This window comes from Erpetoichthys calabaricus, chromosome 1 (genome assembly GCF_900747795.2).
Source record: "Erpetoichthys calabaricus chromosome 1, fErpCal1.3, whole genome shotgun sequence".
Lineage (NCBI taxonomy): Eukaryota > Metazoa > Chordata > Cladistia > Polypteriformes > Polypteridae > Erpetoichthys > Erpetoichthys calabaricus.
Genome location: NC_041394.2, coordinates 96,653,876 through 96,714,823, shown reverse-complemented (window position 1 = coordinate 96,714,823; position 60,948 = coordinate 96,653,876). Strand labels below are relative to the sequence as shown.

The following is a 60,948-nucleotide window of genomic DNA, read 5'->3' as shown; positions in this document are numbered from 1 at the left end:
AACAGGTGCTGAAAGTTTAGATGGTCAAAATGTTTTGACTTTAGAAACAGGCTGAAAGAGTTACACTATGATTTCCATACCCTTCTAATTGCTGGAAAAGCCATCTTCTTTTATAAAGAGAGAGTCTCCTAAACAAGTAATCTTTTAGCTTGGCCTTTTGCTTGCTAATTTCATTTTGTAGTGCTTGTCTTGAGTTTCTTTATTGTTTCATGTCAACAGCTGCTTGTATGGAGTTCTCCTTTGTTTTTGGTTTGCTGCATTGTTATATACTACTGCTTCTCTGAGTACGCACAATTTCTGGGTTCTCTGTCTGATCCACTTCCTTGAGTGCAGTGCTGGTGTTATAGACAATATAGGGGTTGACAAGTGCCAGGTGAGGTTTGTAATGAATAAGTCATTTGTATAGTGAGAATTATTGCATTTGTGTAGACATTAAGTGACTTCTTGATCCACCTTCCAGTGGTACAATATAAAGTGAAGCCACTGAAGAGAGAATCATCAGATAACGAGAAACTAAACTTTGTGCTCATTAGCACAAGAAGCACATTGAGATAAGCAGTGGAATCGGTTAAATGATTTAACAGAAAATGTACAGAAGCTGATGAATAAACTGAGAGCTACTTCTATTCAGGATTCTTTCCAGTTTCTCTCCTCCATGGTGTAGGTTCAGCAGTAATCCAGCTATATGTTTTGAATGAGTCTAAAATTGCATTACCCTGGAAAAAGAACAATGGGGGCAGCTACAGCTAAGTTTGTCAGTCAGTTATTATCCAATCTGCTATATCTTAACACAGGGTCACGGGGGTCTGCTGGAGCTAATCCCAGCCAGCACAGGGTACAAGGCAGGAACAAATCCTGGGCAGGGGGCCATCCCACCGCAGGGCACACACACACACACCCACACCAGCTAAGTTTGCTTAAATAATATTTATTACAGATAAATTTCGGTTTAGTGACTACTTTGAGCAGATAAAGTGAGTCTTGAGAATGACTTACCATGTTCTTGCTTGCATTCTGTGGAGTTTTCAGCCGACAGAAAAGGAAAGCAGTAACTTAACCTAAATCACTCATTTTTAAGAGTGTTTAAAAACCTTTTAGCTTATTCTGATTGAGGAAAATATGTCCTTCATGAACATTAAAAGATGAATTAGCCTTTCAGAATTTGAGCGATCCTTGAGAAGGTTTAACTGAAATGAAAGTGTCACCTGGACAGATGACAGAGAAAGAAACCAGTTAATATTGATTTTTGATTTATCTTATCTGATTTGCTCTCCAAAGGTAATCTTAATGGAAGTGTAGAGTTGTATGACACATTAATAATTCAGTAATTGGAATTTGACTTGTGTGTCCCTTCATTGCCTTTCCTGCACAGACAATTTGGTTGGATTAGTTTTAGGTTGGTAGTACAAAGTGTCTGTTGGAGAGATGAGGGGAATAGCAGATTCTTTGCAACTGATACTTCCTCTGGATCCTTATAATAAAAAGGCGGATATACAAATTCAGTGGATGAAATGCGGAAGACTCATCAGCAAAGGCATCCGGCTATAAAAATCATGCTGAAACATCTATTGGAGAAGTCTAGTCAGAAAATAGGGACTCCCCCATATAAAAATGGTAATAGCTGCAGGTAGTGCTGCAGCCTCATAGCTCCAGAGAGCTCTTTGCCATTTCCCATCTCTGTCTGAGCAAAGTTTCCATATTTGCTTCATATTTACTAGGGTGCTCTCCAGGTTCCTAAGAGCCTCATTCATTGTTGGTCCCCGCCTTGTGCCTGTTGCTGTCAAGGTTGGCAGAGGTGAAACTGACCATCAAAAAATCAGGTGCTATATCACAGACCAGATGAAATTCACATCATATATCTAATTTATTAAACTCTATGTTCAAAGCAATTAAAACAATAGAAATGTATTATTGTACTATGCAATATAACAAGTATCACCATTATGTTCTTTTTTGCAAAGTATGTTGGAGAGCAAAGGTTGATCTGCTCCTCAGAAAGTAGTTTTCTTCTGCATGAGCATTGAAAACTTTCATTTAGCAATCTGTCCATCCACCCATTTTCTGAACCCACTTTCCCATTATACAAGAGTAATGGGATATGACAACTATACTGGCAGAAGATGAGAACCAACCCACCAACAAACAAACTGCACACATACTGAGCCAATTTAAAATGAAATCACAAACTACTTTGAGATATTTTTATTGGCAATATTTTTCATTTTCAATTGTTTAAGAAATTTTGCTTTGGGTTTTCAACCCAATTAAATATTTAATAAATCCTCATAAAAACATTTCCATGGCAATTCTTTCATATTACAAAAATTCACAGACAAGTTAAAATGCCTCATTAGCAAAAAATGCATATTTTTTCGATGGATATTGCTAGTTTCTATTCTTAACCAAAGGTACCTCATTAAAAAGAATTTGAAAAATTTCAGGTAAGTCAACAGATGGATTCATTTACATAAAAAACAAATTGGAATTGCTTCACTGTGCACTACCAATTTCTGAAAAAATGTAATAAATTATTAGTTTAGAAATACCAATTAGTCATCTTTTATAAATAATGTTTCTTTGCCCAACATATAAAAGTATTGGAAAAAACAAACACCAAAACAATATTTAAAAACAGTACTTTCATTTTCTAATGAACTATATACTTTCTATAGTCTATCCTTGCAGTATGTATTCTTAAAGATATTTGGATTTAAACTTAAAGAGCGGTTGTGTAAATTTTGAATACTTATTGTGCACATGACATGGCTGGGTTCACATTAAAGGGTACAGCTCCATCTGATCTTTCATTATTTTTTACATATTCCTAAAAGTCTAGCGACATCTTCTGCCCGTTAAGTGCTTTTTAAAAAGAATGTAGATTCAGATTCAGGGAAAAAGAAAATAAGATAAATCCTTTGCTAGGCAAGTTCATCCATCTATCCTTCCATCCATTTTCTAATTTCACTTTTTCAATTACAGGTTTCACAGAGAGCCCGAGTTTATCCCCCGAGTTTGCCCTCAGAAGAATCAAGGGCAAGTTGGGAATTAACTAACCCTGAATGGGATGTGCCTTCATCACACACTTTCTCATAATGGGTACATCTTAGCAAATGTATTAATCATTCAAGTCTATGAGATTCTGACAAACTGCTGTACCTGGTGAAAACTTACTTGGGCTATAAAGTTCACACAAACCTGGACATGGCCAAGAACTGAACTTGTGCCCCTGAAGCCTTGTGACAACAGCCCTAATGTCTGTATTGCTGTGCTGACCTGGCTATAAATAGAATGTGAATTCTCTCATATTTACTTCTAATATAATAATAATAACAACTATCCATTTCCTCCCCAGTTCCAGACTAAATGTCACCTTGGATTCAGTTTAAAACATAATTCAGTAATGGGAAAGAGGCAGTTGCTGATTAAGAGATTACAACATTAGGACATTTTTGACAAGAACAAGCTATTCAGTCCAACAAAGCTCACCAATCCTATCCATCTACTTTCTCCAAAAAGAACATCAAGTTGAAATTTGAAGGTAACTGAAATCTAACTCTCTACAACACTCCTTGGTAATTTATTTCATGTGTCTATGGTTCCATTATAGTTTAGCTAAAATAGAAAAGTGCAAATGCTGAGGGTTGGTCACCACTAAAAAGGTAAAACATTTTACATGGTAATTCCATTAATCTTTCTTGGTGGCATTATGCTTTGCCTACTAGATTTTAACTCAATAAATTGTACTTGTGACCATAAACTTGCAATTAAATAAATATGTTTTAAAAAATTCAGTTGAAAAAGCATTTAAATAAACAATTTAAGTGAATATACAGTAGCTCTGAGCAATATAAATTAAATCAAAAGAAATAAAAAGAAAATGGTTTAGACATATTTAACAAAGTTCTGTGTTTTTTCTTATATTTTATTGAATGTGGAATTGCAGCATGACAGTGTATTAATATTATTCTCCCATTTAGAATAAAAATAAAAGAATAGGATTAAGGCTCTCATAAAAATAAAGTTTTTATCTCTTATAGTGTTTATAAGTAAAATTATTTGCTACCTACCTAATTTTGATTTTAAAATGTTCCTGGACATATTCCTGCTTTAATACTAAAGGCTCATGGGAGAAGGAGCCTACAGTTTAGATCTGAGTGCAAAGTAGAAGCCAAACTTGGATGAGATTCTCGTCTGGTATAGGACTCAGTAACTCACTCACACACATACCAGGCCAGCTTAATGTACCCAGTTAACCTAATGCATATGTCTTTGGGATGTGGGAAGGGGGTGGAGTACAAGCCAGGTGAACGCGAACAGAATATGCAACATACACCCCACACAGAAAGCCAATGAAATATGAACTAATTAATTTGTGCATTGATTTTTTTTTCTGAATTATATTTTATGGGATCATGGGGAGACAGAATACAGGTGTTTTAACTTATGTTTTGAGATTCTGTTACTGTCTTCTTTCATGGTGTACCCAACTGTGGGACTTAACTATATTGTTGCAATGTAAACCACTTGGATGCCAGTTTATTCCCTATCTCTGACTTACTATATTACCCTTGGTGAGCCAGTTCATCAGCCAGTGTATCAACAACAAAAGATTAATCTGAGAGTTGTACCAAATGTAATGAGCAGATATGAATTTCCAGGAAATGGTGATAACATTGTAATGAGCAGTATCATAACTTGATCTATTGTCTTACTCCTTAATAAAAAATATTCTTTGTAAGTTCATAGTTCAGTGTGAAAAGATGGCTGGCAATGACTGACAGCAAAGGATATGCCATTTTGCTGGCGAGCAGAAATGACATTTTTTAAAGGAGAAAATGTCTGCAGATGACATTCACCCATTACTGCATGGGCACAAGCAGTGCAAGATGAGTTAAGAGCATTCTACAGATAGAAAATTTGACATCTCCAATTGTCTCAGCCACGTAGTGTAATAAGTGAATTCCCTCCAATTAGTGGCAAAAAAGAAAAAGATATCAATCAGAGAGGACTGATGCGTGATAATAGTATAAATAGCAGCGGAACTCACTGTAGGGCACCAGACAATCCAAGAGATAATGGAAGCTTTACATTTGGCTGGAACAGAGATCCAACACAACTTCAAACTTGAAAAATAGTGGAAAAATACATCATATATTTTGCTAAAGAAACTGGAAATCATCTCAACTGATGACAGACATCCATTACATGTAGAACTAAACTTCAGTAAATCAGGAAGGATAGTTGCTTTGAAAACCCACACAAATCGCTCCAGAAACTCCTTTCTTCCTAGTGCCATACGACTTTTCAATAAGAAATATCAGAGATAATGTTTAAGGTTTTGATATATATCCTGTTACCTTTTTTTTTTTTTTGGTATAAATATGTTTTATCTAACTGCCTTACCTTAACCTTTCTTATTTCTATTTGTCTGTTTTATTTCATTCTGTCTGTTACCTGTTATTAGATGCAACTGAGAAGGCAAATTTCATGTTTTCCTGTGTAAACATGACTAAATAAAGAAACCTAACCTAACCTAACCTAACCATATGGGATGTTGATTTTGTATGTAAGAGAAAAAAAAAAAAAGATATATAGATTTGATTGAAATGTAGCGATTTAACACATATCTTTATTTAATTATATGCTTATTACTTTTGAAGCAACTCTCACAAATTATATTATATATATATATATATATATATATATATATATATATATCTGTATATATATATATATATACTGTGTGTGTATATATATATATATATATATATATATATATATATATATATATATATATATATACTGTATATATAATACAGTATATATATATTAATAAATAGGTGTGCTAAAGTCCTACATTTGCGTAGTGCATTGGTATGATGTCTGCCTAACAACTTTGTATGAAAATATATTCTAAAATAGGCTCCTTTCTAACTCTTACAACTTTTATACTGTATATTTTTGTGCATAGTGTGATTGGACAACTGTCTTTTCTGAAAGAGCAAGAATGGGAATGAGATTTAAAACCCTAAATGACAGAAACATTGTTTGAGTACAGTTTCAGACCTGTGACAACAACCTCTCATAATATGAAAGTCCATAAAAGGTAATGTTTTTCATTCTTTGCTGAAAACAAACGTTTTAGGCCAACATGTATGCAGGCTTTGCACAACTGTTCAACTTGGTGGTTTGGTTTTGTGTAACTAAATTACTACACAAAGAAACCCAAATTACACAAGTTAGCAAATTGTCGTCCTGATTATAAAAAAGCAACACGATGTAATGAATTTATGGTTAGCATATACTCTGTCTTTTTAACATACTGTATACTACATTGTTGCCTGGAGTGTGCCCTAGACACATGAACTCCTTTACAGTTATGATTGACTGACCTCACTGAGGTCTAGTGCATCCCATGTCAAGAGAGACATGTTGAGGAGATTGGGCAGTTGTTGCACTAATTGGCAGAGATACTTGTGCTTTCAGAACTGAACCCAATAATTTTTGTTTTGATGACTACATTATGTCCGCAAAATGGTTTCCTTATCTCAGCATGAACAAAACTCCAATATTACCAACTCCCATATAAATGAATAAACAAACTATTTTCTAAGGCAAATTTCTAAATAGGAATGTTGAATGTACAGCACAGTCATTTATTCTTTTCTAAAATGGTAACAGAGACAGTTTAGGTGACTGATTTAGTGTCACAATGTATATCTTTTGTGGAGCCTTTGGTGACTGAACTGCTGACTTCTTACTTTACAGTCTGACATCTTGTCCATCCTACTGATTATAATGCCTTCTAGGACAGCAACATATAAAAATCTGAATGTCACCGTAGATATTTCCTGTAACCTTTTAACTTCCCAAACTATGTTAAGGGTACATTTAAGACATTAGTAATTGTATTCACTAAGTGATTTCATGCTGGTAGGTTCTGCTCTTTTGTGTTTACTATATAACATTCATCCACCCATTTTCTGAATTCACTTTGTACAGTAGTAGGTTCCAGGGACGCAGGAGCTATCTTTATAACCCCTTCACAGAGCAGAAAGCAAAGCTGCATGAAATATCAGTCTATTGCAGGGCAAACATGTACCCACAATTGCTCCAGTATCAAGCCAATTTAGTGCTGCCAATTACACAAAATGTGGAAGGAGTCTGGAGTACCTGATGAAAACCTACATGCACGGGAAGTAGGTGCACAGTGCATTAGATTGGGATCTAGCCCAAATCCTGTGACTGAGATGGGAACAGTACTAAAAAATGAGGCACAGTACTGTGCTGATTAAAACATACTCAGCTAAATAATCAGTTGTGCGTCATAGATAATTTAATTTCATTATTATTGATATTACTTTTAAAAGTGCGTAAAATTATTAATTTCAAGATAAAATCTTAAACAAACCCATTTCAGTAGTAAAATGCTACATGTTAAAAATATGTAATGATATTCTACTAAATATTACTTTGTTCATTTAGTCAAACAAATACACAACAGTATCTTTTGACTACTAAAGCACTGAAAGCTTTAACATATAGCTACTATATAATAATTTTTTCCACTTTTCTCACAATAAAGTGATGCTTATAAAGAAGTGCAGGTTGAGTATTTTCCCTGGAAATATTCAGGAAGCGTCATCTTACTAAATATCCAGCAGGCAGCAAGCAAAAAAAGAACAATGCAGTGCATGCCACAGGGGTCCGCTGGAATGTTGTATTGTTGAAAAGTCCAAAAATCTGTCCAAAACAACAAAGACTTGCCATATCAGATGATTTCACTGTATTTTATTGTTTGATGTGTTGTGAGGACAGGTATCCAAGTAAGATCCTTCTCCCGATTCAGGCCAAGGAGATGCTGGTGGCAGTGGTCAGTTATAAAGCAGCCTGGTCAAGAACCCGAAGGATCTCCGCTCCATGGAGCAGGCGGGATGGACCTGTTAATGGGGCATTGACTTCACATTCCCAACGAGTCAGTACTGGTAACACAGAGCGGTCAAGAGCTGGATGCAGTAGGCAATTGGATAGACCTGAGAAACAAAATATACAGCAGTGTTTCGGGGCTACAGTCAATAAATAAATAGAGTGGTGTTAGAGGATTGCCAGAAAAATAAAATGGCTCAATTTAAAGCAGTAGAGATAATGCAGAAAAATCATTGACATGGAAAAGCTCTAGACATGGATTAGTAAGGTCTAAGTGAAGGCAGGAAATACAGAATGTCATGAAGTGCAAAGTATCCAGTCAAAACATTATTACAGTATAGCTGAAGGGAATCAGGACAGACTTGACCTGCAGTGACAGAAAACACACAGAAACAGAGAAGCATATGCTTCAAAGCAAGCATATTATTCTTGCAGTATAATGACCTGCTTTTTCAGGTGGGTTTTCTGGTGACAGGCTGGTCCTATTGAGATGATGGTCAATATTTGGAGCCAGTGGCATCTGCAAAGTTGCATTCCTGTTTACATCATGTACATAGGAGTGTGATCCTGTGTGAAAACCAATAAGCAATCACATATAGTCAGCCATGGACCTTAAGCACATTCATATTGCATCAATATGGTCTCATAACCTTCAGATGAGATCAAATCTGAATTGGTCAAGCAGTACACATAACATTATTTATGGAGGATGTCTGGATTAGGTAATCCACTGAAGTAACACACTAATTGAAATAAAAATATTTTAGAGCTACTTTATCCATTTTCTTGATGTTACCAAGTTGAAGAATAGTGCAAGACACAAAAAGGATAAGTGCAGTACCTGCATTCCACAAGTAGGGGTCTCTGTCTGCCCATGTGAGGAAGCCAGTGATTTTTCTTGGTTTCAGATAAGTTTTCTTTCTCTTCCAGAGGGGCTGCTGTCTCTCCCATGAACTACTGCATACATACTACAAAAGCAAATGACAATTACAATCATACTGTAAGTAGGATTTTCAGTTTTGTTTATAGTTGATCATCTAGACAAGTATCCATCCATCCTTCCATTTTCCAACCCGCTGAATCCGAACACAGGGTCACAGGGGTCTGCTGGAGCCAATCCCAGCCAACACAGGGCATAAGGCAGGAACCAATCCTGGGCAGGGTGCCAACCCACCTCAGCTAGACAAGTATCAGATATAATATTTGAAGTAGAACTGATATTTTCTGCAATAGCATTAAAAAGAAGTTTCCCTGAAGATATAAATACATGTTTAATAACAGTAAGTACAGAACTAAGTATAAAAAAGATAAGAGTAGGCTGAAATGTGACTAAAAAGCACCACATCCAGGGCATAAAGTTAAAGGAAAACTACAAGGGGTGTGTTCTGTTTAACTTATGCCTTTATTTCCTTCCCATGAAGACAGTGCCCTGAAACTTAGGACATGTGCCCCAAACCAACTCTGTGGCCAGGCCACAGTCTAGACGGGGTATCTGGTGACCCAAGTTTTCTTAGAATTTACTCATGATAATGACTGAAACAAGAGAAATGATGATGATGAGAAATAAGTATCGTGCTAAAATACACAATGGTCCACAAAAATAATGGAAACATAAAACAATTCTTCAAAAAAGAGAAACAAACCTTAAAGGAGGAAAAAAACAACCTTAAACAACCTTAAAGGAGGAAAAAAAATTCTCCCATATGCTATGTATGATAGAGCAAACCGGACTGGTCTGACAACACAGTGTCTCTGTGCAAGAAGGGCTAGAGCAGACTGTACTTAAGGAGACTTGGGTATTTTAACGTATGCAGCAAGATGCTGGAAACATCCTAACAGTCTGTAATAGACAGTGCATTGTTCTACCCTGAAGTCTTCTGGGGACACAACTTGAGCTCAAAATATGCACAATTCCTGAACACACTTATTGGGAAGGCCTGCTCCATCGCTGGGCTAACTCTGGATATCCTGAAAGTTGGTAAAGCTGGATGTCATCATGAAATATTCCTTCCACCACCATCCAGGAGGTGCTCTCTTGGAGTACTTAAAGCTACAGGTGCATTACATGACGGTGTGCTAAGTATCACCTCTGCGGGGTCTTTTCTGCCTGCTGCTATCAGGTAGTTTGGTGCTTCTTCCTGATGTCTGAAACTAAATGCTGGTACTCTTAAGTTCATTTTGCAATTTCTGCACAATATACATTTATTATTTATGGATCGATTGTATTATTTGTCCAGTGAGTCTGTATTTTTGCTTTTATGTTTTTGCTGCTGTATGGATCTAAATTCCCCCTAGGGGTAATAAAGTTTTTCTAATCTGAAACCAGGATTTTCAGGAAACAGTAATCCTACAATGGCAGCCCCCAAACACTGTTATCTTCAGTCAATGAATTCCAGAGCTTACTACCATTGAGCTATATTCCATATGCACACACACTCACACTACCGTTTCCTTCAACTTATTTTAACATTAGTCTTCTTCCCCACACCAGCAAAGAAAAAAGCTTAACAAAAGGTATGAATTTTCAAACAACCTGACCTTTAATTTAAATCGCCTACTTACTCACATTTGTCAGCACTTAAGTAACATAACCAAAGTTTGTGCTTGCATGCATAGAGAGGTAAAAATATTTTTATTTTCATAATGAACCCTTCATTGTTTCTTCATAATGCATACATCAGAAATTATACGTGTTTTATTTCTCCTGGGGAGGAACAAAATGAGAAATGCATATCATCTATTAAAAAAAAAAAAAGAGGACTGCATCATTCAAATTCGTATTAGAAAGCACTGATATCTTTTTTAATGTCGGTGCAAATCTTCTTATCTATATTTATTCCTACGAAATAACAACATGGAGCACAGCTCTACACTGTTGATATTATAGGCTTGGTAAACCCTTTGAGAGACATGCAGCCATAGCTGAAATAATGCACCCTGTCTCTTAACTGTAGCACATGAAAAGGAATGGTGCTCAGAAATGCTAATTTGACAAGAAGAAATCTCATAAAATATTTTACTTTAGTGTTAGAAAATATATCATAACAATTGATTTTGTGTTTTTTGGTATCTATGTTGACTTGATTTTGAAACAAACATCTATACAAATTGTAATTCAACATTACCTGAACTGCTTTTCATGAACTTTTGCATGTACATTGCTGTTGGTCCAATTTAAACTATATGCTGTGTTATACAGTATCAGGGAGAGGGGTTGTAATGGAGGGGAGCAACCCAAAAACCAGTGCTGACACATGGACTTCAATTCACATCAGGCAGCAGAAGAACTCTGGGGCTAATGGAAGGACAGTGTTGTCATCAAATACAATGTTTTATACCAATAAAAGCAAGATCTCATCTAAGACCACAGGTGCAGCATTTTGTTCTCCACTATTAATAAAGTATCTATCTATCTATCTATCTATCTATCTATCTATCTATCTATCTATCTAATCTGAATAATAATTTTATTGTTTCACTGGATTACATCTTTTGTAATTTTGTGCTTTTCTAGCTTGACCATTTTATAAAAGATCCTCACTTATGTGGACCCAGAAGATGATGTTGAACAACCATGACAGACCCTGAGTGATTAAGACACCCAAATTAGTATTGAGTAACCATGAGAGATCCTGACTGATGCAGGTCAGAAAAATTCAGTAATGTGAACCCTAAATTACTTGAAACTACTCACTCTTTGTACAGTGACCCTACTAATATCAATAGGTGCAAGATGCCCAAGTCTCCTGAAATCCATATTGAATTCTTGGAACATTCAAAAGTGCATTCCTTACCTTAAAGTATGTCTATTTGCAATTCCACTCTTAAGCTTTTAATCTGATTCTTGTTCACATTTTACCTGAAGTTGTTATTTTGCCTTAAAGTAGGTTTTTTATCAGTTTCAAAATAAGTCAAAAATATGTTAAGACGGCTTTTACAGCAACTATTTACATAATATGGAGGACAGATATTTACAATAAAACGCCTGTAAAATGTATTTATTCCTACCTGATTTTTATGTTATATTGTGTTAAATTATGTAATATTAAAGGATTTGTGATTAATTGGGGTTTGATACCATGGAATAACAAAAAACATGAAAGTAACAAAATACCACAATCAAAACAAAATGCCTTACATCAGGCATGTCAAACTCACTACCACAGGTGGGCCACTTCGAATGCTATATGTGCGTCAGCAGGCTGCACTGTAGCAAATACTATTATACTATTATACAAAGTTACTGTAGCTTTCTTTTCAATACTGAAAACTTTAAAAAATGTAACAAAGTTTAAAGAAAAACAATTTATTTCCATACAGTCTCCATACAAGAGTGTAGAATTAGAGTCTTAGCCTCTTAGCTAGGTCCTTATTATATTATATTCATTATATTATATTCATTGCTTATATAGGAGCCTTACAGTGTGAGATTTATTTCTTTTGTCCCGACACTTGGCATTTATGAGGGATGAAAGGTGCTCTACGGTAAGTCTTGAGCGATGTGGGGTTTTGGTAGCTATCATTAACGAAAACAATTGCTCACAAAGGTAAGTGCTTCCGAACATTGACGGTACTCTCAATGCCAACTTACGGATCTGCACATACAAGGGTGGCAGATAAGCATACAAGCCTGGCACACCAACTTCGTTGTAATTTGCCTTCAGAATAGAATCTGACTGCACTTCAATCAATTCCATTTGGATATTCTCAGGCACATTCTCAACATTGTAAGAGAACACCGCAATGCCCTGTTTGAGTGAAATGAAATCACGAAAATGGTCACTGAATTCATTGCTCAGTAATTCAAGCTGGAAAACAAATCCTCCAAAAATCAAATTTTACTTTACTAAGTTTACTTCAAAGTTTATATTGTAAAGTAAGCCGATATGCAAAAAGCCACCTGACCTACAATAATTTTACAAACTCAAAATCACAAAAATATGTTAACAACTCACCAACTACTCGCGTCCACTTCAGATCTTCAGCTGTAGTCTGCACTAACTGTTCGTTACAATACTAGCACAAAATTACGTGAAACTAGAGCAAAAAAACACGAAAATATGCGGGCTATTACTACTCGTGATGGTCAGTTCTGCCCAGTGGCCAGTCTCAGCAGCCCAGTCGGTAGTGTAGCCTTAGCAGGGGCGGCTCTAGGCTCGTGGCGACCCTGGGCAGAAAAGGAATTGGTGGCCCCTTCGCCTGGCAATCTCAATACGGTATCTTATGCACGGCAGATGGCCACATCTGTTGCGGACACTGCATAGCCGCCTCGTGCTCATGACACGTTTCTATATACGCGTGTCCATAACTTGAAAACCAAGTGATGGCCCATGATATTCTCATTACGGCAGAACGTTATAATACTACATATAGCTTACCGCTCCGACTCTAGCGACATTTGTAAATACAGTGTGCTAATTAACAAGAAACACAATGTTTTTCAGCGACATTGCCATCAGCTGTGTCATTATTTTCTCTTTCTGTTTTATATTCAATATACAGTTTATTGGCGTGACGGCCCCTGGGATTTGGCGACACTGTGCAGGTGCACAGTTTGCACATGCCTAAGGCTGCCCCTGCTGCCCGCTGCTGCAGCCTAGCACTTCAGTTGTGACGCTGCGGCTCATTAACTTTGGTCAAGGCTCCTGGCTATACTAGTAGATGATGTTTCCGGTAATGCCATGGGAAAACGCGCTTTTGTCAGAAGGCAGAAGTAAGAAAAGTCAATAAGTAACACCGAAGATGCAGAATGATTCAATCACAAACGATAGTAATCATTTTGTACAAGTTCAGTGCTAACTAGGATCTCTCATGCGGGCCGCACACATTTCTGTTGCGGCCCAGGGGCCGCGTGTTTGACATGCCTGCCTTACATCCTTCAATACAAAAAAAAAACAAAAACAGACAAATTTCTTAATAAATCAGTAAGTTTGTTTCTAAACCTGAGGTAATCTCCAGTCTAAGGTGACATTAGTTTACCAGTAGGCAATAACTATTGTCTTTAGACTACTTTAAAAAGTCAACCTATAATATTGATGTTTTGCTTTCCAGTATCTGTCAGGACAGACACATCAATAAAACAATGAACCGAGTGTATTAACCTCTTTGTTGCCCCAAATTTTCTTAATGGGGATCTTTATGAAAACCATCTTTCTGCATCACTGCCAGCATGCTGCTGTAAGATTCATAAGTATCAATATCAATTGACTTTTATATATAATCAAGGTGCGGGGCCTAAGTCACAAGACATCATTTAAAAACAACTAAGGACCTTTTATTCAGAAACTTGTTATTTTGAGTGAACTGTTGATATGTTATTTTTTATTTTTATTTTACATTATTTATATCAATTTTTAATTTTGTTTTCATATTTTTCTTTATTTTATCTTAACAGCTAAAAATACCCAGTGTTGTGCAAATAGATATTTGATTGATTAGGCTGTCTTTGTTTTTAATATTTTACTGAGTATAATGTGCTCTGATAGATATCAAGTATAATTCTAAAATTTGTGATTGTATACTGTGTCACCCTCTTTCTATCACTCGTAATTTCTTATGCAGTTTTTTGTGGTACTGCTGCTATCAGCACACCTTTTACATACTTAAATACTAGGCGATGTTCTTGTGTAATTCCAATTCATGTTTAGGCAACGCTTAAGCTTTGACATGACATACTAGTTTTTCTGTGGTTCCCTATGGGGAGCTCTGAACAATGGTTTAAGCCCAGGACTCTCTTCCTTCATCCCGTGAACAACAGTGCTATCAAGAAATCATAGACATGAGCAAGTTCTGTAGTGGTCAGAAAGGTTTAAAGGAAAAGGTTCCCACATTCACCAAGAAGTTACTGTAATGTCACAATAATTTACCCTCCTAAATAACCAGGCTGTAATGAGTATCAGCCATGAGTTTGCTAATCATATTTCATATGACAATGTCATAGAGGACTTTGCAGCTAGGAAAGTCCAGGAAGGTAAAACTGTAAATAGAAAAGTTCTAATTGTCATGCAAGTCCTTAAATATCAGTAAATGTCAGCTATGAAAGTAAAACTATTTGTGTGTTATGTTTAAGTGATATAATGTATAATGTACTCAGTTCCTGAGATAATTGTGTGTTTAAATTCTTCATGCATTTATATATTTTAGTCGTGTGTTTGGCTCAAAGCACCAGATCAAGATATTTATTATTAATCAGCTTTCATGCACTTTGTACATATTTACAGTAGTTTGTCCCTATTTCTGTCTATTGTATTAAACAAAGGCATCTGTGATTTTAGATCCATTGTTTGTGGATTTATTTTGTAATTTTTTTGGAGGTGGGGGAATTTTTTTTTGGTTATGGGTGAACTTTTCCACTGATTGCAGGCTTAGGCAGAATTTACTACAGGTGGGGTTTAAATTAAGGTTGAAAGGTGAATTGGGACAACAGATTACTGGATGGATGAGCAGAGGCTAAGCTAGATACAGTAGTTTGAAAAAGAGTATTTAAGGTGATATAAAGTTAGAAGTGAATCTTGTGTCACTAGATTGGCTACTTAGTGAGCCACCCCACCTGACAGACAGTATTTAGGACCATATAAGAAGGCCCAGAATGATAGCAGAGATTTGTTTCCTTTTACTTAATAAACACAATTTACATATACCCCCTTTCAATCATTCTGGATTGGAATTGTTACTGTTCTGGATTGGGGGGATTCTGTCCTCTTATAGCCTTCATTTTCAGAGAGGTGTTAATGTGATGTTACAACATATGTTTGTTGTGTGTTTTTTCCAACCACATTCCAAAGGCATGCATAGCAACTCTAAATTGGCCCATTTTGTGTGGTAGTTGGTTTGCGCATATATGTTTGGTCTGTAGTTAACTGGTATCCATATTGATTCTACCTTCTGTAACCATTTAATAGCATCATGTGGGCCAAGTCCTGAAAAGTAGAATTGACCAGTAAGAATTTCTTTCATAAAGAGAGCAACTCTCTTCCATCTAATTATTTATTGGGTGGCAGAATTTTGGGTTTCAACAGGAATTGTAACTATATGAAAAGTGGTGGTTGGTTGATCATGTAATCTTTCCAGTTTGGACCAAAAATGTAGGCAAAAGAGATTTTGAATTGAAGACCGGACTGTTGACTAGTGAATAAGGGGGGGAAAGGACAGTCTTCAGTTCAAAAGCTTTATCCCATGTGAGCCTTTTATTTGCATGCACTGCCCTCATTTTTTGGAGGTATTTAACAGTATTTTAACAAAAGTGTAAGCGTTTGCCTGTGAGTATATGACTGGATGACTTGGCTTGTAGATTATGTGACAAGAGTAAAAGGAGACTTTATCATGAATTTTTTATATTGTTTGCTGTGGTCCACCTTTGGTGTCCATAGATTACTATTCAAACAGAAAGTTTGTTACTTCTGTTAACTTGGAATGCAACATTGAATATTTTCCTATCCATCACTGCAAATCACATGAAGTAAGTAATGTATAAAACAATGTAATTTAAGGGTGGAGTATTCCTTTAAATAACAAAGTGTCAGGCACGTCATTGTGTCATCAACTGATTAAGTGGCTACACAGCAACACAAAAACAAAATGTGAAGCAACACAATGATATCTTCACCAAAGTAACACAAAATAATACAGGCAAAAAACAAAAATGTTAAGAACTAGGTGAATTTTACAAAATGCTTCATAACTCCGCTTACTTGTAAAAATAACTAGCAATCATGACAAGTAGGGTTCCATTAACTTTAGCTTTTTACAGTATTCCATAAAACCTGAACAAGCCCTTACCTCTGTATTGCACTGTATAGGATTAAAGCAGTCATTTTGTTTTCTTCTTTTTTGAGGGATTTCATTGTCACCACCAGGACCTGAACCTCCACATCCAGCACCAAGTGGTGTTACAGCACTGTAGCAAACAAAGCAAAATTGCAATCTGTATATTACAGCATAAAAAGCACTACGGTGACTAATGTTATTTAAACCTCTTCTGTTTCTGCATTTTCACTTTATCAGTATTTTGGTATATTTACTATTTCATATAAATTAATAGATAAGCCAATAATATTACAAAGAATTGGTATAGGTTTTTTAAGAATTATAATGCAATTTTCTCCTTACCCAGGCCTGTGTCCTGATGGCTGCATGCAGTGTGCTGGTGGCTTTTGCTCTGACCAGAATTGATATACGACACTGTTGAATAAGGGATTCAGAGACCACTGAGGTGTCAGCTGAGGTGTGTTAGCTGTTTGCTGAAAATGTAAAGGTGCCTCTAACTTTGTAGGAAAGCATGAATGAACATCTTTAAGAGAGGAAGAAGGCACAATTGTGTAGTTCTCATCTGTTTGCTCCGGGGCTGGGAATGTTTTCTCATATGCACAGTCTTCATTTTCAGGCAAACTGGATACACCTTCCTTGGTGTCATAGCTGATGGGCGTCAACTGGAAGTCTTCCCCATCCATGGGAATATAAGGTGCAAGTGTCTCCAAATCAAGCTCACTCAGGTCATTCTAAATTAAAGTAATCTGATCAGTAAAGGTACCAGTTCACCTATTTTCAGTCATTTTGTAAATATTAAGCAATTCATTTTTCATGTGTTGAAAGACCAAATGATTTTAATAAACTTAAATATTTAATAGATGTAAGGAAATAACATTGAATGATGTACAATAAATGATAATTAGAATATTAGACCATTAGAACAATTACAATGAGAATGGGCAACTCATCCCACCTAAAAAGTCAAGATTTCAAAGACCACAAAGTACTACTGTGTCAATCACAATATTTAGTAACTTATTCCATGTATCTATGATTAGCTATATGACTAAATACTTTCAAATGTTTGTATGAAATTCACACTTAACCAATTTCCGTCTGTGTTCTTGTTGAAGAACTCATTTCAAAGTGACAGGTAATATCCCCCATATTGATTCCCTCCAGAATTTTGAAAACTTCTATCATGTTACTTCTACATGTCTATTTGTTTGAACCGGAAAGGTTCAACTCCTTCAATCTTTTCTCATAGCTCATACCCCACACTGCTCATAGCAGTCTAGTCATTCTTTTAGCAAGGGTATGCTCTTTGGTAATATGGAGGCCAAAACTGCAAAAAGTATCCCATATGAATCCTCACAAGTGGGTTATATAGTTTAAGAATAACCTTCCCTGACTTGTACTTCATGCATTATGCCATATAACCTAATGTCTTATTAGCCTTTTTAATTATATGTGTACGCTGTCTGGATGTGGACAGTGACAAGTCCACAGTGACTACTAGGTCCTTTTCATGAAGTGCACTTTCAAGTTTCAGAACCCTCTTTACACTATTTGACTTCTCTGTCTCAATGTATTTTGTAAGTAATCTAGCATAACTCTAATTCTTCACCCACAAGACCCAATCTAAATTCCCACACAAAACCATTTTAGAGCTGTGAATTAACCTAATATGCAGGCTTTGTGTATCCTCACAGACTTCGGGAGAATATATAAACTGCTTCTTGTCTTCTAACTGATTCATACCTTTCATATACTGTATGTGTGCGTGGAATTTCTGACTGATTTCTAAATAATAGAAATTTCAAACAGACCTGCAGGTTAACTCGATTCTGTCCCTCATAGTCCCACTCAAACATGCTTTCGATGAATTTGACAGGTTGACTATAAAGTTGTTCTTCTGAAACATCATGGTTCTATAATGAGAAGAAATTTTTTATGCTATGGTTAAGTTCAAAATTCTAACATATAATGCATTTTTTCCAATGTATAGAAATAAGACTATTTACAAAGATCTTCATTTTTTTAATATTTCAAAGATTGCATTTCTTGTCATGCTGTAACTGTAAATGTTTGCAACTTTGCAAGTAGAGCTGAAACTAGACTCCATGGCTTGATAGCTTCTTGTCTCAAAAACAAACCACAATGAATGGGAAATGTAGGATGCACACAGCAGTTCATAAACTTGGAGAAAGTTAAAGGTGTTGGCTCTTAGAATGTAAGATATATTATAAATGCATGTCACAAAAGCTGTGCAAATGGTCCAGTTAACTTACTGAGAAAAAACTAGTATTGTAGTTTCTCCTTGCTAGCCTCCTAGGCTCCTCCACATTGCTGTTGAATTGTTCCTCAGTAAAGTACAACATCTGAAATTCCTTCTTAAAAGCACCACCCTTCTTTGTTCTAAACATTTCTGGTGTGTATCCCAGAGGATCACTGTAGGACTGGTTAAGATCTGGTAGTTCTGTTTGAAAAAACAAATGTATATAAACATTCAGTTTCTATTGCTTGAAAAGTCAAATCAATTACAAATTTACATTTCTTTGTGTAAGTGATAGAAATAACTGATGTGAATAAAGCTGTTTCTACAAGATTTTCTATACTGTTAATTTAATGATATAACACATTGTTAGAATAAGAAACTAAACAAAAAGGCGTTAGCCGGTAAAACATATACTCACTAAAAATACTTTGTAGGTACAAACTGGCATAACAAAATAAAGAAATAATAGATTAATCTGAAAAGCAATTACAGTGAGTATTGCATTTATAAACCAACAATTGTCACACTCCTTCACTGCAGGTCAATTTTTGGCAAAGCTTTTTCATTTCTTCTCTGTATTTATTTTAAATTATGTTTCAATACATGTAAAGCAACTTAATTTTTTTCTTATGAAAATTAAATTATATAATATTACATTTTTAAACTCACTTAACCCAATTCAATGATTGTGGAGAGCTCAAGCCTATTCTGGTAGCACTGCAGCAAACAGCCCTGGACATGGCCCCAAACCATTATAATAACACTTAATAATGTCCAAAATAATAAACTGTAATATTGTTCACTGTATATTTTACCTAAGACACCCATGTTGTGTGCATCTAAACATCCACTTCTTGAATCCACTTATTCCAATATAGAGTCCCAGGCAACATTAAATGCAAGGCAGGAACCAATTCCAGGTTAAATGCCAGTCCATTGCATGGCAGACCAATTGACCTACACACACTCATCCCAGATTAGACTCCATTATCCTAACAATTATTTTTGAGTACTTGGATAGAGTATATTGATTGGGCCTAGATTTTGACCCCAGGTCACTGGACCTATATAGCCACAGTAATAACCACAATGTCATTGCATGCATCCAAGTTTTTTCTTTTTGATTATTATTACATTTCCTCTCACAGTGACTTACCGGTGTCCTCGTTGTTGAAATTTAGGGGAACAATGGTGTCTCCAGGCTCTGGTGCCAGCTGTGCCAACTCTTCCGGAGATTGAGCAAAAAAATCCACAGACTGGGATATTGGCATGTTAGAAGTATAAGGTTTCAAAAGATTCTTTGTTTGTTCCAGTGAAAATACTACTTCAGATTCTTCTAGACCACTACAAAGAGATCAACATAATATTAATGAATTAAACTGGAGTACAGAATGCTAGAACTTGGCAAAAATACTTATTTGCACATTTACATCCATTTTCTTACTGGCTTATCAAATTCACAGTCAATCCCAGTGGCATGGTACTCAATCTGAGAACCAACGCAGACTAGGCAATCAGTGTATTATAGGGCTGACCAGGTCAATTTAGAATTACTAATTAGCTCAACAAACACATCTCTGGGATGTTGCAGAGAAAACTCGCACAGAGATGGTAGAAAGAGCGAACTCCACACAGACAGCAGCTAGGCTCAGGATTCAAACCAACAAGAACCAGTGCACCATTGTGCTGTCCATGAAAGAAAGAACAAAAAAAAAATATACAGCACACCACTCAGTTCTTTCACATCCTCAGTATTATGTGAGAGGACTGTGAAGGACTGGTTACCTGTTCAGGCCTATTTTCATTGCTGCCAGTGTAGGCTTTGCCTTGAAATACCTAAACTTGAGTATATGATATTAATCTGCTCTCTCTATATTAGCTGCCTAATAACTGAGGAGATCATTCCTCCCCCAAACTATGCGACTCTTCAATTCCACCCTGGGGGGGAGGGGAGGGGGGGGATGGTGGGGGGGGGGCTTGAGGCGGTAAACGTTAACATTATTCAAAGTTATTATCTGTTTTTACCTACATTTTTATTACTCTTTAATATTGTTTTTTTTTGTATCAGTATGCTGCTGCTGGAGTATGTGAATTTCCCCTTGGGATTAATAAAGTATCTATCTAATATATGAAAAAGAGTGTGACAACAGCATATTGTCTGGAAACAGTTTATGAATGAGTCAAGACTATGGTAGGACCTCTGTGATTTATGGACAGATTATGTGGACAATGCAACAAAAATTATTGACCTGAGAACATAGTTGATGCAGATGACACACTGAGGCTGGCCACTGCGGTTATTATAAATCACTGCTGCATCAGTCTGTGCCCATACATATCCACCTTTTTTGGCCAGTAGCCGGTAATGTCTTGTGGAAGCTTGGCCTTTGGTCACCACTGAAAAGAGAGAAAGAGAACAGAAAATCATCTGTACAAATTGACATGTTTAACATATCAAACACATCAAATTGTGGGAGTACTTAATAATAACAATGAAGATTACATTTGATTAATTTGACTGCTTTCCCAGCAGTGAATTGTGGGGTGCTGTTGCCACACCACCTAACCATCAACATGCATAAGCCATAAATTCACTCTTAACTCGAGCATCCCATAGTGCACAATAACCTATGATTGACCATATAGCCAATATGCTGCTGTTGGAGCTACCAGACCTCTGAAACCTCAGGTAATATCTTTCCACTGTTCTTTGTTGGGGATCACTTGTCTTGAATCTCTCAGTTTAGTCTGTGCTTTGCCCAGTCATCTTTTTGGAACCGCACATTGTATTTTCCACATAATTGCAAAGTGCAGAAATAAGCACATCCACTTGCCCAGTCTTACCATAGTAATTTATACAGCTTTCTATTTTCAGAACTTGCTTTTGCATTACTTGCGTCTGAGTATCAGCTGCCTATTCCAGTTGATTCGGACACAAAGCAAAAACTAATCCTAAATGACTGACTAATCTATTGCAAGATCAATTCTCAGCAACATGTTAGACCATTTAGAGTTACTATCCATCTATTTTCTAAACCTGCTACATCCAATAAAGGGTCATGGAGAACACCAGCTCATTGCAATAGCATCAAGTTCAGGGGAGACAGGACACATTCATACATTCACTCAGGCTCACCAACACCTGGCCTGGGGATGTGAAGGGAAGCAGAGATACAAGGAGAAGATGCAAATGGGGAATATGCAAACTTCAGTGAGATAGCAATTAGTGCAGGAATTGAGACAAGATTCAAGTGCTAATGACAGTCTCACTGGTAAAAAAACAAAAATTTCTTTACAATACATTTATTAATTGATTATATACTGTACTTTAGAACCCACAGATGTCCAGCCCTAAAAAGTTATCTGCTTCATAGCTACATTAGATTTAAATATTGTTTAATGTAAAATACTTAACATTTCTGTAATAAAACATACAACAATAGTATTGTAAAACATTTCTTAGAATGTCATAGAGTAAAGAATATATTTGGCCCATACAGCTTTGATGAGTCTTCCTTATGTGGTCAGTGTCCAGAGCGTGATAGTATTCATATACAGATCGGCCAACTAACTCACTTGCATCATAACCAACCAAATCTTTCACCCTAAAATAAACAAAAAAGTAGAAAAGAAAGGCTTATAGAAGACATTGCAAAGTTACACATAATGTTCTATACATTTAAATGTGACAATTATTTTTAGTGTGGCTGGGAAGTAGCTAAACACTTGTAGGCTGTGAAAAATGAGCATGGCAAACCTGGTAACAAAGAAAAATATTTAAAATAAAGAAATAATGGATTGGGTGGATAATCTACTGCTTGGATTTGAAATGTTTCTATTTTACTAAGCCTAAGATTATTTGGCAAATCTGGATTGGCTCAGGAGAGTGAGTATGAGTCTGTGTGTGTGTTTGCCCTGTAATGGACTGGCATCCTGTTTAGAATTGTTTCCAGCCTTGCGCTCAGTCCTGTCTGACTCCCTATGTTAGTGAATTGGTACTTAAGAATGTTGTGTATGTTTGAACATACTGTATGTACATATAGTATGTAATATGCAACAGTGCTTATAAGAAAGATGTGATGGGGTCTTGTTTATCCATTTCTTCAAGAACCATGTTTTTTGTGTGAAATGCATTTAAAACAATTTTGAATATGACTATATATACTATATTATATATAACAACAGTTTTGTCACCTAACACATTTTAAAAGAGAAACAGAATTGTTTCTGTGTGTTTCCCTGACCTGTGATCGCAGTCCGTGAAGCACATATCCACATTATGTCGGCTCAGGAATATATTTTGGTTTTCTTTCGTCTCCATGCTGTCAGGGAATGGAATAGACTCACACAGCAGAACCAGACAACCATTAGGGGTCCTGCATGACACTGGCACAGGGCAGGGATGTCTCACCCGTCCAATACAGTGTAGCATCTGGAAACACATTAATGTAACCTTAGTTTAATAATACCCACAAGAGAGCTTCTGAAACAAAAGTTTTCCTACCATGATGTTTGTAACAAAAATATTTAGTCAGATCTAATTTACATTTTTAAGCAGTTTTATAACAGTATTCAAAACACCAAAAATCAAACTTTGAGCATTTTTTCAATGTATTTCATTATATGTTGGCTGTATGAAACATAGGTCTAGGAAAGAATAATGTACAGTTCCATATGTAGCACATACATAAGGATTCAACTGGATAATATCTAACTGTGTTAAAGTGGCATCTTAGAATATATTTACACTCTCAATATCGCAAAAATGCAACCTATCAAGAGACTGTGCAGAGAAGAGCAACCAAGTTTATCCCTAGTGTGAAGAGAATGCCCCATTCTAAAAGAAAAAGTAATTAAAACTGTTGAATGTAAAGCCGCTTTTCAAAAAGCTCCAAGGCATTGATAAAGTTGATCCAACATGAATCCTTCCATTTGAGAAGGTGGGAGGAAATTAGCGGGAAGACAAAAAGCACTTCTTGGTTCCAAATATTGTAGGAAGCTGGAATAAACTACGGCAACTACTGAAACTTGACAGCTTAAAAATGAGATACTATAAAAATTGGGTATCAAGTTCAACTAGAACATGTGAACACAGTTGGAAACTTCTTAAGAGTAAATTTCATAATAACATTAGGAAGGTTTTCTTCACTCAGAGGGCTACAGAATGTGTTACCAAGTAGTGTGGTAGGCAGTAGGACTTTAGGGATATTCAAATCCCAGCTTGATGTTATTTTGGAGAAATGAAGTGGATAGGAATGGCTTGCTTTGTTGAGTTAAATGCCTGTTCTTGTCAAACATTTTCTAATATTTTAATGTTCTAATTAGTTAAACAAAGAGTGTAATGGACAGAATGGTCTCTTCTTATTTGTCAAACATCTTGAGTTCTAAATTAAACGACTTATAGTATCTCTGATTATAGATACTGATTTAACAGACCTGTAATAAGAAGAGCCTTTCTAAATATTTTGTCTTAAGGCCTATTCACATTAAACTGCTCCAAAGCTTCATATGCGTTATCAAGCACTCGCCTCATGTTTGATTTTGTAAAGAAATGCTCACATGTTCATATGAGGATCAGAATTGTTTCTTCATAAATTTCCTAAATGTTAGCAAAATATTAATAGAATTATAAGTATACATGATCACAAGTTGATTATTAGTCTACAGTTGTAAAACTAAATTCAAGGGGACACAGGAAATGGCAGAAGTTCTTACCAGAACTCTAAGATGCCTGTCAGTACTTTGAGGATTTCCAATCCAGGAAGTATGGGGAACTCACATGAGACTTCAGTGTAATAAACAGTAGGATTCTCTGCATGACCCCATAAGTATTACAGTACCAACGGAACACCATGTAATGTGGTTACAGTAGGTTTATTGACCATGAAAGAGAATTGTGGAGTTTGTTACATAAGCCATGATTTAGAAATTATTGCTCCTGGAATTAAAATCCATAAGCAGAGCATGAGTTGGTTGAGTAAGTTGGTAAGCAAATGTCTATATTTGTGACCAACACATGGCAGATCTAGAATTCTATATCAATTGAACATTCTGCATAATATAAATGCGATAACCCATTAGATTCTAAATTATAGCTCACTTTCCAGGAGGCTGATCTGATGTTGACAGTACGTCCTTGATTTGTGAGTGTACACTTCATTCTCATGAAGAAATCATAGTCTTGTTGGCCACTCTTTGAGGAATCTATGGAATAGAAAGGCAGACAACTTGACTTTCTGATGGGAAAGTATATCAATCTTAAGATAATATGAATTGGGTAAATTAAGGTAAATTAAAAGATTGAACTCTGGATGTAGAGGTTTTGATACTGGATGGACGAATGGATTGATGAAAGCACTTAACACATGTAACTGCTGTTCCAAGGGATTCCAGTTATAATTTATATGGACTCAGTTTTTAAATCAGTTATTAAATCAACACAAACAGCTTTCCACGATTATTAAATTATGTTCCAAACTTTTGACTTCTCCTTTTAAAGTTCTGACTAACAGACTACTGCCCTCTAAAAGATAGCTAAGGAGTTGTGTTGCTAATTGTTTTGTTTTGTTCTGTATCATTAGTACAATTTAGACGTTGATCTTTTGAGATTGAGGAGTTATACCTTGTTTAAAACTGAGAATGTCTCTTATTTCTTCTTGGTCACAAGGATGGATAAATTCAAAAATGTTTTGCCCAATTAACTCCATCTGTAAAACAGTCAAAGCAACATACTGTGAGTTTCATTAAGGTTTCTGATTTTCATTTAGTCATGTTTACATGAAAAAGCAGGAAATTTAGATAGAAGATTTAAATAGAAAAGTCAGATTAAAATTTTTACAAAAATTATTTAGATAATTTAAAAACAATATCTTTATAACAGTCTTTAAGCCTAAAACCTTTATGTTTTCATTATGGCACTGGGGAGAAAACAATTTCTGGAGTGTTATGCCCTACTTTGAATGAAAAGCAAACAGCAATTATAATATCTTTGACAGTACGAGGATATGGAGACAGAGCAGTTTTCTGTGGTAATCTGAATAATCATGTTCACTTTAATGATGTAGAAGAAGGAAACAGTACTGAAAACTGGCAGACTGCTGTTTGAGGAAACTATTTTATCAGGGTGTTTTGCAAAACTATTGCATGAATGTCAATTAAAATACTGTATGTATCAGGGTACCATATGAGCATGTGGAATACAGTATCTGACCAAAATAATAATACAATATAATATTAAAAGACTAAGTCTGAAATTGTAATACATCATATCCATGCACATCCTCGGCTGTATCTCCTATCACTAATCACAGTAGTCATTGCCACTTCAGTTGTGGCATATTTAAACGTGCTGATTAATATATTTAAGGAAGGCTCATTGGATTAAATCAAGACTTGGCTACTGAAGCATAATTCATTGCTTTTCAAATATTCTACTGTCTGACTGTGACACCACAATCCTGTATATACCCTTCACCCATTGGCAACAACATTCATGTGCAGTTTATCTCTTGTCACATCACATGTGCGCAGTTTCCAGATGATGGCAATTCTGATGCTGTCATCTAAATCTTGCTGAGCCTCCTTTTTGCTATATTCGTAGTGCCTTTCATCATTGGATAGATAGATAGATACTTTATTAATCCCAAGGGGAAATTCACATTAAGTATTCCATTATTGAATGAACATTATTTTCTTGCATCCAGTATTCAGTATATCAGTTTCATAGATAACGTTCAACTTTTTTTTTTTTTTTTTTTTGCTTTCTCTCTCTGATAATAATTTTTCCCCAGAATGTTTTAGGAGTTCCTGTAGACACTTTTGGCTATGTTTTCCTTTGTTCCCTCATTCCATTTTATTGAATTTCTCTTGTTCATCCAGCCATGATTTTCACTCCTGTGAATGGCTGATGTGCTTCATATCCACTACTAAACAACAATGGCAGTAATTCTTTCATAAGACCTCCGAACTAACCATGATCAAGTTTAATGAATTATTATGTTTTAAAATAATGCTACTGACAACTGTCATTCCCTCAAACAAGGATGCAATGTCTGTTTTCACCCTCACCCAGACACCCAACTTAATGTTTAGAAAGAGTTCCTAAAAAATTCAGGAAAAATGTTTACACATTTTTTGTAAGAGATATTTGTACTTCTTAAACAGAGACATTACATTGAGTAAAGATTGTTAACTGTAATGTATGAAAGCAGATCTGAACAGTGAAATGAGAAAAGAGCAAAATGAAAAACATTTGAAAAGAGAAGGTTATGACTACTTATAGAACGGCTGCTAGTTAAGGACAATAACAAAAGTGCCAAGTACCTGATTGATGCCGATGTGTTTGGTTATGGCCTCTGAGCTGTAAACTACATGCCCACTCTGAGACAGCAGAAGTAGGAAGTTGTCAAGCACTGAACTCAGGAGATCATCTGTCTTTGATGTCTTGGCATCTTCTGTCCCTACTGAGTGAAGCATATTGTTAATATCAATGTTGTGCTTGTTGTAAGGCACAATGGGTTAATGGAATTCACTTCAGGGTTTTCTTCCTTCACTATTATGTGATGTACTAGAAGCACGACATTAATCTAAATAAATATGGCCCCTTGTGGAAAATTTTATTTTGTTAGACATATACATACTTTACAAAAATAAATAATTGTTAGATGTTGGGGCTGATAAAACATCCCCCAGAAACATTTTTCATTTTAGCATAATTTTGTAAGAATTTTGAAAAGACTTGAATGGAATGTTTCTTACTTGAGAGTCATTTTTTGGTAGAATAGGTTATGTTTCTGCAGTATAATACTGCTCATCATGGATGAATTTTGATTTTTATGATTTTCATGCATCCATATTAGCTTCTTCTGGGGTCCTGGTTTCCTCCAGCAGTCTGACGTACGCCATCAATTCCAGTGGCTTTTCTAAATTACTCAAATATTGACCTGCGCAAAGCCTTAGAGTTCCATATGAATGCAGTTTGCATGTTTTCCATGTGTGTACATAAGAGAAGTAAATCCTATATTAATTAGAAGTGGGTGTGAAAAATAAATGTTATTTACATCGAAGTGGCACTCTTTCTGTGGTTGGTTCCTACATTGTACCAAGTTCTAAAAGGATAACCTTTGATGACCCAACCATTTCGTGGAATAATTGACTCCAGAACAATAGTACAAGAATCTTGTCTTACCTAGGAAAGCTTCTGATCCTGTGCATATTGCTACCAAAATAGACTCCAGCACACTAGAATTCTGAATTGCATCAATTAGGTTGAAAATTGGAATAAAACATCTGCCTTTTTTGATGTACCATGCAAATTTTAAATTTCACATTTGTCTAGTTCTAGTCTAGTGATCTAGTTGATTAGGGTGTATTTCTGTGTCATATTATGGTGACCGTCAGGTTCCTGTTTTTCTCAACAAAGCGCTTTGAGTATTTTCACTCACCACTGGACCAGGTTTATTACTGGTTTCAGCATTGCCTCCTTATGCAATATGGGACCAAATAAGTAAGTTTGGAAAACAATAACAATAAATCAAAGTACAGTTTGTAAAGTACCGGTAAGTGTAAAATAAACAACAGTGAATTAGCATTTCGCTTTTCTTGTGTATAGGAATTTGTAGCTGTACAAGTGTGTTACTTCACACAAAGTGAGTGTGTGTGTGGGGGGGAAGTCAAAATGTGACTGTACTTATTACTGTATCTATTTACAAAATGCCTTTCATTGGTTGTACATGAAAATAATAATTCTTTGCATTTATATAGCGCTTTTCTCACTACTCAAAGCGCTCAGCAAAGCGCTCAGCAATTGCAGGTTAAGGGCCTTGCTGAAGGGCCCAACAGAGCAGACTCCCTTTTGGCATTTACGGGATTTGAACCGACAACCTTCTGATTGCCAGTGCATATCCCTAGCCTCAGAGCCACCACTCCATCATCATGAAAGATGAATTTAGAGTACCACTATGCAAATATTTATGATCCTTTGATAAATTAGGCAGTTTGACTTCAAGATTTTGGAAGGGAAAAGTGAATTCTGTAGTCAAGTGAACCCTGCAGTTGACACGGGTAATCCAGACATCACACATAAAAAACAATCTCAGTTCTGGTGTTTTCAGGAATTGTCTGGAGCTGTGCTAATATCCCTTTCTTTTTGTATCTGTTGCTATGCAACACTTATTACACAGTTGACACATGATAAAGGGGGGGATTAAAGGGACGAACTCTAAAAAATATAGTTATAAAAAATAATAATTGGCTTCTCCTGTTAATCAAGAATACTATGCCTCCAACTATTAACAGTATGTCTTTACTTTTTGAAAAGTTTGTCCTACTTACTGTTAGACAGAACAGTACGAAGATGTAGGTAGCTGAGTGTTAGCCTCACAATGGATGCTTTGTCTAGGTATTGGGCCATCCCTTGGGGTAGCGGCAGCTGCAAGGCCAGTTCAGCAAACAGCTCATTCTCTTTACCTCGTCTACTTCGAGCAGCATCACGGGATTTTTCTCTTCTTTTCTCAGAGCATATTCTAAATAAAAATAAAGACAGAATTCAGAATAATGAGGGTAATTAAACTACTAGGACCCAACAACATTAACCTAATAATTTCCAGAAGTATTTTAACAATTTAAATTTAATTTCAAAGTAGCAAATGTTGAACAAATGTATATGCAGAAATAAACTGGAATGCAGGAATTTATAATTTTTTTTTTTAAATGCAGGACAATTTCATTATAAAAATTAGCAGTTGGCATATTGATAGATGTCCTCAGAAGATGAGTAAAGGAACTAGAAAAAATATTCAACAATAGAGAGTTCAACAAAGACTATAAAAAATACATGCTAATTAAACAGTATGGCTTATGTTGACATTTATGTAAGTTTTAAAAGGGAATTAGAATAGACTGTTCTAATACTACAAACTGAAAGTTTTTTTTAGTATTTTAGCAGAATAGTAAATTAAAGATTGTTTTTGGCAAGTATGGAATTTAGTGTTAAAGTGAAAGAATTCTTCTGGATCTACATTATGAATGTCTTTGAGAATTTTGAAGACCTGGATTAAGACCCGTAACAGTCTTCTCTGCTTGAGAATTAACAGGTTTAACTCTCTGAGACCGTCGTAGTAAGACATGCCCTTATGTCCTGGGATTCAACTAGTTGCTCTGTTCTGAACAGCTTCAAGTGTAGGATGGTGACCAGAACTGCACACAATACTCCAGATGTGGTCTCACTACTACTAGTGGATTTTACTGTGCAGTCTGGGAATAACATCCCTTGAGTTATAATAAACAGTTTTTAGGGTAACAACATTTTATTTGACTTTTTCATTGCTCTTTGCATAGCTTAGATGATGAAAATGTTGTGTCAACATGAAACCCTAAATCCTTTTCAGAGTTTGCTTCCTTTAGGATAGTGTCTCCCATCTTGTATTTTTAACTGATGTTCCTTTTTCCCCACAGGTAGCACTTTGCTCTGTTTTATGTTAAACTGCATTTTTCAAGTGTTTACCCAGTTCTTAAGCATGTCCAAGTCTTCTTGGATTGATTTTGTTGCCTCCTCAGTGTCTGCCATTCTTTCAATTTTAGTATCATCTGCAAATTTCACAAGTTGACTAACTATACCTAAAGCTATGTCATTAATATAAATGAATCTCTTTCAAGATTGTGTCTTTCCTTCATTTTTACTTCAAGTTTAGAAGAGTTACATCTGCAGCCTTTCGCATTTAAATAAAAATACTAACTGCTGTGTCACTAAGTGGTATATGTGCAGTAGTAGTGCTGTTTCATGGAAACGTGCTTCTGAAAATTAGCAAACCAAACCAAACAACAAAGCCAAAATGCAAAAGCAGAAAAGAAGGTAAAACAAAACTGCCAAAGCTCCAAATATTAACTTGAATTTCTTGCCCTTAAATATTCTAGAAGATGTGAATAGTGTTTGCAAACAATTTTGGGTCTGAACTATGAGTGCTGTCATCCTATATAGGGAAAAGGAAATTACATTACAATGTTGCATCATCTCTTATTAGTTACAGTAGCAATAAACAAAATCACTGTACCTATGACAAAACTATACAAAATTGCACTGTCCATAAACAAAACAGAAACCTAAAATGGCACCACAGTAATATTACCCCCAAGAAAGTAAAAAAAGATAAACATCAAGAACAAAAGCAGCACATGCCAAAAATGTACAAATGAATACTAATCATAAAAACCTAGATACCTGTAGAAAAAAAGCTCTAAACCAGGCAGTCTTTGTAGGAGGTGAGCAAATGGAGAACACAAACATCAAATAAAACAGAATGGAAAACAGATGTGACTCCTAACTATTAGGTGAAATGGATTGTACACTTGCCTAGTTTCTTCTGGCATTGCTGCTCCCTGATAGGACCTGCACATCCTTACTATCTTATAGTGAAGCTTTCAGTTTCCCTGTTTTTGTAGGGTGCTCGATGGACACTTCCTCTGCCATATACCACTGTCCTTAGATTAACTCTTTACATATATGACTGCACAACTTACTCTGAAACAGTGAAAATAGCTAAAAAACATTTAATTAAAATCTGAACCAAAAGTTAGGATTTGTTGTACTTTTAGTATGGAAGTGATGATTTTTTTAACGGTAAAAGATACTTTTAAAATATATGCCATTACACATATACTGTAACAATTTCCCATGGACTTATGTGCGTAGGGTCTATAGTTTGATATAAACAGATCAGCAGGCATAACATTTGGCAACTCACTTTACAAGGCAATGAAAGCAATTAGGCATTGGTAAGTTCCCTCGCAACAAATGACAAAGTGTGGAATTTACATTCAACATGCTCCCTCATAGAGACATCAGTATTACCGTGTTTGCGATTGACATTGTCTTACAGCAAGAACAAAGGATACCAGAGACCCTTAACATAATGTTAGGAAATGCCAGTTTGTTAATCTCCTTCTAGCATACTAGTTTCTTTGTAGGAAACTCTGAGAGGTGAATCATAAAGAATAGAGCCATCAGTTTATTGCAGCACTAGACTAATGAAAGCAACCTGGCATTGCTCTACAGCTGATCTGTGTGACCTGAAGTAAAAGGAATTTTGAACTGCAAGCCTTGGAAGTCTAACCGGATTCAAAATCCTATCCAAGCTTTCCTATTCTATTATTATATTTTGTTGTGTCAAAGGGAAACGCTTAGGACAGGATGTCTATCGAATACTGTGTGCAATTATAGAAACATTGCTCCTATAAAAATCCAGCCAAGGGCAGCATGCCAGGTTTAAGTTTTGTTTAAATCCATGTGCAAAATTACTTTCCAGTGGTGAAACTAAAATATACTTTGAACTTCAATTAAAGGCAAAATAACTTCCATACAATTGTTCATGCTCCAAATTTTGTTAGTGAGAGCTCAGATTTGCCATAAATAATATTACCACGTGTTCAGCTCTTAGTGGGAGATCCTTCTTTCAGTTTCACACAATGGTCTAAAAAACTCATATAGTATTCATTTGCAAATTTTCATTGAAATATTGTGTGCTTTAATTCATTTCCTCAGACAGTAATTATTTAGCACAAAAAAATTAATAATTGCCAAAGCATGATGAAGCACCTATAGTTTAATTCACCTATAATTTTATGTACCATGATGTACCATACCACCTTTCCACCACTGCAGCTAACTTTTCTGATGCCAAGTACCTACACAGGAATTCATTGAAGGAATCAAACAAGTACCTTGGTGTATAACATATTTTAGGTAGGAGAGCAATAAGAAAGGCAGGAAATACCCAAAGACAGAAAGAGGTGGAAACCAGGTAACAAAAAGAAAAGGAATATTTCAAAAGTCTGCTCCCTGCTGATAGTGGCCAGTGTACCTGCTGTCTGGGCATTATTCAGTCCATCTCCTGTCCTGCACTGTAGAAGAATTATTGCAATTACACTGACACTTGATCTTGTCAGTTCTTTTCATTCAAAGTATTGTTTTTTGGCACTGCAAATTTGTTGTCAAGGTTCGACTTTATAAAAGGTCACTTACATTCCACTATCACAAGCACAAAACAAACACATTGGTATTTCTGAATTGCTGTTTTTATATCTCAGTGCTCACTCTTGAGAAAGTCTATACATACTATTGTTAATATTATCATTTTTGAGGTAGTGGAGTGTGCATACCTACAGTATTATCAGATCAGTTTTACTATCATTTACACTGTAATACTTTCTCATGTCCTTCTTAAAGATGTTACTAAAGATACATAGATGTTACTAAAAATGAGAATATTAATTTACTCCACAGCATAACATATTCAAACTTGGGCATGTCAGATATTGCCCCCAATTTACCTACACCTTCAGATAGAATGAATTGGCTGACGAGAATCTATCATCAGACACTGTATTTGTTAAATTTGGTAGCTTAAGTATGGCAGAAATAGCAATGCAAATTTTATACAACATGTGAACGCTTCACAAAAAAAGTCAGTGTAAATGGTATCATGGCGATAGTTTCTGACTATTTTAAATACCTTAATTGTGCCAGACAGTTTTTTAAAGATCAGGAACATCCCCTAGTTACTGCTCAAAGGTTAATTTTTGATGGCTCTTGAGACTTTAAAGATTCACTTGCAGGTTTCATTTAGGAATCAATATTGTCACAGATGTTTCTCCTAAAATTCCTTAGGAGAAATAGCTTTAGACCGAAAGGAGACATGAGATACAACTGAGGTAAAAGGAGTCAAAATTAAGAGTTTGGTTTGAAATGCATTGTGTACTTTGTGATATCTCTTTCTAGTCTTGTTTTAATCTCTTTCAAGACTTCATATTGTTTGTTTTACCCATGGTGACTTAGAACATTTGTGATATAATCAGTTACATTTCTTTTTCCAGCTGGAGCACAGGCAGGTGAAGTGACTTGCTCATGGCCACACAGTGGTATCAGTAGTGGAATTTGAAGTCCAAGGTTTTTAACACTACAACACACTGCCTGTCTTTTCTTCTAGAATGAGTATGATCTAACTGGAGTGCAGCAATATAAATTAGAGCAGCTAATAATAGTATTACAAGGATTCCGAAGGTAGGACTACAGTTTTGTATTCATAGTAAAATGTTTTATCACCACAAACAACTGTCCATACATTTCACCACATATTACTGAGCACACATGCAAATACTTTCAAAATGTCAAGACACTACTTTTAAGATCGGAGCCCACTGTGTGATTTTGCTGAGATATCTGCTGAAACTTAGGAGGAGACACATGTGAGGTTACTGGGGTATTTTTTCTAAAGAGAAAAATCTGAGAAGCATGAGACAAAAGACAATGTCTCCATTTTATTTATTTCTGATATAATTGTCTAGGAGAAACCAAAAAGATATTAAGGAGATCTCTTTTTTTGAACTTTCATTCCTATGGGATGCCAAGGTATAAATAAACAAGTGTAAAAAGAAGTCCAAGTCCTATACATAAAAGGGATATCAAGTCAATTGCAAGCCTGGCAGCAGAGCTGCATTTACGAACAAGGTATCAATTCTAAAATTACACCTAACAATTCATGGTAGCCTAAATAGAGCAATGTGGGTTTGCTTTCCTTTATAAATTATTACAAAGAAGAAATCTGCACTAAACAGTTCTCAGCAAACTGTTACTCAATTAAGTGCTGCCTGTTCCATTAAACTTAAACTTGATAAAAAATAAACATTTAATTTTCACATTGGTGTTTAAACTGCTTTGCATGTTTGTTTTTTTTTTTTTACTACAAGGGTATGAGATGAGTGGTGTAGTTGTTGCAGAATCCTCTGTTCAAATCCCAGCCTTGTTATTGTCTGTGTGGAGTTTACATGTCTACATGGGTTTTCATCCCACATCTTAAAAAGATACAAAGGCCAGGTTAACTGGCGACTTAAAACTAGCTCTGTGGGTAGGTGTGCGAGTAGACCCAGAACACAATCCATTGTTGGTACCTGCCTTGCACAAAGTGTTGACAGGACAGGTTTCAAGCCCCCATGAGTTAAGTGGGTATGAAAATACTGTAGATAGATGAATGTTTATCAGATTTACAAGTATCATACCATAGCTGTAAATTTTCAGCATTTACACTGATAAATGCACATGTCAAGGTAAACAAGCAGTAAAACAGAAATGATTGATTATAATAGTCTTGCGTATAAAAATATGATATGAAATATCCTTCATTTTCTTGCCCTGGTTTTACCAGTCTGTTTATGTTTATGACTTGGAGTGAGATACCTGGAATGGGGAAGCTCACTGATGTTACATCCACACTCAAGACTTCTTGCCAGATCTGTAGTCAGGTTTGGGGATGTCTCTCACTGTTGTAATGTGCACTGAAGCATTGCACCCTTATTTAGAAGAAGGAATTAAGTCTGAATGTGTATTGTTAGTGGAGAAAATAACTAACATTTTCACACTTACTGAATCAACTTCAAGATAATGGCCAGAATATACCCAGAGAGAATGAAAGCAAGTTAGTTTTATTTCTTTAATAGATCCATGACTTCAGCTTCTGTCCTTCAACTGGGCCACTGATAGTTTCAGTGGATGAGACTGTTGTTGTGTATATTAAAAGGTGAGAAGTATGTTCTACTTCTTTTACTCTGCATTTTTTAAATATCCAGTAATCTAACAGAACACTACATTTTCATCTGTTATGTGGAGTTTTAAATTAATAAATGTTTTGAGCCTAGATGTGTCACCTATAGTCTAGTTCTTTTCATACCTGCAGACAATTTTTGTGACTGTGATGCTGAGCCTTTATTGTAGATAGTAGTGTTTCCCAGTGTAAGGTAGTGTTTCACACTGTACACATCTGCAGTTTATTTTGCAATGGGAGATATTTAGTAATTTTCATTTTTTATTTAATTTTTAATTTTTATTTTAATTAATTTATTCAGTATTTCAAAACATTTTGTATTATCCATGTTATTCTTTTTTGAGTCTCCTACCCTGGCATTTTTTATCATTCTTCTCATGTTTCTGACTATTGTTCTTATATTGATTTTTGACCACATCACTGTTTTTTTTTCTCTTAGCATCCTCTTTTCCTTTCTTAAATCCATAAAAGTGTCTAACATTGTTTGTGGCCTGTAAAGTAAGTCCACAGATCAATGAACTAACACTGAAGGTAAAATTTGTGGGGTTTATTGGTGAAAGCGACTCAGTCATAAGTAGGCTCAGTCGCTGGTACACAACATCACTGCTACACAAAGTAGTACTGCATACTGTATGCACTCATTATTTTTAATCTTGTAGCAAAATGACACAAGACAGTTTTAAAAGAATACTCTCAGAATATAGGCTAAAAGGGTAATACCAAGTACATCTTTTAATAGTTAGTTTCCCATATAGCTACTGCTGAAAATAATACAAATTTATTATAACTAAACATGATCACAGTTTTTAATGTCTTGCAGTATCGTCACCAAAAATAAATCTTAGAAAAGGATATTTGGATTTTGCATTAAATAGAACACCAACATGAAACAATTGTGTGGTTGCCTACCTTTTCAGCAGTATTTAGCAACAAGTCTATAAAATTATTCCTGAATTCCCAAAGTACTGCCCCTAAAATGATAAACAGGAAAAGACTACCACATGTACAAGTTGGCAGTAATTGCATTTATACAGAATTGGCATACGTTTACATCATACTTTGCACAAATGGCAGAATAACATAGCAGCATACACATCAAACATAACAGCAGTTTTAAAAATTGTAGTAATTTATCAGAGAACTAGTGGAAAGAATTTAACAATTTTAGAGCAACAGAGAAGAAGCTATTCTTGAAAGCATGATAATCTGAATAAATAAGGAAGGGTCTGCCTAAGAGAAGAAGACAGAAAAGATCATGGGCCAGATGGGAGCGGTTACTCTGTTAGTGTATTTTATGATGATAAATAAGGAGTGAGCTATCTTTAAAAATTGTACTGAGTTACATTTCTACTCCAAACTGTAATAGAATTTAGAAAGTTTACAATAATAGATATGTAACTAACAGATATTGCTTCACCCTTCCAATGGTCCTACATATTTATTATAATTTATATTAACTTGTTATAAATGAAAGTTTCATTGACTATAAAGTTTTTTTTTCACAAAGTTGTTGCTCTGTGCTGTAGGTAGGAGATTTATGGTTCTGCTTTTTGATGTAATCATTGATGATCTCTATGGGTTTGGTCATTGTCAGTACTCCTAAAAAAGGTTTAGTCATCTTTACAATGGTGTATAATTGTTGACTGAGAAGCTGACTTAAAGCTGGATTGAATTGATCGGAGATATTTTTTTATCAGTTTTAATTAGAAGCAGATAACTTTCCATACAAACAAGTCAAACTTAACAAAGCAACCGAAAGCTGAGGATGTAAAAAGGGGGCACAAGGGGAACAGCACACTACCACACTTTGATAAGTTTACACTAAGGTTTACAGGGCAAGATAAGGATATAAGAAATCTGGCCATTCAGTCAAGCACAGCTCCTCAATTCATCTTCACCTAATGCTCTAAAATGATCAAGACTCAAGTCTAAAAATCTAATACATTACAGTACTTCATTTTAAAGAGACTATTAACATCTACTCATTGTAAACATTTCTGGTTTACTTTAAATGAAAGTGTTAAGTAATTCAGCCTTTCATCTTAGGTAATACTCCACAGCCTTAGAAACAGCCCAGTAGCTCTGGACTCTTTTTGGTTTTTATTTAATATAGTATATAGTTCAAAACTGCAGACAGTATTCCAGATTAGGTTCCACAAAGGCATTGTGCATCTTAACCATAATCTTCCCTGACTTTGTACTTAATGTCATGTTCTATTTAGTCTAGCTTGGCCACCTACAGTATTAGCCTCTGATACCCGTCACTGTCTGAATTAACTGACTAACCACCCATCCATCTTCTTAGCCTGCTTATTCCTTTTTAAGCTCCTGGTAAAACAGAGTCTCTCCTGGCACCATATTGACATTATTTTTTAGAATGGTACACTCATGCAGGCCCACAATTCATATATTAATTCATATATTAACAACACCACTGTATTAATATGTAAAAGATGTATCTTTCAATCATGTTTGTATATACTTCATATAAATGTATTCCAAGAATATAAATTTAGTGTTATTTTACAAATGATCAAAAGCAGCTGCATGAATTATGGAAATCTGACATTCAGTTGTGTTAAAAATGTATCTGTGTAAAAACAGTACTTATAGCTGAAAGGCTATGGCATGATATTCACCCTGAAAATAAAGATAGTGTTAAAGCAGATCTGCAGAAATGGTTAAAGTGTAATGGCTTTGTTTCATTAGAGCTTTTTCGGACACCCACATATTTTGAAAGATAACAGCAGCAACAATTTTTACATCCATTTTTTGACTAAGAGACAATGCATGCAAATATTTTTAAATGAGACAAATGGAAAGTTGCCAGTTCAGAGTCCTCCTGTGACTCACTGTGTGACTTAGAGTAAGGCATTCAACCAACCTGGGCTCCAATTGTAAAATAAATAAACAATAGTATTATATTCTCCTCCACTGAGTTACCTTGAATAAAGGCATCAGCCAAATGTAAAATAACAATAATATTACTCATTTACACATTTCTCAATTTCTATCTGCTTATCTATTTTCTTAACTCGTTTTATCACACACAGTGCTGAAGGAAGCTAAAGACTATGTTGGGAGTATTATATGTAAGGCAGAAGAGAGCCCTGCAGGAGAGGCCAGCTGCACAGAGAGAAACTCGCACACACATGGGAAGAAGGTCCAAATGTTACTCAGACAGTGACCAGACCCTTGGAGCTTTAAGGTAGGAGTGCTAACAACTGTGCCAGCCAAAATTTCCAATTTCCCAAATGTAATACTTAATGGCTGTATAATATTGGCTTGATAATGCTGCGAGTAACCTCACAGGCAGTAAACTTTTAGTTTCTACATCACTTCGTACCTTTTGACTCTGACAGGAATGTGTGTGATTGTCTGTTTGAGTTGTTCTGGGGATGTGTGCGCACATAACGTTCTAAGGAAGGAGCAGCCTGTTTTCAGTGCTACAGGAAAAAACTTATCCTGTCATGTAGATGACCTTTGTTCATTAGCCCCTTTGAAACCAAAAAAAAATTCCCTTTCCTGATGCAGCCGAGGTGACAGTGTACACGTACTGTATCCAAGAGAAGGGCTTCGGAGTGCAGTTTGGCAAAGATTACTCTTAAGCCAAAGTCACAACAATTGTCGGTTAGGCTGTTTTCCAGGTTTATACCAGAGCCACATAAAATGAGAGTTTATCACTCTGTACTATATTTATGGCAGAGGTTTCCCCTGTTGTCAAGACAAGGCACAAAATGCAATATTCTCTTTAGTGTAAAAAGCTTAAACTCATGTGGAGTTCAAAGCGACTATTGGATCTTTAAAAAAAGTATTTAAATTGTCATTTGAGTGCACATTACCTCTTTAAAAAGAGTAAAATCTTGCAAACAAGGGGCAGGGGATCATACAGTTGGATAAAATATGAAAATGCAATTTGTTTTATAAGACAGAAATATTATTTGTATAAGTAATATACATGGCAACACATCATCTGGGTTATACACCACTTTTGATCATATCTTTGAACTCTACACATTAAAATTTATGTGGACTACAAATCTGATAATCTCACTGCTAGAGAGCTTGTATACATTTATTCTGTGTTTTATTTGGCCCAGACAATAACTGGACAGTTTCTGCCTCACTGTAATGAATTTAGAGTAGGCTTTTTCCATCATCAGTTGAATAAGTAAGTTGAAATGATGGGCAGATTTTTTATCTTTTACCATATATAATTATACCAAATTACAATACCATAAATGTATTCATTTGTAATTAACATACAACTTAATTACAACATCTACAAGAACTGTTAACAGCTTAATGAAAACTCTAGCATGAGAAAATTGTATAGAAACTACATGTTTCAGACTTTCTATTTTAGTGTTGTGGGACACAGCATCGTCAGTTGTGCTATGTTAAAAAACAGGAGTATTATTTATTTCATTCATTGCAGACAATGGCATGTCTTTACCTTAAGTGTTGGGTTTGAGGTAAACATGTGTCTAGTTATTAAGCTGATACCATTCTTGTCATTGTATTTGTATTATGCTCACAAGGTCCTAGTCGTAACACTTACCTGCTATATGTGCTAATTACAGATATAACAATGCTTTGAGGGTGGCACAGTGGCTAGGACTGCTGCCTCATAGCTCCAGACCTTGCCCAAGTACTGCCTATGTAGAGTTGGCATGTTCTCCCACTGGCTGTGTGGGTTTTCCTCAAACATTATAAAGACACACAGGTTAGCTTAACTGGAGATTCTAAAATGTAAAGTGTTGTGATGTGTCTGAATGTGCATAGTAAATAAAGCCTTGCATAAAATGCTGCCAGACGGCACTTCAGCTCATGCAACTCTGCACTGAAACTAAAATACATCATAGAATATCTTCAAACATGTGTAATCCAATTCAGTTTTGTATTTGGAATGGAGTCTATGTATCATCTTGGCCAAAGCGGTACGTTTTAATTGCGAATTATGGTTTCAATAGTCACTGTTGATATGCTAGCTCATTTTATTTTACTATCTTCAGTGGCAATTGCCTCTCTACAATAAATGAAAATTGAGTCCTCACAGTTGTACAATCAAACAAGCATATCATGTTCAGCTCAGTTTTTGCATGTTGATTCTAACCATTATTTATTGCCCAAACTGCAGATATTAAAGAGGTATGTAATCAGCAGTTTGTTTGCTAATACTTTAGAGTAGGAGCTGTAGGCATTTCCATCAGTGCATTTCATTATTTCTTATTGTTGTGCCACACAAATGACACACAGCAGTAAGAGACTAATAAATGCACTTAAGTAACACCTATTATAAAGACTCTGCTTATGACATCTTCCGACACACAGAATGACAAAACACCAATGATGACATAATATTTAATATCCAAGTGTAAATTAAAGACACATACTCTGATGTAGAATAAGTACAGTTGCACTCTACTGGTGTATTGAGACATTTTATGTTTTGTTTGACATGTACTGAGAAAAACACCCTACTGCGCATTTGTTTTCCCATTTATTTCAGACATCACTCTTCTGGCTTTTTTTGATTTTACTATTTGATGTCTCAATGCAATAATCAATTATGGCATTTTTCTTGGTGGCTGGATTATTGAAATAGATGATAAAAGGAATTTATCAGGAATATCACTGCATATATTTATTGTATTTTACTGTTTTGTTGCATATATGTTTCAGGACATAATGAAGTATTTCCATTCAAAGGATAATCATGAATTTTTCAGCCTGAACCTGAAAGGGATATTCTACAGTGCTGATTTTATGCATGGCCAAAGCTCCAGTGCACTAAAATATGTGAATTATGTAATTTTGGAGATTATAGTATTTGTTTTGTTTTTCAAAACCAAGTCAACATGGATGCCCAAAACCGTAAAATTAACTGCTGAGCTATCATTGAATTTCTAATGCTACAGAACAATGCTCCTTCTAAGATTTATTCTTACCAAATAAATGTGTACCAGAACCATTCCCCTTCCAGAGTATATCTCGTAGTAAAGAGAAGGGCTACAGAAGGTACAAAAAATGTTGACACCATGAAGGGAATCATAAAGGAGAATTGTGGAGTGATATTCACATGAGATAGGATTAGTTATGGGTCAGTTGATTAAATGTTTCATGAACAATTATACCTGAATAGACTCGGCACATGTTGGTTGACTAGATGGTTGTCTCCCATTATGAAGCAGCACCACATCCAACATTCCAAGGTGTATGCCAAGCTAAAGAGTCCAAAACTGGAGAAATTTATTTGGCTTTCAAAAATGGGAATGAAAAAAATCGGATACTTCACTATGATTCAGAGTCAAAACAACAATTAAAACCATGAAAGCAGTGTGATTCCCAAAGCCAAGATCATGTGCACAATTTTTAATCATGTTGAAAGTGTAGTCCATATTGACTGTATACCTCAACATTCCACATAACCATATAACAAGCCAATATTATGCTGATTGGCTTTTAAGTTTAAAGCAGTCAAAGAAAAGTGGTGAGGAAAGAAGTTGATCATGTGCCAACGCATGTCTTGCTCACACTTTACAGGCTGCTACTCTGTACAACAGTGGATTTGAGGAGATGCCACACCCTCCCTGTTCTCCAGATGTGTCCCTGACTGATGAAGATGTTAGCTACAGAAATGTGATTGCACAAGCAGCACAAAACATTACATCTGACTGGCAAAGAAAACCTTAATAAACGTTATAGTAAGTTCATTAGTGTTCTTTGGGAGTATGTTGAAAAATAAAACTGGTTTGCTTTTATTCGTGTTTCCTATTATAGGTCAGGCTTAAAATGTTTTGATCAATGCTTGCACATGGCAGGTAACAGATGGGGATACTGCTAAATGCAATTACATGTCAGCCAAAAAACAACCATTAGGATACAGCCAAAATAATGTGCTGGACTGTATGTATAATGCACTCAATGACATAATGAATAAGCAGTCTGCTTGAATTCATTAAAACAGCATACAGTACCACACGTTCAGATACAAGTATGAATAAAAACAAATGTATGGTCCCTAAATACAGGCCTGGAAGGGATGCTCACACATGCACTCACACTCACTCACATAGGCCCAAATTAGAGTCACCAACTGGACTGGCTTGCAGAGAAGGAGGACACCCAACCTGCCCTGGGGACAACATGAAAAGTATTCTTATATATAGACTGGCCCAAAAGTGAGCCTTAATCACTAAAAGCAATGAATGCATAAAGTCATGTGTAGTCAGGAAAACATTACATTAATGAGTAAAGACAGACAACTATCAGTCAGTCATTGTGTTTTCATAATTTTACAAATGCCAAATTACAATACCATAAATGCAGTATTATAGTGAGGGGTGAAATAAAATTTAAAGTAGTGGGGGAAGAGGTGTGTGTTCAGTTGGATATTCAGACACTTCAGAACAGATCTATGTAAAACACTCTCTTTGGTAGGAAATCTTTGCTGAGCCTCCCATCCTGTTCTATCCATTCTTGCAGGCATCAACGCTCGGCTGTGATAAGCACGTAAGATGTCGCCGGCCCCTCGTTATGCTAGCTATAGGGTGGGGTGCGCTGTATCTCTGGCTGCCTGATTGCACTGGCCAGTGTTTCTCACCATTTTAATAACTGTTTTTGCACAGATGTTGTTAATAAAAACCCCACCTTGCAAATATAAACAATACAAAAATCTAGACTATTCCAGTTTTGTTTGGTGCATATTAAATCAAACCTATTTGTCTCAGCAGGTATAGTTAGGCAGATATGTTCTTTGAAATATTAGTGTGTTAGCCCAGTCTGCACTCTGCTTCTGATCTTTTTTTTTCTGTGCAGCAAGTGCTGTATTCTGTGATTTAAAACAATAATAATCAAACATACAGTAATCAACACGCAAAATGAATTTAGCACAGGTTAATTGCTTGCATTATACAGTTAAATGATGCCTCAGTTACAGACTGTGCTTTTCAATTATGCGGCCATCCATGTCCTGCACCCAATACAAGACACATATACAGTGAACTGACACACACTTGATTACTTTTTACAGAGGGTATTTAAAATGACAATGTATCTTTGGTCTGTGGGAATAAACATTACGTTGTTTCACTGAGTGACCACTTCATGTATACCTACACATTTCAGTGGTCAGTCAAGACGGCATTGTATGCACAGACAAAACTATTTAAATTAGTACTGACGGATTGTGTGTGTGCAGCTCTGATGGACAATGGGTAGATGAGGGTGGCCTTGAATGCAGAATAGCAATGCAGTTAACATCCAGAGTGTGTATGTACTGACAACAACAAACTGGAGTTTTCAGTCATGAGTAAGTGTTTTGAGAATGGGCAACCATTACCAATAAATATGCAGATAAATGAATCCCTGAGGGCAGAGACAGATGCTGATGCAACTTTTGCAGATTAAAGAAGAAGGCAACAGTAGAGCAAACAACTGCGAACACAATAGTGGTTCTGAAATAGATAGAACATAATACATAACTTCAGTCACAAGGCAGGTTCAAGACAGTATACTCATTTTAATGCGCTAGCTTCCTCAGTCACAAAATCAGCACTGTGAACAAGATGAGATGGAACAAACTGTGTGTTGTAACATTCACCACCAGCTAACAACTAAGACACAAAGTGAAGACTGATAAGGATTAACATCCCTGTGCCACCATACTGTCAGAAACCTTAATGTATCAATGTCCTCCTGATCAATTTTAGCTCTTCAGAGTGTACCAAAGATGGTTGTCAAACACATAAGAGTGGTGAGTATCTTACAGGGATGGCCTTGAGGGCACACAGGGGAAGAGTGGCACAGTCTTTGACCCAATTTCCACTTCTGCCCTTAAAATGGAAGAAAATACCCCAGAAGAAAGACACGAACATCACTTCCACTCCTCTTTCAGCTCCATCCTATACAGCAACAATCTATAAAAAAAGACCACTACAGGAAGTGGAGGCCATTTAAGTGAAGGACATATCAGTGTGTCTGACAGAGGACTTTCTTTTTATGGAGTGTTTTTGCCATTTTTTAGCATTCAGCAGTTAAGTAGTATTTGCCAATTTAAACTTCAACTTTCTTTGCATCTCATTTCATTTTATTATCTTACAGGGACCCACATAGTGTACTTAATAACATGGCTATAAGAAAAAAAATGCTGTGTAGAGTGATATTTTTTGTTAATGAGGTTTTAGGTCATTTTAGCCAGTACTGTCTAGTGCCAAGTCTAGCAAACTTCATTCTGGTAATTTTAAGACAACACTGAAACAAAAACATACAGTAAATATGCCACTGTATTGTAAATGTAGCTTTTGAACAATTATGCCCCTAATTCCTAATTTTGTTGTAATTTTTGGCCATGTATCAAGAACCACAAGAGACTGCATCTTTAAATTGGCCAACATATTTCTTTTTAAAATAGAACTATAAATCATGATGTTGCTGTTTCTCTGTCTTCTCTTCTTCTTTAAAATGACAGTTTCAAACAGTCTCACTCAATGTGAATAGACTAAATATGCGCTGGTCATTGTTAATGGTCGCCATCATTACAAATCTGTAGCCCATTTATCTAGTTCAGTGTCATAGGGAGTTGGTGTCTATTCAGGATGCATTGTCTTTTACTTAGCAAATTCACAGTTTGCCAGATTTAGTACCAATTAATCTAATGAACATGAGTGACGTGAAGAAAACTCTATACGGATAAGGGGAAACAGACCAACACTAACCACTGTAGCACAAAGGCACTCCAAGGAATCACTGGGAATTATGATCTTGGATAATAAGTGAAATGTAATTGGCAATAATAATAATGGACAACTTAATTATAATGACAAATTAATAAGTACTAAGAAATTATAACAATGGAAATGTAATGTGAATTATAATTAAAGTAAATGAAAATGTTGATAAATGAAAAAGCAAAGGGAAATGTTAATATTAGAAACATGAAATTATTATGATTCAAAGCAATAGTAAAGGACTATTCAAAGGTTACATGAATGATAATCAAAATGTAGTGGATAATGTTAATTATTGAAGAAAAACGGTAAATCATTATAGTCAAACAGTAACAGGAAATAATAAGAAATACAATTAAATGGAACTATTACAATGAAATGCTCTAGCCGCTATCAAAATTTCATCCTTTCTTAGTTGTAAATATTTTCACTATGAGAGCTTATCAGGGCCCCTATGCTACCTTATAGCTGCTCTCTGTCCTCACCAGGTCTTTGTGTCCACTGTTGTGATTGTTCCTCAGTTGTGCATCACTTCCAAGTTTTCGTGTACATAACAGTATCACTTAGCTGGCTAAAGTGTTCACATTTTTCTTTAGTTTGATATTCAGCTTTCTTTCTAGTCTATGACTCATTAAAAATGCTGAGAGAATAACTCATCAATCATGGTATTTCTTATCTACCTGTAAATTCCTAAAACTGATTAAAAGCTGTCTGCTACGTTCCATGATCATTTGACTACATTAATTTCAGTTGAACTCAATTTCTCAAAATAAGTCACAGGTGTACCATCTTGATGAGGTTTGCTAGGAAGATATTTTAGGTGTGTGTAGCATTCTCATCTGGTATATCTAGTGTAATGGGAAGTCTTCTTCCCAGTAGCTTCACTTGAAAGAGAAGTGAACACACGCAGTACAGCTGGCCTCCTGTTGAGGTGCCATTATCTCATCTAAATTGGTGTGTCAATCCCACAAAGATATTGAGATGTTCTGGAGAGTTCTTGTTGACACCCTACCATGCCCAGGGACCCCTAGATGGGTGGACACAGTGTCTACAGGCTTTCTCCTCTCATCCCTTACATGGTCTTCTTTCTTTCATGCTGTGGCCACCTTTGCCTTCACAAGTGGTCCGGTCTAAATTGGCAGCTTAGAAAACACAGTTACTGTCTCCTTAATCAACAAGTAGCAATTTACAAACTTATTATGGTCACAGAAAGTATTTGTGATGGATGTTACTTGCACTATGGCTACATCCACAGTGTTAAGTGTTCACTTAAAACTGCATTTTTAAGCCAAAATGATCTCTGTCCACACTAGCATTTTCACATATTTTATGAAATTATCTAGGTCCATACTAAAAATAAAACACATATGCTGTAGATGTTTGCTGTGTGCATCACCAGAAAAAATCCTTTAAAGGGAGGTAATACCACTGGCCCTGGGATTTATCACAAAACTGTAGTGACAGGTAAATTATTTGCCTTTAATGCATGTATGCTGCCTTCAAAGTGTACAAAACAAAATGTATATGCATGCAGGTAAGCAACACAACAATTGCCTTTGAAAGCAGCCTTTTTGTGCCTGCTATGCTGGTATATGGTTTTCTTCCATGAAGGGTAACCAGGCAGGGAATGAAATATCAAAATGAGCAGAATCTAAATCAGGGAAGAACACATTAATAAGCACAAACCAATCAGAGTGTGAATAGAGTCTGTGTTTTCAAAAGTCTGTTTTTGCTTGTCTGCATTACAATGCTGAGGCTACATTTTCAGAACTATACAACTCTGGAGGTTGTTTTCAAAAGTCTGTTTTCAAGGGTTGAAAATGCAGATGCAGTATCGACAAAAGATGAAAACCAAGATTACTTTGTGTTTTTTAAATGCAAACATAGTAGTACAGACAAGGTCTATGTGTGACATCATAAATCATGATCGCTATATATTACTAGATAAAACATAAGCCAAAGGTTTATTTGAGACAGGAAGAACATTGATTAACTGTTAAGACAGAAAGGGTCACTCTCAAAGTGCAACCAAAGCAGAACAAAGTTAAGAACCCAAAAGCTTTAAGTAAGAATCTGACAGAAGCTCAGATCATTGGCTAAAAGTGTCTTGGCTTTAGGCCATGGAACAATGGAAAGGAAGCAACCCTCTATACGAAGTAATAACCAAAGATCCGGTGAGCAGACCACTCGATATTTACATATTTAGATATTCAGGACAACAGGAAATGTTTGTGTTAAAAAAGAAAAACTAATTTTCAGGAGGAAGAGAAGGTACAAAAATTAAAAATAGAATGTTGACTTCAGGGCTGCAATATCTGATCATTTAAATGGTCAACTAAATATGTGTGAAAAATATTCCACTCAACTTCTTACTTAATAAATTTAATGACCACACTTTCTTTTGATAAACATTTAGTGTAGGGCTTCTCTAGGGTCTTGTCTTACAACACATTTTAGTGGTTTGAATTCTTGAGGGCTAGAATGTCCTCGAAATTAAATTCTTCTTTCAATGAAATTAGTCAGTCATTCTGATCATTCTGGAAATTCTTAGTGATACTTTAAAATCATATACTGTATTTACATTGCAAGACATAAAATTGTTTCATACAGGCACAAATTATACAAAAATTATCATGGGAGGTTAGAATGATCAAACAAGCTAATATACTCTTGACCACCACTAGAGGGTACATATCAAGCCGGTCATAAAGAGGTGATAACCAGACAGGATCAAATTAAAGAGAAATCAGGATGGTCATATCGATGCTTTTACAAGGAAAAAAGCAAGACATCCTCTTGAACCGTATGTTTGGTTTTGTGCAATTGCTGCACTCTCAAATGTTTTAAAAATTTAAAATAGCATTAGAGAAAGTCCAGAGAGGAGTGAGCAGAGTTTCAGGGCCACTAAGTTAAGATATATGCATGAAGAAATTGGATCAGTCCAGTTAAGCAATGAAAGATTAGGAGGTGATATGACACGTGATTAAAATTATGGAGGGAATTAGCATAGTGGGTGCCAGTTTTTACTTTAAAATTATTTTCAGCTAAAGCACAGGGGCACATATTTATTAAGAATGAATTTTTCACGAATGATGCAAAAGATGTCTTCATACAAAGGCCCAAAAATTACTAAGCAGTTTAGTAAATAGTTGAACTTTGGAAACTTTAAATTATAATGGCACAATGTTTTGAAACAAGTAATGCGGGATCAAGGAGCTAAATTGGGCTGTATATTTTATATTATATATATATATATATATATATATATATATATATATATATATATATTCAGCAAATCATTTTTATATTCGTAAAGAACACTGAGAATGCCTTATCAAATGTTTTTCAGTCATACAGACAACTGAGTGAGTTTCATATGAGACAAATCGTAAATATTTCTTATTTCAAATGCTGAATTCAATGTATCACAACACAAACAGGTTGTACAAAACTCACAATGAGATTAATCCAGTGAGGACGGTTTGGTGGTGTTTAGAATGCTTACACTAATGGTTACCAACATCTGCTGAGATTAGACGCTCATCCATAAACTTCCAGTACACACTGTGAATTTTGGAGATGGCTTGCAAACATGTGACTCCCTTTTTGCTATTCATTACAACATTTGCAATTAACCACATGCTCAGGCAACCTGGACTACCATTCAGTAGTCCAGGGGTGCAGAATATATGGCCTATGGGCCACATACGGCCTGCCACGAGGTTTTGTCTGGCCCGTGATCTGATCAGTGAAATACAATAAATATTGTCTGCTATTTACGTATGTGTACTCATATACATATTCGTATAAACTGCAACAGAGGTGGTGGAAACTGACTGGTTGCAGTTTCTAATTTATCCAGCAAATGGAGGTTCTGGTTTGCACTTTGACTTTTCAATCGTGTTACTAGATTTGTTTTTTTGTTTATTTGCTTGTTTTGTATTGTTTGTCAAAATAGGGTAATTTTGGTTGGAAAGGGCTGGTAACCTTTCAGATTAAGAGTGTTTTAGAATGAAATTCACTTTAGTTTGGGCTGATATTTTAATAAATCTTGCGGATTTGACTAGTCTTTCTGTTGGAAATCATCTTATATATCTGGCAGCGCTGCTTTTTTAGACATGTGAACTTAACTTTTTTTTTTTTTTTGCAGTTTACACGAGATGTTAAAATGTCTTTATCTAAGAAAAGCTAAAAGATACCAGGTGTCTTCTTCTAAGTAGAAGCCTAATGTTATAACTGTAATGGCAGTTATATGGATTATATTATATTCTTAATGCAGAAGTGATATTCATCATACAATTTAATTTAAGTGAGTTTGAGCTTTTATGTAGCATATTAGAATGTCGTAGGCATGATTATCATTGATTTTATATATATATATATGCTGTTTTACTATTCAGTAAATATCTCAGTCACATGCAATGTAAAAGTGTTTTAGAAAAAAAGTTTATTGTATTAAAGCAAATATTAAAAACTTTTTTTATATACTTACACAGTACCATAAAGGTGATAGAATTAATGATTACAATATTTTATCATATACAGGTAATAATTGATTGGATTTTTGTGAGGAACTGATCTGGCCCCTGGGCTCTGAATTTTTTACTTATGTGATCCCCGTCAATAAATGAGTTTGCCACCCCTGCAGTAGACAGACTTCAGATTACCTTCAACAATGGTGATACTTATCTTTTGGGATTCAGGTATAAAGATGATACAGATAACAGTATAATCCAAACTGCATTATTAAAGTGCCCTGGGTGTCATGGCGAGTTCCTAAATCACCTACAAAAACGAGATGTAACTGTTGTTCGTTATGTGCAGGTTGACTGTGCAGTGATACACTGGGGAGATCCTATCTTTAGACGTATCTCCTGCAGAGTGTGTATAGGACACAATGCCTGCATACGAATGATGTAATGTATTATAGGGTTTGCAACAACGTACCATTTGGCTTCTCTATGACTCAGTGCCATGAAGGATAGCAGTTTATAGGGTTATTATGGTCATGAGTACAGCAAAATTCTTTGCATGTGTTTGTATTGGCAAGTGCGATTTATTACTATCTGGAAACACATGTATATGTAAAGTTCAATTCTGGAACAATATATCCTTCATTTATTTTTGTTTTATGATCCATTCTTACTCATGTGTCACCAGTTGTACACTGGAACATTCTAATAGGTTCAAACATTTTTTGCATAGTTTGTATATCCATACATTCACTTTCTGAATTTTTCTACTACAGGATCATTGATAGTTCTGACCACTCCAGCTGCAAACCAAATACCAAAATTGGACATGATATGTATTGCATAATACTGCAGGGCACACTCACATGTACATTCTCATTCCCACCAGGCCACCTTTAGAATATGAGAGTACATCAGACCCCCATAGACATAGTCATACATTGACGCACTGCCTATGGAGAGTCTGCATGTTTTCCTTCTTGTTCACGTTTGTTTTATTTATTTATTTATGGATTACTCTGGTTTTCTTCCCACATTAATAGGACATGTACATTAGGTTAATATGTGATTTGAAGGTGGACCTGTATGAGGAAGTGTGTGTGTGTGTGTGGGTGGGTGGTGAGTGAACTCTGCATTGGACCACTGCCACATCCAGAGGTGGTACCCAACTTGTGCCCACTGCTGCTGGGATAGTCACTGCAAACCAGAAATGGATAAGTGGCTTATATAATGGATAGATGGATGTTGGTTGGACATAAATACACAGGAAAGTGCATAAGACTGGAACTTTTCCATAAGAAATTACTAAGAGATACATTGCCTGAAGAAGGGGCCTGAGTTGCCTCGAAAGCTTGCATATTGTAATCTTTTTAGTTAGCCAATAAAAGGTGTCATTTTGCTTGGCTTTTCTCTAAGAAATACACAGAAATCACATGACTTTAATGAAAAGTCTCTACTGGCCAGCAGGTCATATGATTGTAAATTTTAGATTGTCTCTGTGCTTGTAAAGATTTAAATATGCCTTCACTGTACCATCATTCAGACAAGTGTAAAACTAAATGCCCTGAAGTCACCATGCCCCCTCCAGCACCAAAACAGAATTTGTTATCTCCAATCTTGTAGTCTTCAGCTTTTCTGGAGATTTCTTAGTTGTACTTTTAAGTTATGAATTCTGCTTCATGTGCCTTTTTGCGCAAGTGTAGGATTTCCCTGCTGTTTTAAGATAAGACGGCAATGACGCAAACTTCACATCGTAGGACATTTTCAGCCTTCTGATAAGCTCCCCCTCTCTGTTTATGAGAGAATATAAAAAACAAAAATTCAGGAGTGTTTGCTGAATGTTTTCCTTAATTAACATGTTTACTGCCAGTTGATTGATCCACAAACTGTAAATCTTCAGAATGGCCAACCTCCATGTTCTGTATTCAAAATATGTGCAGGAAAGTTAAAAACTGTTAAGTTAACTGGTCTGAATAAGGTGATGCAGTCAAAGTGTCCTAACCAGAAACTCATTTTGTTTAAAAACTCTTGGATTAAAAGGCCAATGATGAGAATGTCAGAAATTAATCTTCAATTATAATCCAATATTTCTAATTTTATCAGATAATGAAAAGTAATGGGATTGGTGCTTTGGGTTAAAATGACCTGGTAAATGCACAGTGTACAGAAGATTTTATATTCACAGTAGTATGTTCATCTCGTCCAACCTAACCATCAGTCCCTTTTTGGACTGGTTTCGTCCAGTTCATGGTCTCACGGTTGCTTTATCTTTATATATGTAAATGGCTTGTTATGTTAGAAAGTACAACACTGCACTTCAATCCTGTTTTCAAGTGATTGCTTCATTTGGAGAGACTGGGCCAGAGGAGCCAGTCTACAATGGGGCATACACAATCAAAACAACCCAAACCCATGTTATTCAAATGTTTGAAGCTAAAAGCTTGTGTGGCAACAAGACCCACAATGCTTCCCAGTTATTGAACTTACTCTGCATTATTAGTGTAGTGGCACAGTTGGCAGTGGGTTTGAATTTCATAATTATTTCTGTAGAGCTTGTGCCTCATGGGTTTCCCTCTCAAAGCTCAAAAACATGCAAGGACAGGACACTAGATATGCCCATTATAAGTGACTGCAGGACTGTATGTGAGCAAGCCCTGCAATGAACCGGCATTATATTTAGGGTTTGATCCTGCCTAGGGCCTGATGTGGCAGGAATGTGTACCTGACCAGGAAGAGTAGATTAGAAAATGGATGGAAACTTATCCAGCAGAATATCTGCAAAGTTTGATTAAGAGGTTCTCTTATTCTAGTGAAAAAATTACAATGAAGGTAGATCACCCATCCCTTTTATCTTTATCAATCAATTATTCGTGCATTTTCTAAACCTGCTGATTAGAAATTTACAATCAAGAGAGAAATGCAGGTTATAAATTGTTACTTCTGACTCAAAGCACGAATCATATCTGGATAAGATGCCAGTCCATTGTATGGCACAATTACACTCACTAATGCTCAACCAGTTTAGAGCTGACGGTTTAACCAGTATGCATATCTGTGGTATATGGGAGCAAACCTTGTGACCATGGTAAGAAAGTGGAAATCCCACACCCACAGTGGCCAAGCCAGGAATCAAACTGCAGTCCCTGGAGCTCAATCAGTCACGCTGTCCGGCATAACTCTACGTGGACACACCCATGGCCAGCCTACAGCGTCTTGGGCCTGTTCTATCTACAATCTAAGATTCACTCCAGGGTGTGCACCCTCACCATTCTCATTTCTGTCACACAAGGGCTGTCTACCATTTCTTTCTAGCACTCCAGTTAGAAAGAATTTTAGGCCTAATGTGATAATTTAATTGATTGAGGAACAGATAATGGCTACATGTTTTTTTTTGTTGCAAGCATTTGCAGTTTTCGAAGAGATATGACTTCTTTCTCCATAGATTCCTTAAAATCTGGTTAAAGGAACAAAATATACATTTGTTCTTCTCATACCAGTATTAGAGAAAATAATATGGTCCTTCTATATCCTTGGGACATTCCAAATGCACAGCCTTAGACCACTTATCCATTTTCAGACCCACTTATTTAGTTGTGTGTCACAGGGTAGAAATAGTCCTGAATAAGACTCTGTTAGCCCATAATTATCGAAGTGGTTAGCTCAAGGTAATACTTCTTACTCACTTTGATGCTTATGGATATATAAGACAAACAAAGTCTATGTTAAGGTCTTCCTACATATGGGCAAATGGCTGACAGACAGTCCATATTTTAAATTGCTAATGATTTATAAACATGAAAGAAAATTGAGAAATTCTGTAGTTAAGAAAATAATAGTAGGAAAATGAACTCAACTCATCACCTTTGAACAGGTTACAAAAATGATTAAGCAGTGTATGTTACGTGAATAGTGCATGAATGAGAAAATAAAATACTAATAAATGAGTGTAATAATGGATGCCAGTGTAATACAAGCTATGTTCCCATACTCACATTTGTCAAGGTTAACCTAAGATGCACTCTTAGGGGTTTGCAGGTTAATCTCAAAGCAATCCAAATTCTGCAGGAGTCCTCACTGTGTACTACAGATGTTATATTTAAAGATTTATCTAAACTGTGGGCTTTCTTTACTTAAGGAGAAGCCAGCTATTGTCATCAGATGATGTGTGCGAATTAAAGGGACACTGAGCAGTGTGCACATATGAAATGACAATGTAGTACATCTGCTAAATGTGTTACTCTAAAACTTTATTTTTATTTCTGTTTTGTTTTAATTATTTTTGCTTTATATTTTGAACAGGCAATGAAACATAGGTAATTGAATTCAACATGCTTAACATTCATATTTTTATTTTACAACACCGATTTTGCATCTCTTTTGCTAAAATCAACTAGCCGATTGAAATAACAAATATTCAGTTTTCACTGAATCCAGACATTTAGAAATCTGTCTTCTCATTAGGACAGCCATTCTTCCATCCACTTTCTGAGCTCTTGTTTTCAATTACAGGGTTAGTAAGTATCTGGTACAAAGCAGGAGCCCACCTTGGACTGGGCACCATCCTCCTACACTATGGCCAATTCACAGTCACAAATTAACATAGAATTTATATTTACAAGTACGACAGTGACTGAGCCATAAACTACACCTGGAAAACAGCTTAGCACGGTGGCATCCATCATTAAGTTATAAAAGTAAATGAAGTTATGCTCCCATTTAACTCTTAGAAATAAAAAAAATTCACAAAATAACATCCTTGTTCATTGTGTGCTGTTTCACTTCAACGTATAGTTGCATTAAGCTCACGACATGATATGTACATTTAGTAAGCAAAATATTAAATTGCCAAAATATATGCCTTTAAAAATTTAAATCTCATATTTAAAATGAAGTTGAACACAGTGCCTGGTTCATTATCAAGAAGAGTTAGTATTGATTCTGCATTACTCTTTGAAACATGTCTGTTGTGAAGTTACCAGATGTTACTAACCTTAACTTCACATATGAAATTTACTATAGTATAATATGTAAAGGAATTGAAAAGAGTGTCATAGTTTGGAAGTGTTGCTAGTTTTTTTGACATCATAATTTTAAAGTAACTAAACCAATTTAAGCAATGCCACAGAGCACAGAAGGATATTGTGGATACTTTTAAAGAAGCTCAGGTAATTGTATATGTTCTGACACCAATATATTTCAATTAAATGTCGCTTCCAGGTTTACGCGTATAATACAGAATAATTAGTGTTGTCCATTCCACTGTCTGTTTTATGAATCCATTTTTTCAATTCCTAAGGAGCACAGCTCAGCATCATTAGGCACAAAACAGAAATAAACCCTGGAAGGCTAGAATTAGATAAACAGGTTAGAAGATGGAAGGTTGAACTGCTGACAGCATGTAAGAATTCTGGGCACTTTACAGAATCACTGAGAGAAAAGACAACTGCCGTGAATAAAAATATAAAATACTCTGTTGTCGCTGGATTTTCAATAAAGCATTGAACTGTTAGTATGCTGGAGTCCATTTTTTTTATCTAGGCAGCTGAGGAAAATGTAACTTCTTGACCATCTCAAAAAAAGTTTGTTTGTTTCTGTTTAATGCTACTACTACTACTAATACATTACTGTTACCCTATTAGTTATATTCATTAAAATATAATAATAATAATAAATTATTCACAATTATTTGTATTCATATAACAACACATTCCTGTTACTATTATATTTAATCCAGTGCAGTACAGATTTAACATTTCATTAAGCGGACGTTGTGTTTCCTCCATGACATTTTTAAGAAATATTGTGTAACAAATCTAAAAAATTCTGAAGAATTCACCAATGCTTTTGTATTTTTTTGAAATGGAATAAATAAAAGATGACATTTTTACAAAATAAGGAGAACACATAGCTTTTAATACAGTAAGGCCCTTTTCAATATATCTCATGACAGGCATGTACATGTATACACATATAAGTACACACACCACTGTCAGCATACTTTTTCACTTTGTCAAAAAACGAACAGTTTCAGTTTATTAGATGTGTAAATTGATTTAATGAAATCAATTATAATGGCAGCATAGCAGGTTTAAGTTTTGTAGCTATATTTATTAATTACACTATAGATAAGTGCCTACCTCCTTTTCCTTTCCTTTCTGTCATTCATTTTGATTGTTCTCAATCCAAGGGAAAAAAAAAAAAGAATTTTTCTTCTTTGTTTTGTTGTTTGCTTCTGGTCTATTCTGTCACTTTTAAAACAGAGCCCATCACTTCCAGGTGTAAAGAGTGTGCTGAGGTTGTTTGTTTCACACAGAGTGAGCAAGTCGTGTGGCAGATACTTCATTAATCAAGGACTAAAGCCCACCCACTCAACAGGGGAAATGGGGCCCTTCTGGGTCCTAGTGACGTCTTTCTTAGAATTTGTCTACTTATGTTCTTTCACTGATAAGTAACCCTCACCTCTATACTGTACTATACTATACTGTATTACCGCATTAGAAACTTAGGTTCACAAAAAAGGGTGACATGATGTGTTTTCATAGTAGTTTATCAGTGGGCAAGTCCTTCTTTATAGAATGGAGATGTGTTGTAGATGAAGTGAGGTTTAACTTTGACTTGTAAATACTTTATGTAGCTCCTAACACAATTTCTCTCTACTACTTTCTCTTTTTTATTATTATGTATTTTATTTTATTTAGTGGTGGCTCTGAGGCTAAGGATCTGTGCTGGTATCCAGAAGGTTGCCGGTTCGAATCCCCATCACTGCCAAAAGAGATCCTACTCTACTGGGCCCTTGAGAAAGGCCCTTAACCTTCAATTGCTCCAGGGGCGCTGTACAATGGCTGACCCTGCACTCTGACCCCATGGGGTATGCGAAAACTAACAAATTCCTAATACAAGAAATTGTATAAGGCGAAATAAAGAACAAAAAAAAAAAAAAAAATTACTGTGTTTCTAGCAGGATATCTGACTTTGTGGACTCTTCACATTCTCCCTGTGTGTATGTGTGTGTGTGTGTCTGTATGTACTGAGAGAGTGTGAGAGAGAGGGTGATTTAGTCTCCCACATCCCAAAGGTACACAAGTTAGGCTGACCGGCGATTCTCACTTGGACTGGCATGAGTGAGGGGTGCACGTGAGTGTGTCCTGTTGTTGACTGCTGGCCTGTTCAGGGTTGATTCCTGCCTGATTTCCAGTGTTGCCAGGCAAGACCCAAGTCCCCATGAACCTGAATTGCATTATGTGGGTTGGAACTGGAAGGATGAATGAACTTCTTTCAACACAGTCTTGGGCAAGAATAGCAGGGTGTTCAGGAAAACCTATCAAATTGCTCAGTGAAAAGTGCTCAAGGCCACACTGCATTACACTGCACACAGACCCCCAAAAAAGGTGTATTCTGCTGGGCACAACTGGTTCCATAGGTCTGTTCAGTTTTACATAAATACTAACAAAGGGCATGGTGGGCAATTAGTGTAAAATCATAGCACAATCACATGTATGTATGTATGGAGTTTTTCTCATGTATCTTCTGCCATTTTCCCTCTGCACCCCAAGGACATGCAGGTTAGTTTGATTTGAAAGTTTTGGATCAGTGAATAAATGAATAAATACATAAAATATACAGGTATATTTAGTCAGCAATATGAAACAATGCTTAGGATGACTACCTTATTCTGAATCCCACCCAATCACGGCCTGTGTGATTCCCATGTCTGAGTGGATTTTGTGTGCCCTTGTGCCTTTGTAGTTTATTCAACTTAAAAAATAAGTGCAATGACCTCCATCAATAGCTTTATGTCTAGGGGTCTTAGCCTAAAATTGTTATTACTCAGGATCCGGGTTATACTTTACAGGACATAGACCAGCAGTAGTCTGTCCATGCAGTCATTTGCATCCCAAGTCTGGTAAAGCAGCACGTAGTTCCTTGACAGCTACATTAAAGTGTTGCGTGAAGGAAATAAAAAAAGCAGATGGTGGAGATCAAAGTGATCTGTTATCAAAAGGTCTGCTCTGTCAGGGATAGGTCAACCAGTATTTATGAAATATGAGCCTGCAAGAGAGAGCATCAAATTGCATCCCAGCAAGTTTTTATTAGCATGGATTCTTAATGCAGCTCTGCCATTTGAGGCCACGTTGGCATTGACACATCTTTAAAGGTACAGCGGCTGAGGTTTCCTGGACACTATGAACAAATCCAAATTGTATTATGTAATATTATCTACTGTTGTATTCTGCTCTGTACTTGTAATATGTCTGTTGCACTATTATATTGTATTGAAGATTGCATGTGTTCTGTTCTGTATATTATATTGTGTTTACCCCCCCCCCTTTTTTTTTTTTAAAAACACCCACTGCACACACAACCTACCTGGAAAGGGGTCTCTCTTTGAACTGCTTTTCCCAAGGTCTCTTCCATTTTTCCCTACAAGGGTCTTTTTTTTTTTTTTTTTTTTTTTTTTTTAGAGAGTCAAGGCTGGGGGCTGTTAAAGCCCTTTGTGGCACTCCTTTTGTGATTTTGGGTTATACAAAATTTAATTATATTGTATTGTATTGTACAGTGAGGAGGACATTTCTTGATGTCAAGGTGTATACATTGACGCTTTGCGCTAGATTTTTCAATTCTTCCCACAGAACTCATTCCATTCAAAAGTGACATTTAAGGAGCAGCAGGGACCCCAAGCAGCACCAGTGCTGACAGAATGGGGATGTTGGCAGCAAAGCCAATTTAAAAATCAAAGTTGTCCTGATAAAACTAATCATAAGATCCAGAGAGTAATGTTGGGTGCATTCAGGTCAGACTTATCATCCTTTGAAGGGCACCTCAAAAGGAGGACTGAAGAGACTGGCCACCCCTCCATAAACAGTTTAGTAAACTGAATTGACCTCATGCAACAAAAATGCTTTATTTTCATAGAATCTCTGTGGTTGCTCTTCTTTTTAGCCTAAAAATTTTAGTGAGGATTAATATTTTAAGTCTTCAATCTCCTGCATGAATTAGTACAACCTGATGATGGTGGTATATTAAATACTTTTGAGGTTGCCATAATTCAGTTTGAGTACTGAGAAAAGCACTATATAAAGAATTATTATTATTTAATTTGCAAAATGTTAATTCACTTTAGTAATCCCACAACCCAGGATGTGTTGATTATTTATTAAGGGCTCACTTGTGCCAGAGAGCACTCTAAACAAATACTGCTGCATGAACTAAGAATTAAATGGTAATATATAGTAAGGTACAGTGGCCTGATTGTTTTAGCCATTTAAACACAACATATAAGCCACATGACATTAGTTTTATTTCCTCTAGGTAGATAAGTTTGATCATCTTCTTAGCACTCTGGCAGAGACCACAAAAGTTGACATAAGGGATGAGGAGCCCCACTAAACCATTCAGTCGTATACACAGTGGACAGGGGCTTAATTAGCATGAGATTACGACAAACACTTACTGGGAATTCCTAAGTTATGGGCAATAGCTGCAAGCCAAAGTCGCCAATCACAAAATGACTGGAACAGCTTGTTTGTGTCTCTTTGCTTTAGTTGGACTGCCGTCATTACATGTGTAACAATATTTAATACATACATCAATAAATGTCAACATCTGTGTCTTTCAAATATGGAGTATGTGTGCATTTCCCATGCATTCATTTCCTGAACTGACTTCTACCATTACCAATTTGCAGAAAAGAGCAGCACAGTGGCGCAGCAGTTACTGCTGCTGGAGCTCCAGAGGCCTGGGTTCAGATCTGAACCCAATCATTGCCTGTATGGAGTTTGAATATTCTCCCTGGGTCTGCATTACTTTTCTTCCCACATCCCTAAGACAAGTGCCCCAAGTTAATTAGAAACTCTAAAGTGTCCCTCTCTCGGTGAACACAAAGAACTTGTTCAGCATTGGTTTAGGCTGCCAAGACACACACAAGCTCCCCAAGATTCTGAACTGTACATTAAGGTTTTAAAACAGGTAAGATGGATTTAGTTAAAACAAAACAGAACATTTAATAAAAACTGAAGATGTCATTCAGTAAGGCAAAAGTCATCAAAGTGTCAAGCAAATAAAAGCATACATTTTCATATCTACGGACATCATCTGATAAATTATGTTCCTAAGGCCCCTAGTTAACAAAACTTCATCATGTACTGTGTCAGGCACTTAGGAAATGTCTGCCCCTTACTGGGAAGAAGGGATTTGGGGTAACATTAGCTTACCGGTCATCCTTTCAGTACTGTAGAAGAATCATGACTCTGCCTCGCCTTCCACTATCGCTACCTTATAACGTTGCACTCACAGAAAATTGCAGACAATATTCAAATCAGCGGACCAAATTGTTTTATACTGAAGTTGTGAACTGCTGTCTCTTGATTTGTCATCTGCCATCTTTAGTCTTTGAGGACTAGAAAATAGGGTAGTCCCTTGTGCATTTGCAATACTTTGACAACTCATTTTTACTTTTGTTACAACAGACTCAAGAGAAATAAAATACTATATACTTAGTACTGGTTAAATACTGTATATAAAACTGTATATAGGTTTAGAGGAAACATCCAAAACTTTGATGCTTTTCATTTCAAGCAGCAAATATGAATTTCATACAGGTCTGTTTCTTTATGATCTTCTCACAAAATACCTCAATACCTTTCCTATTATTATTTAGATTACAGCACAAAATCTAAACAATGGATAACAGCAGTAATAGCACAGCAGTCTCTGATTCAGTTCCTAGAGCAGTAGGCCTTCATTTCAACCAGCTTCTTAGTTAGAAGTCAACTAATGCATTTAAAGAACTTGGATTCACAAACTGACAATGACTCCCACTGCAGCCATGGCTTTTACATTGTGGAGTCCTTCTTCTTTACAATTGTCTTTTGGTTTTTTATTTTTAAACTTTGTTTAATTAATCTTATCTAATTAATAGCTGTCAGACATGGCATGAAGAAGCTGCACAGTATTGCATGGGGCTGTGTTGAACAAATCCAGACTGACTTGACATTGCAAAATACTGCTTACCTGAAAAGGTGACAACCAGAACTTGTGTTGCAGGAGGAAAAGGATCTGCAACAGGTCCTTTTCAGTTTACCTAAAACTGAATTCACTTGCTATGAACTGAATTGGCTATGGGACTAGACTTTATGATCATGGTTCGGTTTCTTTCCCGACTCTGGGGTTTAATGCTATGAAGTCTCAGATGTGTGTCATTT

The 60,948-nt window shown here is 35.9% G+C and overlaps 1 protein-coding gene and 1 long non-coding RNA gene across 4 annotated transcripts; both read right to left on the bottom strand.

Moving 5' to 3' along the window:
* Window positions 1–4,586: 4,586 nt before the first annotated feature.
* LOC127526577 (uncharacterized) lies at window positions 4,587–6,021 on the bottom strand. The gene is made up of 2 exons (XR_007934073.1): window positions 5,818–6,021; window positions 4,587–5,663 (listed from the first exon to the last, which is right to left on the bottom strand). It is a non-coding gene; the product is annotated as an uncharacterized LOC127526577 (long non-coding RNA).
* A 37-nt stretch (window positions 6,022–6,058) lies between these two features.
* On the bottom strand, window positions 6,059–56,085 carry LOC114653514 (endothelial PAS domain-containing protein 1-like). Of its 3 annotated transcripts, none has more exons than XM_028803877.2 (16): window positions 55,885–56,085; window positions 29,285–29,475; window positions 27,275–27,414; window positions 25,575–25,659; window positions 25,053–25,156; window positions 23,197–23,384; window positions 22,451–22,557; window positions 21,202–21,349; window positions 20,109–20,296; window positions 18,966–19,153; window positions 18,504–18,605; window positions 17,035–17,423; window positions 16,705–16,822; window positions 8,768–8,894; window positions 8,371–8,493; window positions 6,059–8,033 (listed from the first exon to the last, which is right to left on the bottom strand). In XM_028803877.2, the coding sequence occupies exons 1-16, from the start codon at window positions 55,911–55,913 to the stop codon at window positions 7,879–7,881; spliced, it is 2,382 nt and encodes a 793-aa protein (XP_028659710.1). In that variant the 5' UTR covers window positions 55,914–56,085; the 3' UTR covers window positions 6,059–7,878. The 3 variants fall into 3 exon arrangements, with proteins under 3 accessions (XP_028659710.1, XP_051778028.1, XP_051778030.1); XM_051922068.1 differs by having other exon boundaries at window positions 27,275–27,411; XM_051922070.1 differs by lacking the exon at window positions 8,371–8,493.
* Window positions 56,086–60,948: the final 4,863 nt, after the last annotated feature.

What these genes read in the sequence shown, in the direction of transcription:
- LOC114653514 (XM_028803877.2), bottom strand. Translation starts at nt 55,913, where the DNA reads ATGAATGACAGAAAGGAAAGGAAAAGGAG. An exon ending in AACACATCGGCATCAATCAG is followed by an intron (nt 25,660 to 27,274) that starts GTACTTGGCACT and finishes ACTGTTTTACAG; the next exon opens with ATGGAGTTAATTGGGCAAAA. An exon ending in AGAATCGAGTTAACCTGCAG is followed by an intron (nt 17,424 to 18,503) that starts GTCTGTTTGAAA and finishes ACTTTAATTTAG; the next exon opens with AATGACCTGAGTGAGCTTGA.